Source organism: Liolophura sinensis, chromosome 8 (assembly GCF_032854445.1).
Source record: "Liolophura sinensis isolate JHLJ2023 chromosome 8, CUHK_Ljap_v2, whole genome shotgun sequence".
NCBI lineage: Eukaryota > Metazoa > Mollusca > Polyplacophora > Chitonida > Chitonidae > Liolophura > Liolophura sinensis.
In genome coordinates, this window is record NC_088302.1 from 20039184 (window position 1) to 20100385 (window position 61202).

General features: G+C 40.3%; 2 protein-coding genes across 4 annotated transcripts; both read left to right on the forward strand.

Annotated features, from left to right (window-relative positions):
• Nucleotides 1-170: 170 nt before the first annotated feature.
• LOC135473285 (platelet glycoprotein Ib alpha chain-like) lies at nt 171-698 on the forward strand. The gene has a single exon (XM_064753133.1). The coding sequence runs from the start codon at nt 171-173 to the stop codon at nt 696-698; it is 528 nt and encodes a 175-aa protein (XP_064609203.1).
• A 4308-nt stretch (nt 699-5006) lies between these two features.
• On the forward strand, nt 5007-47562 carry LOC135472440 (chitin synthase chs-2-like). 3 transcript variants are annotated; one of them, XM_064751947.1, is made up of 19 exons: nt 5007-5168; nt 12257-12325; nt 13535-13589; nt 18826-18881; nt 22155-22304; nt 24386-24497; nt 25860-26090; nt 26775-27004; nt 30530-30731; nt 32797-32934; nt 33297-34528; nt 35042-35287; nt 36102-36181; nt 37570-37672; nt 39252-39405; nt 40962-41138; nt 42768-42903; nt 43335-43535; nt 43977-47562. In XM_064751947.1, exons 1-19 carry the CDS (start codon nt 5101-5103, stop codon nt 46073-46075), a joined length of 5739 nt encoding a protein of 1912 aa, XP_064608017.1. In that variant the 5' UTR covers nt 5007-5100; the 3' UTR covers nt 46076-47562. The 3 variants fall into 3 exon arrangements, with proteins under 3 accessions (XP_064608017.1, XP_064608018.1, XP_064608019.1); XM_064751948.1 differs by lacking the exons at nt 5007-5168; nt 12257-12325; nt 13535-13589 and adding an exon at nt 15673-16116; XM_064751949.1 differs by lacking the exons at nt 5007-5168; nt 12257-12325; nt 13535-13589; ... (3 more) ...; nt 25860-26090; nt 26775-27004 and adding an exon at nt 27874-28150.
• The last annotated feature ends 13640 nt before the right edge of the window (nt 47563-61202 follow it).

Here is a 61202-nt window from a genome sequence, read left to right on the forward strand (position 1 = left end):
ACCGAGAGTTGCTTCGTGCACTGTACGTTTACAATGCAGTGCTGTGCTGGCTTATTTCATTTATGGTGCATTTTTGCAATCAGTAACTTTATGAAGTCGAACAGGTATATGTGGCCACTGTGTTTCCTTGTATACTTGAAATATTTGTAGAGCTTCCTGTTTGAGACGCCATGTCTATGACGTCAGACATGATGTCCCTCACAGTCACAGTAGACGTTCCAGCCAGACACATTAAGCATGACACGACACCTCACCCAGTCAGTCTAGACATGACACCACACCCAGTAGCAGTAGACATAATACCCTATTCAGTCAGAGTACACATGACGCCCCACCCAGTCACAATAGACATGACACCATATCTAGTCACAGTGGACATGGCACCCTGTCTAGTCCCAGTAGACATGACGCCCCACCCTGTCACAGTAGACATGACACGCTATCTAGTCACAGTAGACATGACGCCCCACCCAGCCACAGTAGACATGGCGCCCTACCCAGTAACAGTAGACATGACACACTATCTAGTCACAGTAGACATGACGCCCCAACCAGTCACAGTAGACATGACGTCCCACCCTGTCACAGTAAACATGACATACTATCTAGTAACAGTAGACATGACGCCCCACCCTGTCACAGTAGACATAACACACTGTCTAGTCACAGCAGACATGACGCCCACCCTGTCACAGTAGACATGACACCATATCTGGCCACAGTAGTCATAACGCCTCAACCAGTCACAGTAGACATGACACCCTATCTAGTCACAGAAGACTTGACACCGTATCTAGTGACAATAGTCATTAGCCCCCCCCCCCCCCCCAGTCAGAGTAAATATAACACACTATCTTGTCACAGTAGACATGACACTATATCTAGTGAAAGTAGACATGATACCTATCTCCTCAAAGTAGACATGACACCCTATCTAGTCACGAAGACTTGACACCATATCTAGTAACAGTAGTCATGACACCCTATCTAGTCACAGTAGAAACGACGCCCCACCAATTCAGAGTAAACATAACACTCCTATAATTACTAGGTGGCTTCCAAAAAAGTTAAAAAAAATTATCAAACATTATTTCCGGTGAAAACCTAAAACACATTACAAGAACCACGTTATGAATAGTCAAGTTCATCTCATCCGCTGGGTTAGCATATCATAAACTGATCGAAAAAACCAACTGGTTGATATGAAAATGTATCAGAAAGACACGTACATATAGAATTTGTTTTATACAGGAGACGAATGCGAATATACATTATGCATGGGCCACACCTGAATATTTTAGTTTCTTTTATTCGTGTTTATTTGGAGAAAGCCTTGAGAATTTATGTGAAACGAAATAGCTGTGAATGAAACTCCTGTCACGATTTGTGGCTTTAGTACAATGGCTAGTGGAAAGGCACCCCTGCCTTCACCCCTCCATGAGTCTGGACTGCATCACCTTAATATACTGGTACGTGTGGGTTGGTAGGGGGGGGGGGGGGCTGGGCGAGCTACGTGTTGGTAGGTTGCAGGGAGGGGGCGTTGTTAGACCAAACATCTTAAGCATAATAGCCACTCTTCCTGATTATGCACGGTACTGCGAGATTTGAGTGAGTAAGTGCTTGGAATTTAACGTCGTACTCAACAATTTTTCAGTCATATGACGGCGAAGGAATCCTTAGGGTCCTTGTAGCAGGACGGATTTCCACCGCTCTTTTATCTAGTGCTGCTTCACTGAGACCACTTACCGAAGGCAAGTAAGGCGCCCCGCCCAAGCCATTATACTGATACGGGTCAACCAGTCGTTGCACTATCCCTTTCATGCAGAACGCCAAGCGAGGAAGTTACAACTTCCTCTTTTAAAGTCTTAGGTGTGACTCGATCAAGGATTGATCCTGGATCTACCAGTACCGAAGCGGACGCTCTACCAACTGTGCTATCCGGGCCGGTGCGAGATTTGAAGTGGGCAACATGGCAAACTATAAACAAATGTAACATATGGCACAAGTGATTAACTTTCTTCGGCCAGTGGAAACCATATTTAACGATTTTCAGCGATAGGGATACAAAGAAAATTTGACAATGGCAGTTATGCTAGCAAATCTAAACGTGACAGTTAAGCTAAGCAAACGTGACACTGACAGTAATACAGAATACTTAACCGTGATTATGACAAGTATGCAAAGAATACTTAACAGTGACAGTATTCCAAAGTAGAAAGCTCAACGGTAATTAAAAGAAAACAAATAAGTAACTAACTAAATAACTAAATAAATGAATAAATAAATTAAAGGCATGGAAGTGACATCGTACACACTTTCAAGGTAATAACCACTCAGACGATGGACCACACCTTGCATCTATAGAACCTTAAGCGGACTACTGGTTTCATCCAGTTTATTACTCATGTAATGCTGCTGGCAAATAGCTTAGTCCTTAGAGAGCTACTTACATACAAGTTGCAATTTACCCTCACAACAGAGTCTTTATGTAATCACCGTGCATTTGACAAAACCGGCAGCACGTAGCTTGTGATGCTGTGCAGTCATGCCGGTAAAACGGCTCAGGGCGTGACGAAGTGTAACGTGGCGTTTTTTTTTCCCTCAGTACAGTACCACTGCATCCTGCACGGCCCTCCGTCTGCGTCATGCTCAGACTACAACATGCGGAATGTGTAGGCATTAATGCATTATCCTTTAAGCTCATTATGCCAGATATTATGTGGCAAAAGCCAGTTTGAGAATTTGGATGGAAGGAAAACATTTTGTTGGGTATGGAGTTAGAACTGTAGCAGAGATTGGTATAAGTTTATACCATGCGTAAATGAACAACAAGCACAAAATCAACCATAATTTCGTGGTATAGAGATTCGTACAAGTTTGTATCACGCGAGCACAAAGTAAGCCATAATTGCGTGGTATAGAGATTCGTATAAGTTTGTATCACGCGTTAATGAACAACGAGCACAAAATAAGCCGTAATTACGTGGTGCATTGAGCATTGATTGCGCTGTGTTTAACGTTAGATAGGTCACTGTTGATATATTGCTACAATACTTACCATAGTTGCGTGGATTTAGTATGAACAACGAACCCACTCTGGGCCTTAATTGCATGACATAGGGACTCGGTTAGAATTATATTTAAAACGTGGGCATTGATTGCATGCAGTGAAGATTTGTATAAAGTTGGGGTTAAGCATAAATGACAGTATCGAAACTGAACATGACTTGGTGGTTCAAACCCGGCCTTGGACGCGGAAGTTGTATATTTTCCCGCCCTCGATGCACGAACACTGGCAGCAATAGGCGATTGACAACTCTGTTGTGGCCGTTTTCGCGGTCTAACGTTCGCTCAAAACCAAGCTTTCAACCAATATGGTGCACATATCGGTACGTCACAAAGTTTGCAACTTGACATATGTCTATGATTTATCCCAAAAGCTTAGGTTTCCTCCACCCATCATTCTGATCGCGTTCATGTTGTTAAGTGAAAAAATTCTTGATTTTAAAATAAATAAATAAATAAAAAATCCCAAAATATTAACCTCTTACTGACATGAACGCGTGACGTGTCATCTCTGGTTAATTAACCTAAAGCGGATGCCTGACCATAAACCCTTGATTGACTTGTAAGGCGCCTGGTGAGGTACGGTGGTTTCCTCTGTGTTCTACGCGGTTTCCTTCACCCATAAATCCAACTACGGTCATGTAAGTGAAATATCCTTGAGTTCTACGTTTAATTTCAGTACCTACATGACCAAACAAACTTTACAGAAATACATTACAACATCTTCATATATTTGTCGTGGATATTTATAACATTTCACGAATCGGTAATGGCATATAGTTTCGCTTAGAAATGTTCATTTCGCGATATATATCACTTATATAGACGTCACTTACACGATGCACGATAACATGACTATATTTTTCCCACCCGTCAATGAAATTTGACTTCTTGTGTCTGTCCGATATTTATATAACGTTAAAGAAACATTTCGCGATATATATCTCTTATATAGACGTCACTTACACGATGCACGATAACACGACTATATTTTTCCCACCCGTCAATGAAATTTGACTTCTTGTGTCTGTTCGATATTTATATAATATTAAAGAAACATTTCGCGATATATATCTCTTGTATAGACGTCAATGAAATTTGACTCCTTGTATCTGTCCGATATTTATATAATGAAACATAACTTAAAAGTAAATATAGTGTCACCGTAAGTTAATTCTGAGCTTAGAAGGTATAGAATTGCATTGTGCTGAATTGTAAGGGGGTCATAATCATGACCCATGGACTCTATAAACTGTGGGGAAGGGGTTTTAGTGCTTATTTGTACTGTTTACGCCTTTCAAACGAAGACATCCATCAATTTATTGCTTGTTCCCCCTACCACATACCCAGTGCAGAATGTATACGTTGTTAGACGAGATGATGTAGAAAAAGGGGATAGAACAGCTTTACAATGTATGAAAGACCGTCATAGTCGGCCCTTTTTTGGAGTAAGGTCGCACTGAACTGGTATATATGCATACCAACCATGCAGACTAGCAGGTACTATGAAATATTTTCCATTTTCAGCTATTGAAAAGCACTAAGGCATTGAGCCTTCTGATTTGACGGACCGTGAAGTATTGTTAACGGTTGTTAATCCATGCTCGACTCCGGCTTTCATAGCGTCTGGTAGAACCTGCTCATGGTAGGCAGGGCCGTCTCTTTTCAGAAAATAAAGCGCCTTTTATAACTGTTTTGAATGGGCATACCATATTAGTGGTCGAATCCCGGTCTCACCCACCTTTGACAGACTCTGTCAGATTCTAGTGTTGAACTTTTCGCTGTAGGTGGACTACTGTGCTGAGGGATTCCTGGCCAAGAACCGGGATAAGCTGAGTGGAAGTTTGTTGGACTGTATGAAGATGAGCCAGAATCAAATGGTCAGCGACATGTTCACGGCTAAACTTTCCCGCACTGGCACTATCTCAGAGTAAGTTCAAGTTCTCACTAGTTTAGTTTCACCAGGAAAAAATGTCACAGCAGTCGACATAGTAAAAACAAACCGGCTGTGGTCAAACAAGACCGACCAAAGTCATGGCGGATTTACCGGTGGGGATGGAATCCCCTGTCGACAGAGAATCTGGCTCGGATGCCGAGGAAGGGTAAGTTGAATGATTTATTTAAAAAAAATTATTTATATATTAATATTATCAGTATAGATATTCTTGGTTACGCCCTCATCCTAATAGACCGCCAAGTGAAGATGGCGTCCTTGACGTCAGAACAATGCATTGTGGGTAGTAAACTAGATGCACCAATTTTACCAGAAAGTCTGCTTTCGCTTTATAAAAGTACATATGTTTCAATTTACAGTTATAGAGGGACTTTTGCATGATATAATTGGGGCCAGTCGTTCGCAAATATATAGTGTAGCAAATGTTTTAGACAACGCTTGCTGTGTTGTTTTTGGCTTATTCTCAGTACCGGTACAATATTGAATCAGGCAAATATGTTCATTAATCCGTTACCTAGTTTCTCATAAGCGAGTAGTTCAATCAACCAAATATTTCTCAGTAATCATGCGTAAATGAGTGGATGAAACCAATACCAGTGTATTTTACAATTCCATGTATCTATGCAAAAGACTTTAACGATTTCGATATTCGCGTCTTGGGCCTTATAATAGGCCATATTAATACATATATTCTGAAGTCGCATATGAAGTACTTTTTATTAAATTAAACTGGGTCATTTAAAGTTTGACTTTCGCACAAGTTATAAGTGAATACGTGATTGTAAATACGGTCGCTATCCCTGGAATAGCGACCATTGCAATATACCATTGCTGTGTATTGCGAATACATTGTGTTAACTTTACTAATAAGATGGCAATAACCTGGTTTCCATGACGACGAAAGCCATGCAGAGCCTGAAGAAAAAATGTGCTGTTAAAAGAAGCTTATCTTAGCGTACGATTGTGATTGCATAGATTTAAGCCGCAATCGTGTAAAAACGTGCAAAGTATTATCGAAAATTCGATGATTAACACACTGTTGTACTTAGCCCCGAAGTGAGGGTATGTTTGAACAAGTTGGAATGTAGGTAGGGTAAAGTACAACATGTGGGTATTTGTTGTCAACGTTTGATTTCTTTTTGCTGTTTTTATAGATTTAGCCTACCATTGTGATTATCATGTAATAGCTGTCATGTTACAGCATATGGTGTAATCTGACAGCATGTTGCACAAACATACTTTGCCTTATATGGCGCAATGGTGGATTAAATGTCAAGGTTTCAGCTAACACTCTCACTAAAGAGCTTAACACTTCCGCAAAGACTTAGTGGTTTATCGAATTTATATTGATATGGATTAAATTCTCATTCAGAACTGCTCAACAAATATTTAGGGAATTAAAAATACCAGTACAATGTGTATCTAATTAAATTAGTGCTTTTTTATATAGAACATTCCGTATTTTATGTATCAGTAGTGATAATTGTTAATTTTCCATTTTTACATATCCTACATATCAATACTATTCGGTTCACTGTGCGCTTTTGATCACTCTTTCCATTGTACACGTCATGTTCCTTTCGACCCCTATGACCCTGCCAGCAATCCATAACACCTTTATCCAAAGAAGGTTCACATGCAGTTGTCTTGTTCTGTTATTGTACTCGGTGTGCTCGTTCCACTTCGGACGATTGAACAAATCAGTAACTTCTTAGCCCGTAGGAAAAGGTATTCTTCTGAACGCTTCGAATGATGGTACCCGCTGAACCATTACATGCCGCGCGGCAAATCTGGCTTTGAGGCTTTGAATTCAAAACTCACGTAGGGCCACAAAATACATTTTGTGAAGCCTGCCATGAAGAAATAAAATATAGGCTCTTTAGGCATATATATGGCTGTGTGTTCCCATCGAAAGGACTTCACGGCCAGCGTCCATTACGCGCATGTTCTGACATGACATCTGACGGTGTACGCACGAGCAATGGATTAATAGCTTCACAAACTTTAAATATTTCAAGAGAGCGATCTACAAATGTGGTATTTCCTTAGATTTTGATATACGGTAAAAAAAAACCCACAAAAAACGACATACACAAATTCGAACTCTGAAATGGAAGGTGTATTTTGAACAATTCATTAATAATTTTAAGCCTCAAAAGGCCTTTTGTATTTTCACACCTTAGGCAGAGTATAATACTCGATTCAATGCCTAGATCTCATCAGCTTCCCAACAAAATCGTCGGGAGTTCGATTCCATCTTCAGCGGGGTTTTCGTGTTGAGCCATGCGAAACCGTCCGCCATGACCCAGGGCAGTCAGCTTTACTAAGTTATTATCTTTATTATTTATTTATTTATTTCGTATTCATGAATAAATCTAAAACCCTGTGTTCAGCTTTACTAAGTTATTATCTTTATTATTTATCTATTTATTTCGTATTCATGAATAAATCTAAAACCTTGTGTTCAGCTTTACTAAGTTATTATCTTTATTATTTATTCATTTCTTTCTTATTCATGAATAAATCTAAAACCTTATGTTCCACCATTTTCTTAGTACTTTACTTTACACACTACTGTACTACGTGCAGTATTATACAGGCAATGGCCACGTAATATATTTGTAAAACCATTACACCTCTGGTATTAAGTATAAAACGTCTAAGGTTCAAAAGTCGTCGTATGTTTATATAGGATGCGACGCCCAAGTATCAGCGAGACTTCACATACTAGCGAAATCCTCAATGGTATCTCACTTCATGAGAAATCATTTCTATAGAGAGCAGCCGCTCACACCGAGTCGATAGCTGGGTGACCTAGTTGAAGGGTAGTGTCCCGCCACTAGAGGTCATCCGTGAATGGTACATCTTATAGACTAGGCCGACAATGACATCGCCACTGCCCCCAGAGTCTCGCTTGACATAGCTAACATAAGGCTTCGCTTTGTACAGTGCTCTAACCTGGTTATTTATATGCTTCCATTTACTCATTTTCTAAACGGCAGAGAAAGACATTTTACACCCAGAAGAAACACTGAAAGGAACACGTTTTCTCTACTGGTAAAATGTATCTATTGGATAAGGGTGTGATTACGTATGTAGGCCTACTCTCTGTGCATTACAGGCCGCGGGATGGAATAAGAGTTTATAATAGCAACAGATTGCTTTATACCGTCAGTAAAATGCCATATTAGCGGCGTCCAACATGCTATGTTAGTTTCCAGGATATCATGCTACTGGTGTCCTAGAGGTTTCCACTACACTACTTTTCTGTGTTGAAAAAAAAATTATGGGCGTCACAGAAATTATCTGGGATTTAATTAAGGAAGACTTAAACTACATCGGTCAGCCCCCAATCCTTAACAAAAACAAAAAAGACTCTGATCCCAGGGAAATGACAGGCCGCCCAACTTAATATTGCAGCTGAACCGCTGATAGTAAGATTCGAACTCGCATCTCATTAGTGAGCTGACGATAGAGGGCAGTGAGCGAGGCTTTAGTTGAATTAGTTTCAGAGGGTCCTTTTCCATGTGTATATGATCTTGACATGTCGAAATCCCTTTTTCACACTATCGTCCTCTGATTCTTTCAACAGCACTAGGTTTCTATGACAACCAAGGTTTTCCTTGATTTCATGCTCTTTAGAAAGTGAATGAACCTTCAAATGACATTAAATGGAAATCCGATTAGCTTTCATTTATAAACAAACTGACATATTTAGCTCTCTCATGTACATTTTTATCCAAGGAATTGATCTTTAATTATATTCTCTATCCGAAACCACACGGAATTTAAGAAACAGTGGAATTCAATGGTGTGAAAGTCCACTGAGCAAACTGAGTGTAGTTAGCATGTCTTTTTCTTATTGTGAAAATATCTAATCATTTAGATATGTTATCTAGCAGTAGAGATACAATTCAGTTTGTCGATCACAATGATGATTTTAATCGTCACAACTTTAATCCCCGGGGTAACATTCCCGAAATCAGTCATGTGACCAGTCACTTGACTCGAGGATCGACGCAACATAACGGGCAAAGTAAATGACGCTTCCTCTCTCTGAGATTTGATAAAATGCATTTCGGTACCAAAGACCTCATACAAGGCTCTGTGACCCTCATTTTTGGCAACATACAAATTGGTTCGTGCTTTACTGGACGGATTTTCCAATCTTTAAGTATCCCGCTCAATGTGGTGTTCCACGCACCCACACTTTAGTCAGAATTGTAGTCTTTAAGGTTTAAATGTCAGGAAGTCAGTTCTCAGTATTAAAATAAAAATTCCTAAGTAACCCCCCATTTTAAAGGAGCAAACTGTTCCAAGATAAGATCAATCTATGCTTCGAAACGGACATTCGTATACCAGCCGTTAACCAGTAAGGACGTTCCAGGTCAATAATCGCAAGGCCAATTCCCAAAACGACGTATAACACAAACCATGAACGAACTAAGGAAGTATATAAAGTATCAAAACAGGGCGGAATCATGCAAAGAGAAGCAGTCAGCAGTTTTCAATGATGTTGGTAAGACGCAAGGTATGGTCTAGGCGACTGAGTGAAATTAGTATTCAAATCGTGTACCATGCTAGAATATCAGTTGTCCATAACAAAATATGTATCTCAGTTGCGCTTCGATTGTCACTGTTCATATATCCAAATAAGCGATCTAGTTCAACACGATGATTATACGGTCCCTAGCCCCGGGTTAAGGGGAATTAGACACAATCGCGCGAGAGATTCTGGACGATTCAAGTCCCCAGATGATTCCATAGGCGTTTTTTTTTTTTTTACTCAAATCCAAATTTTAAATATGACTTTACCGTTTTTTTTAACTTTAGAAGTTGAAATTACGTGGACCTAGCAAGTGTTATGTTAGGACAAAACGTAATTTAAACTTTTTGGGTCATATGCTACGGATTAAATAGAACTTAATCATTTAGTTTGTCACAAACGTTTCGTGATGTGTTCCTTTATTTATCATCTAACCGTTCGATCTGAATCACGCCAGCACAGGCCACTGGTCCCACCGACACCATTGTTGATGACCTCAAGGTAGCCACTTTTGGTCAATTCAGTGGCATGGCGATCTTTCAGTGACAAAATGAGACGCACCCACGAAACAGAGCGCCCAGCATATCAAAGCTCCGGTCACAATGTCCAGGGTATAGTTCGCCACAAAGAACTAATACCTGTATATCAAAACAACTTCCAAATTTAGCTTAGGCCATATGAAGTAGATCTGATATGCCTCGGTCTCTAGTATGTCCAGAAACTGGATCGTAATGACCGATGCAACAGGTTGCATCCTCGAGCTGAGAGTCTTAAGCGCAAAGAAATCACTAATATGGATCATAAGTGGAATGACAGACCATTAAAAACTGTGAACAGGACAGTAGAGCGATTTATTTTTTAGAATGTTTTAAACCGAGTGAAGTGCGTTGGACCAAGTTGTAACCAATGACGTCATATTAGGTATTGTCATTAAAGTGGCTCAGTCTTACGAGCTATAGATAATTAAGAATGGAAAGTGACAGAAACGTGGACTGGTGGGGGGAAGGAGGTGTTTTTTAGAATTATATATTTTTAAGTAATCTTTGGAGAATACGCATTTATCAAACATTATTTTGCCCATAATAAAATGACATAATACTTACGGATCAGACCATTGGACTACATGGACTTATGTGTTTATCTAATGTAGTATAAAATTGGAAACTTGGTCCCATTGAACAAAAAAGAAAATGATACATTTAACTGAAGTCAGTATTTGGGTATTTTACATCCCGGATATCAATCCTAAAATTTGACACACCTAGGACCTATATACTAACATGGAATTCACCATTCGTAGTGAATAGAGGGCCTCCGTCATTGAAATTCTAATTCGAAGTCAAGGGAGAGTGCAGAGAACCACGACGCCCCTAGATAGTGGTAGGATGTGTCTATGCCTGGCCTGCACGCTTCAGCTGGCTCTGGGACGGCTTTGTAGCAACTGAAAATGGGAAAAGATCAAAGGGCGGGGGTGGAAGGCTTTGTGTGGTCGTGGGCTATTACACCGGCTAAGATATATTGGTAGATTTGTTTTTTCCTCACATATCCCACATATGAAAGTCTTTGTGTGCTTGAAAAATTGGATGTCGAACCATCAGTCGCATTTGTTGTATTCTTTCCATATGGATCTCACTAAACAGTGAGAAATTAAGACTGGCTTATGCGTTACTTGGGGAGATCGTAGCGAAAAATCCGAAAACATTTTGAAAGAGGCTATAAATTCCAAACCCCAAAAGTTGCAAATTTGTATATGCAGCACGACGTTTTATGAGACTCACAACTGCTGCATTAAAAAGGCTATGCCGGAATCATGGCTATGGAATTGTAGGTTTGACACTTAAAGTAAGGGGTAATGAAATACCGAGTCAATTGCATTAACAAGATTAATTTAAGGGAATTGCCTCTTTTTTGACCACCTATACTTGCTGTGCAAAGCAGTAAAATGGGTGCAAGAAAATACGTTTAGTATTGCGTTTTAGACAGGATTTATTTATGGTCCAAGGATTGTGTGCAAAAATGTCAAGCATGAAATTAAAAAGTGAACATAAAAAATTCAATTTGAGCTATAAGGTTGTTGGATCGAATCCTGTACCCGCTTACTCGACCGTGGCTTGAAGTCAGGTGATTTGTCACAGTGCAGTGGTTTCCGTTGTCTCCTCCACTCGCACTACTCACCGCATTAAATACAAGTGAAACATTTTCAGTGTGTGCCTAAAACAACTATCAAGACTGTCTAGATCATGAGTTATATAATGAGTTAAATGTATAAAGATTACATGTTTCTTGTTAACCGATGTCTAAATTACTTTGCTGTATTAAAAAAAAGCCCAAGCTTGTGCTTATTTCTGCACAGAACTGACCTTTGACATAGCTTGGTATGTCGTGAAAATGACCCATATGACATTTCTTGCAAACAAAAAAGCGGCCATTTCCACGTCTGACTCCCCTTAACCATTCTTTATGTTTGCCTGGGAGGATCTCAGTTCTATTGTTCAGTTTGGACTCGATACCGGTTTTACAGGATGGTGTACTTTGGACAACTCTCGCAGTCTTTGTACAAGGACCCACGGCTAAACTAGAAATGCATTCATCCGACCATGTGTGATAAATTTAGTTCAAATACAGGCGTGTCACGGCGCATTCGTAACTCCCTTACTTACACCCGCCTTTCTCTTCTCTCTCTCTTTCAGATCCTACATGACGAAGCCTAAAAACAAGAACCTTAACTCTAACCCGGGCGATATGTATTCGCTACGCAGGTAAATAAAATTTATTATTGCCCCTATGCACACATGCACCCAGTTAAGTACAGCGACAAGTGTTCAACACTGAATAAAAACCACGGTACGGTTTTTGAAACTCAGGACTTATGTAAATAATATTTAAAATATTAATAAGGTGGACTGTTTACATGCTGGCCAACACATTTGCATATACAAACATTTAAAGTTTTGCATTGCTGTGGACATTAATGAGCCACAATATTTAAATATAATAATTGTGATTTGCGGATGGTTGTGGGTTTCCCCAAGTTATGTCAGGATTCCCCCAACTGTAGTATTCTTGAGTACGGCATAAAACACAAATAAAATAAATCAAATAAATTTATGACTCAGTATACCGTTAACTCTTTCTAAAACAAACCTCATTCTATATCAGATTTTCTGTACTTTTTTTTTACTTCCATCTTCTCAAAGATTTTTTATTAATTTATTCCTGTGTTTTTTGATATTTTGATATTAAAGGAAATTGATTAATGACTAAAAAATAAGGTATATTTGACTCTGGCTCGTTATTTCGATGACGTCACTGAGTGGGACCAGCTCGCTGATGTTAAGTACACTGGGGCCCGAGAGCGTTCGATTCACCAACTCACGGCCATCAGTGTACTAACATAGGCATCAAAACTGGAGACGCCCTCAATGTAAGCGGACTGTCCGCCACGGCCTGACATGCTTACCCATGTACGAGATACGATTTCTAATTACCTGCGAAATTAACAGCCGCTTAGCATCCTCGTGAATTGAGGGCGGATTGAGAGAATTCCACACCAAAACAAACGGTGAACTCTCACGCCATCGACGCTGGCATATCGCACGTCAAGAACTGGTCCACGCTGTCTTAATCCTCGTCTTAAGATCGTACCACGAAGATAAACTTTACCTGAAAAGATCTTTGTGAATCTTAATTTGTACCCGGCTTTTTCAATTTGGATGTTGGTGTAAAAACACGAAGCCAACTGTTGGTAGAAGCTACTTTCTCAAAATGTGATTGGATTCGACCTTTCCGAATAATGTCGCGTTCAGGGCTTCTATCTTTGCTTGCTACTAAAAACATGGCAAGAAAAAAACCCAGGCCTCTTATGGATGTCGGTATTGAACTGTACACCAATTAACCCACATCAACAACAACAAAACAACATTGTTGTTTAATTTTCGCTGGGATTATACATTTTTTCTCTACCCTAGGGGAGACAAATCTCTGACGGACAAAACAGAATCTACGGTTGGTCAGTATTTTCGGGTAAGTGAAGATGTTTTTTATTCACTATTTTTGCTCTTATTAAATACATATAAAAAGAGCATATTGTATCCAGCGATAAGTTGGGCTTAATTGGACTATAGGAGTAATGTAACTCAAAAGAACGGCCAAAGATTCTCCTGATACTGGCAAAAAGTTCCGAAATATTGAGTCAGAGTGCATCTTTCGTTTTTTGAAATTTGGAATTCAGATGTATGGTTTTAGTTTGATGAATTAACACTGTAGTAATTACACAATATTTCTGAAAGAAATTCTGAGAGTACAGTCAGCAGAAACTTTTTCTTTGAAATCCTATTTCTCAAGGGTATAGTACTTAATCATTCTGTTACGAGGTTCCCAGACATCAGAAGTTTTGGATATTTATAGTGCCAGAATGGCTCACCCACTATGCCAAATCATTATGGAAGTCATCTTCTTCTTAAATGCTTTTCATGATGTTACGAAATGTCAAAGACTTTGTGGTGTTTTCTATGGCTTAAAATAGCAGTTTTTCCCCTTCTTTCCGTGACGGGATTACGTTCAAGTAGGTTGTTGTAAAGATGTCGTAATGCCCACCTAATTCAAACAAACTACAGATGTTTAGTAGGCACATTTACTTCCGACAGGAAGGTCTGTCGGCAACCTGCGGACGGTCGTGGGTTTCTTCCTTGCTCTGTCTGGTTTCCTCCCACCCTAACGATAGCCGCCGTCGTGTAAGTGAACTGTTCTTGAGTACGGCGTAAAATCAAATAAATAAATAAAAAAAAAATGGCAAAATAACTTCGACGAACTGTTAATTGTATAATGGAATGTAATGACTGTGCGGTTATGATTGTCCTGTGGGTGTTTTAATTTGATCATTGTCAGTTCGTGGGGTAATGCAATATGTGGACGATCTTCATTGTAAGATATAAACAGATATAGATGAACAATCTAAAGAGAAGTTGGGAAGGGCAAGTGTCAGAATCAGGAAGAGTCAGAGTATGTAGGAACAGAGATAAGAGATAAGACTGTGCCCTAATGAAGGTAATCTGTGTCACGTATGTTACCCACCAAAGTTTGCATATTCTTGTGTAATACATTAAATCTAGCGCGTGATTAAACAACTTCACATTGAAACGTATCCGTATTTACTTTCAGTCTGATTAGGTAAGTTACACAGTTTGTTTACTGAACAGTACACAAACATGGACTACCTTTGGTAAAATACGTTCAGTTTGACTCAGCTTTGAACACACATTGCATTTACAATGATAGGTTTCCCTAAATACTTAAAATAACTCTTGCCTGAAGAGAAATCCTAGACGTATGTAAATAAAGGTTTGGGATCGCTTTGTATTCAGTAGTGGGTAGTCTGTTGTTTGTGTGACGTCATGAATAAAATGTGAGAGCTGTGCGGTTGAGTTATTGCATATAGAAGTTAGTCATCTTCACAAAACAGTCAAAACTTTAAATAATGCGATATTTGGTGAAATGAAATTTCCTAAGCGTGATCATTTTGCCCTTTCTGCGAGTAAAAGGAATAAGGGTGCAGGTACTTTACAATGCATTTAAGTCTTGAGAAGCTTTATATTGGCCCATATCATGTCAAATATAAATACAGCTATGAGATTGACATGGTTAAAAATGTACGCTGAGGCCCATTTTCATTCTTGGAAAGAAAGATTTAAAATATGTTCGTAATTCAAGCGTAAATCAAGAGGCTAGAGCCATAAAGCCTTTACATGTCACATGGAATGAGGCGCAGACGTCTAAATGACAAAAAGCTCTGTTGACATTCACCTTTGCACATACATAAAGCTTTAATTAGACCTCTGTGCTATTCCCGTCTCTATGACAACTCACGTGCCACGCGATTGTTGGGAGATTTTACCGCGCGAACACGTCAAAGCGGAAATCCAGTCTGTCCGACCTCACCTGGTTGCTATGGGGATCGGAGGTATGCGTCATCTTCCGTAGTCCTACCTTTTTGGCGAAACTCATCAAAAGTTTTCAGGCAGATTCAGTCAGGCACGTTCTAATGGTAAATTGCACGTCTTAACGGGAACACACTTCGAGAAGAGCGAGAGACTGAAAAAGAAAAAAAGAAAAAAAAAAGAAAAGTAAAAGCTAAGAAAAGTAAATTGCCGGCCAGTTGAGCGGACTTAGCTCCGACCTCATCCGTTCCTTGGATTACAGACATATCAAGTAAAAGCGGCGAAATCGGGGCCTTGCGTTTAGGGTAACGCAAGTTGGATCTACCCAGGCGGGAAGAACGGCTATAGTATCTCTAGGCCGTCTGCTACACGGCTTCCCGGGACTAAGTTAGCAAGAAACTGGGATTTTCACGTAATTCCGGTAGTGCGGAGGGATAAGCAACATTGGCCACAGCGTGTGGCTGTCTCCACATCTGGATATATTCCACACGAGGGCAGACTTTTAGGAGAATAGAATTCTGTCTTATGAAAATAATTGAATTTTACCCCGAAAGACATGGGAACGTTATCTATGGCAAAGAATGTCAAAGTAGTCCTGAGTCGACCAAACAGGGGTAAGTGTTAATGAATTCTTTTTACCATGGACGATAAAAACAAAAGTCTAAGCCAGACGTTTTCCCTCCTGTTTTTTTTTTTCTTAAATCTTATAATTTTGAGTTATAAGGAAAGTCACAATTCTTGCCTTATAGATTGGATTCAGTCAGTTCGTACCATCGGATTTGTGCATTTAAAATCGGGGTCAACTTTAGTACGGACGAAGAGTGTTTTTCTGTGTTAACCAGCGCTACGTGAGGTATCATAATGGTGGGTGGATAAAACCGGACCTCCCCGACAGCTGACGTTGTGAGGCTGGGCAAAAATAAAAACAGTATACTAGGAAAACTGTCCTTGCTAGAGGACAGGATGTGGAGGTTACTATGTGATCAAAGTAACGAAAATCGCCCCAGAAAAGTTGTGATGTATGGAAACCGTGTACGCCTTCTCGTGGGTGGTGATATGATGTCATACCGGAAAGCGAGGGGCCATTGTTAGACTCCTCCAGTGCGATGTTTAAGAGAAGTAAAAGTGACAACATAAAGGGGATTCGTCTGACGTAGCTGACCTTGTAACAAAAGCAGTACGATGAATTCTTAGTCATTGGTTTCCAATTCGCAGAAACGGCTTCCGACTTTTCTACTCTATCAAATAAATAAATAGATATTAAAGGAGAAAGGGTTAATAACTACACGATAAGTGGCAATCATTTCTCAAGCCTATCGCACAGCCTGTCGCTACGACTGATATTAGACCCAAATAGCGAACTAAGACGTGCTTGCAGTGTATCACTGTATACAAACTGCCGTATTCTTGAACTGACTTTTCAGTATCTGGCGTGAAGTACAACAACGCAATTGACCAAACATCTATGTTTGTACATGTATGTACTATATATTTAGAAATCTGGTTCTAAATATATAGTATGTATATAGCCATCGCAAGGAGATGATTCTTTTTCAAAGCATAAAGATAAGAGTGCAAGAGGGACTATCAAGGTTGTTTAGTTCTGGTAAGATTTAAATCCAGCTATGACGAATATAATTTCTTTAATCATTAAGGCTGATTATGTTGCTTATGGATGGCACATTTGAAAGCACCCAATCATCTATATAGACACGATCAATGTTCATGACCTGCAATTGGGCAAAGCAGGAATGGTGATCTCTATATTTAGTTGATCTGAGAGGTGACCAATAACAATCACCACGAGACATCACCATTGCCTGATCAGAGAACCGTTTCAAACATTTAAAAGTTAATTGTAATGATGTTTCGGAAACACCTTTGTTTATATGGGAAAAGGATTAGAGAGGGGGCTTAATTTGTGTTCAGTGAAATATCAATAAAACATGTATGTACGATATAGCCAAGTTTCAAATGGACACTCTCATCAGCGTAGACAGAGTTAATAATACCCCTATCTAACAAGTGGTAAACTATTGAGCAAAGCAAGAATGGTGGTTTCTGTATTTAGTTCTGACAAGTGGCCCGTATTTAACACTTATATGGAGAGCCATCCATGAACCCACTCACAGTTTCTCTCACGTTAAGTCACATAAGCACTATAGGAAACAATGTCAGTGCTGAATACAACTAATTGACATCCAAGCAGAGAAGGGTAGTGCAACTCAAAGTTATACAAATCTAGGACAAATTATGAAAATTTTACCTAATACGATGACGACATGTGAGCATAGTAATCTGGGGCCAAATGGCTTTGGTTTTTTTTTTTTTGGTTGATTCGGGTAACAAATGAAGTTTATGAACGGTACATGCATTGATTTAAGGTTCTTTGAACGAGAAGCAAGAAGTGAATTTTCGGTCTCATTGTTCATGACCCCAGGAAGAAAATTTAGAGCCACTGGCTTGCGACGTTGATCAGCATTGGTTATTGACGATCTCGTGAGGCCGGTTTATCCTGGCAAGCCGGGGCACCAGTTGGTGGCCCTGTTATTGGGATACCTTGAACCCGTAACATTTGGAAGCCCATATTAATTGCTGTGTGATATCTGGGAACATGGTTCAATGCCGGAAGTCATAGACATTCGGACAATATAATTTAAGAGCCTTGGTAGACTAGCTGTTGGAATATGTGAACGCTTGGTTAACGGCGTCTGATGAATTCGAAACTTTGCTCTTGGGTTTTTGATACTCTTGAAGATTTCGGGATATGGTGTGTCAGTTCTCTGATTAATACAGCTTTAAAGGGAAGAACTTTGACGATTAGGCGAGAGAGCTTGTCTAACTGGGAGGGGGTGGGGGGTGGGGGTGGAGGAGGAAGTGTATATGTGACGTGAGTATGCGTTGATACGGCTGCGTTAGCGCTGCCTATCCCCCATGCACCATGATCTGAGGAAGGGGCTCTGTTGCAGATTGTATGTTAGTTCTATATACATACAGATAGGGTCTAAAGGCCATGGCTAAAGTGTCAACATTCACAGTTACTTCACGCACAAGAACCTCTCCTTCAAACCGTAGCCGAGAGAAAGCAAGCGAAAACGTCTAATTGAATCAAGACGGTTGTATGCTTAGGGCCTACTCATTACACAGCTTCAGGCTTGACGAACTTCCTTGGTGGAGGAAAAAAATACAGTGGTTGTACACAGACAAGGTACATGCGAGCCCCACTTTTTGGCTTGTGCTGAACCAGGTTGGACAGAGCGCAATGGCGTGGATGTGCTACCACCAGGCGACAACCATCATGGCTTTTCTTCTGTCTTTTACAGAACTCTCTGGTGGATCTCATGACAAGGATGAACTCCTCTGATCCACATTTTGTCAGGTAAGATCCATTTTTCTTTTCTATACCCAGGAAATTACGTCTTTACAGTTTCTTTAAACAACTGAAAATGAACGTCGCAATGCTAACAGGTGTCGCCAACCCCCACCAAGGCCGCCTGGATTCAAATCTGCACCGGGAACAAAGGCTCCTTGATGACGAACGTCAATCATTGGCAGAACAACTTCTGCACCTGAAAGCCTTAAACCTCATCACATTGGTTTTATTGCCAGGTCTTCAAGAGTCAAATGTCAATGTCTCTCTATAGAAATATGAGTATGTAAGGGAACATGAATCTGAAATGTCTGCTTTAAGTAATAATAAAAGACCAAGGAGAGTCGAATTTTCTTATCAAATTCAGTGTTAACAAAAAGCGTTCGTTACAGATGACTAAATATCGTTTCTTTACTGATGGACATTGTTGTCTGAATGTCTGGCAAATTATAAATGTATAAAGATTTGATTGATTTAATTTGATTCAGACCGAGGGGCTATTTATGGCTGTTTTTGGTAGAAGTAGAAAAGCAACTGATAGCCTACTGTCACACCGAGCTTGCATACTTGCATTTACATAGCTTCACATAATATTCTATGTTGGCCGATCAGCGTGGCGATAAATTCCTAACAATCGTCTTTGGGTCGAATCTAGTCAAAAGACAAAAGTCGAAATTGCCAATGTTCTTACTTCCTTGCTTGGAATTCAGCCAAGAGGCCTTACGTCAGGCGGTTTGTCGTGCATCGAGTGTTTCGAGATTCATGTTTTCACGAAGGCCAGCGGTACCTCTACCCACTTATGTGACCAGTGCTATACATGTCAAATAATTTTGTGCACATTAGTCAATCAGATAAATAAACAAATAAATCAGTAAATAAATAACTAAATTGACTGATTCCTGATTGAACCTGAGTCCTTAGAATGGCATTCCAGTGAGGTAGCACCACGAACATTTCTGTGTTTAGACGGCCCTGTTAATATGGGGATACCGCCGGTCATGTGAAAATCGTTTTAAAATTAATGGGTGAAATCCTACGGAGTCCAAAATCACATGATTTGTTTTTATGATAATATGATTTTCATATCATTGATTTAATGATTTGTAAATTATTATTAATACAATTTTAAGAGCTAAAATTAAGAACTGTGCAGTTAATATTTGATTAATGTGACGTATGGGCTACTACAAACAGTTTCAGGATGCAAGCATTTGTTCTTTCTATTTGTTTTACGCTGCAGCTATTATATCGGCTGCCATAATCTATTGTAACCCGACTTGCAACTGTGCATCCGGAAACACAAGCCAAAGAAAGAAAAACAAATATAGGTTATATCATTAATTGGATAATGGATTCAGCCAGCTGAACATGAATTCAGCACCGTTCTGACCCGCTACACTCTAGACAAAACAAAATCAGGCTGTGTCTGCTTATCAAAAGAGCCCCGGCCGTCGGGCACTTCCAGCGGAAGACCAATTGTGCGCATGTTCACGAAGGTTTTTGTCACGGGAGGGATCAGTCACGACTGACTCATGCAAGGTGCACGATCAGCGTTTGTTAAAGCCTATTGCCGTCACTTCAGCCCCGTACCGTGGTCCAATCGCGATAACTCCGTGTGTACTGACAGTTACAAGCTACCCTTTTAAAGAGCGTTTGTTCAAGGCGTTGAAAGGAAGATGTGATGTGGGGAGTTTGGTAGTCAGTCTCTGATACACACGCACAGGGTATCTTACCACCCACATGGTACAGTATTACATGTATTTGTGATTTTCTACCCGCAAATTTCGTAGCCTTTGAGACTTCTGCGATGCGTATTCCACGTCCAGTATAATCTTCTTACTACAGCAGTTGTTATAGACGCGTTGACTTACGTTTCAACGCGTTTCCCGGCAATAATCTGCTCATCACAGGCTTTGTTGTAAGTAAGCCTTCAGGATATACCTAGACCACGTGTCGCGATTATGCATTATAATCTGCTATACGTGCACCAGGTTTAGACCGAAAGTCAGACCGAAGGCGAGAAGGTTAAGCGTTAGGTTAGATGGATTGAGAAACCAGAGACCCGATCAGCCCAAACACAGTTGCGCAAGATTGAGCCGGAGAAAGTGGCGAAGCCGGGAGGAATTTGAGTTGTATTGATTGGTCGGGCAGGTGTCAATCAGGGGTTTATTGACTCACCTGTTCGGATTAGAACAACAGAGGTCGAACAGAGCAGCGACACGTTCAACCTCGTGTTTAGACGCGGATTGCCGAAAGTATCTTTGTCGATCCCACACACGGCTCCTCTGCTCTCGTTTCCAAGTCTCGCGCGAGGTCGCGAGGTCCTTTGTAGATCATTGAGGACAGGGCGATATGCCATTCTTCAATTACTCTCGAAGATCCCGGGGATAACAGAAATGTTGAGCTTAATATCAGCGGAATGTCTCGGACAATACAGCTTATCGCCAAAATGATTCGAAAGCAAGCAATGACAGGCGGGAACTGAGACGTTTTCGAGTATAGTTGGCCTAAATGCTTTTAGTTTTAGGGTGGATTTCACAAAACGAGTCCTAACTTAAGCCAAAAAGTAGTATCTTGTTACAAAAATTATTATTTTTTATTAAAAGTGGAAGTTTGTCTTTAGAGAATATTTATGGTCAGTATTCCTTTTTCTAAAGCCCAAAAATAAGCTTTAAAAAGCGTGTTTAAAATTTTGTTGAAGTCTGAAGTGTCTGCCTGTGATTGGCCCTAAACTGCGCTAAACCCTTGTCGGAGGAAGAGTAGAAGGATGGAGAGACGATCCTGCAGTCAAACCCCGCAATCAAGGGCCTGTTTCTAAAACCTTTTAAATTTCTACCCATGATGTATTAAATGAATAAAGGCGAAATATTTCTCATGAACAAGAGGAAACTGGAAACATTCGTTACACTAAATCATCCGCATACTTTAGACAAAGTTGACCTTTGACATCATCTTCGTGGCCAGGAGACACTTTCTGTATGAATACATCATTCCTAAAGAATCGCCTTAACGGATATATCGTCTAATTACAACCTCCACATGCAATACAAACACTCTAGACAAACAAACGTTCTCATATTTACAAAACGACACAATAGTAGATACATTCAGGGAAGCACTTCTTTGTGGAAAGCCTTTCAAGTGTGTGCAGTTTGGGAAGAGAATTTTAAAGGCTCTCTCCAATAAACCGTTAAGCAAATCTTCCCCCAGTGTAGACATAGTAGGGCAAGGCAGTTCACCGTGACTTCCCAGACTTCATTCCATCTTTTCATTTTCTTGCAGGTGTCTAAAACCCAACGTAGAAAAGTTGCCAGACAAGTTTGAAATCGACTACGTATTAGACCAGCTTCATGCAAACGGACTTCTGGAAATAGCCAAAATAAGACAGCAAGGTTTTCCCGTTCGTTATGAATTCGGAAATTTTATAGACAAGTAAGTATATCGAAAAACTAAACAAAAAAGTTTCTCATCACCAAGTTTCATTGTCATCATATTGATTGAAAGTTTCAAAAACTTGAGGTCCTTTTTTTTCAGAAAAAAGGGGTGTATCTGTGAGAAAAGAAATTATTACTAGAGAGTGGTTCTTCAAGAACTTCGCTCATAAATGAAAACTATAATCTTTGGTTATATCATCTTCAGAAACCAATATTTTGATGTGTTGTGCTTTCTTATCTAGTAAATTTTATCGTATTTATTTTCACTCATACAGTAATGCGAAATCCATATGGTTTGTTTACAAAGTAATTAGTCAATACGCCAAAACAACGTGTGTTTTTTAATCATATTTCCACGTTAAAATATTATAACCGAAGAAAAAAATCGGTCACAATGTTCCTGAATTTGTTCAGTTTGAAACCAAAATTGTTGAGAATTATGTACGAGTTTGTTTTGGTTTTGGTTTTTCCAACTTAGTCGTGAACTGTATGTTTCTCTCTAAAGCCACGACATTCTCTCACAAGTATTGTTTATAAGAGAATACTAGTGTTACCTTGATGACAAGTTTAAAGCTACCCAATTTACTAGTGCTTAATCTCTTTCGCCAGGAGATACTTGGCCCAAACTATTACGTGAAGGTGTCCTGGAAGTTAACGGCCAATGACACCCTTTATAACGCTTCATAAATCTTAGTGCGTAATTCATATTTTTGTGTAAAGGCACAAGTTTACATGAGGATGTTAAAGGTTAACCACTGAAGCTTTAAGTTTGTCGTTTTCTAGTTTCAGTTTTTAATTTTATTTAAAACGCTTTCTTCCTTATACAAGTCCTTTCATGATTATTTCATACCTTTCACATAATAGTGATACAATGTTTTAAAATATTCTTTACACATTTCATTATGTTAAATATTACAACACGTACAATGCTATTATAACGACAAACCTGGGTTATTTCGACATTCAGAAAATAGCTGTTGAGTATGTGAGATTCTTGTCAATATGACCCAATATGTGTATTTTTCAAAGGCATTTCAACAAACCTCGCTTCATGGTTAATGTTTTTATAAAAGTTAAGAACCCAGATTATCTTCTTCTGGTTCTTTTTCGTAATTGAAATTGGGATACCATGCGATGTGTTGATATAGACAAAACAGGATATGGCATTAAACTTTCGCTGAGAAAGGTTTTCTCCCCTGTCAGTTCTTTCTAACCCAATGTTGGGACTGGGATTGCCTATATCACGGGCTGGGTGACCGGTCTTTTTAACGTTGCACGGAAGACTGAATCTTCTCACATGGAGGAAAGATTAAGTCTGGGAACGGAAGCAATGGAATATCCCGCGACGCATGTTTTGTCCATATGTCACTACTCTCTACCTCGCCCTAACCCGGGCTCATATACGTCCTCAGAGCCCGGATCGTTTGGACAAGTGTTTAAAGCGATTCTCAGTGAATTTGTCCGGCGTAGTACTGAGCCCCATTGTTTGAGCAGTAATGCATTATTGCATGTGCGAAGTCTCACTTTGGCGAGGCGCTAAACCGTCCGGGTATCTGGGTAATCTCATCTGTGACGTCATGAGGTCACGAGGACGTTAGTTTGGGCGCCGTGAGAAGACACCTTGCATTGTTTGGTGAAGGTGTCAGAGTGACATCTCTCTCAGTTCACACATTTAGGCCCAACCGACAGGTGGATATAACTGCTGAAATAAAACATTGCAAGAAACACAGAAAAAACCTCCTAAATGTTATGGTTTAAATCATTCAGATATACCGTATGCGCCACTTTTGGATTTGATTTTAGGATTTTCAGCCCTTTATCACTAATTTCATTTATACACGGTGAGATCTAATCACATGATACCTACACCTAGTACCGCCTCGCACGTGAATGAAATTACTAAGTGGATATTCGATCCTTCTAAGGTCCTCGTATTCCGATGTCTGACAATCCATGTGGCGTTTGAAATCTACAGATTTCATACATAAAACTTTACACTGATATCCTCAAGGCTGTCTCTCCAATGTCAATTGCATGAAATCAGTTGTTTGATTGATGTTATTTATCTTTGTTTTACAGGTATAAAGTTCTAGCCTTCAAACCTTTAGAAAACGTAGACCCGACTGGGGCCAACTGTTTGCTGATCGCCCAAAAAGCCCAACTCGAGGAATATGCCATCGGAGAATCAAAGGTAAAGAAGGGTATCGGTATTTGTGACGGTACAGACAATGACATACCATCGCTAGTTTTTTTTTCTTTCTGCTGGTATCGATTTCCAGTTTTATTTCATCGCATAATGTAAAATTTATTGTAATTCAGACAAAACAAATAGCTATACAGTTCTTTCTAAAATATTTATGTATTGTATCATTGTGCTAATTATTTGATGGTGACATGGTGTTTTATTATGTTGTCTGATTAGTTTAAATTTGAAGGTTATACCCTCAGCTTGCTATGTTATTAATATGTTTGGTGTAACTGCTTCAATCTACACTTAGTAAAGACAAAATCTTGGCTGTACTATGAACATGGCAGGTTGCAGTTTGCTTCAGAAACTAATATTCCTAGACACATGTTGCCTTTTAATAAATATGCACACGACAGGCCATAAGGCTTCTTTTGCACAGTTTGTCGGCCAAATTCTACCTTTTATCGAGACTGTGTTAACCTCTCACTAAATTTATTTCAAGCCATGGTGCAGAATTTAAGAATTTCCATGGAGGTGTAGACTAAGACATTCAATTACAGAAAAGGTAATTTTGGATAATTCCGGCGCTCGTATACATGATCAGTTATCAAAGTCGTAGAATCTTAGGCTGAGTTGAGTTTACCGTGTATTCTGTTCCTTGATAATAATAATCGTTTTAAGGATACTGTGTGAATTCTAAAAAAGGCATAGCGTAGTTGATTGAATCTAGCAGAACTGACGTGTTAAGTCTAACGCTAACTGTGTGACCGAATATCCCGTTTCTATGGCGAATGTCCATAGTTACACAACACATCACGTGCATATCCCATAATCCCAGTTTGCGTAGTTAATCCGCTTGCAGCACTGAAGAAGGGATGCTATTTTCCTGGCCTCTCACGTCAGCATGCTATGAGCTGGGTCTAAACACTGGCATTATTTACCAGCAATAAAATGAGATTCATTGCATCTTCTGCACTTAACTCGTCTTTCAGCTGTGAAAGACAGAGAACAAGACCGCATCTGTTTTGAGATCACCTCCAATTTAACGCCTGGTGTTTTCAAGGTCAGGTGCTGCGAGTTAAATCATAACTGTATAGACGCTTGTTTCGTCAGGAGTTAAAAGTCTACTTTTACAGGCTGTGCTTTTTTGACCTACGACATTGACGCTATCACCTGACAATACTTCTCTGGTAGTGTATCTAGATAAGAGGTGTTTAAACCACTTAAAGGGAAAACGAACCAAAGTCTGGCCAGGCTAGTCCAGCTTTTAGCTTAGCAGCTTCAAACATAATGTAGGCTTTCATGGCGGTAGCAAGTCTTCGGAACCCAAAGTTTAAGGTTTTAAACCCTTGACTTCCTTCGTAGATATTCCTCAAAATCGGCCACGTAGACAGATTAAACGCCTGCCTACAAGACGTCGAGAGGAAACTGAGTCGGGTTCAAGCGCTCGTCAGGGGGGTCCTGGCCAGGAGAAAGATCAACGAAGAAGTGGCGAGGAAAAAAATGGAACAAATCGCCTTGGACGCCTTTAATAAAATGCACGAAGACGACGTGACCAAAATTGGGAAGCCCATTAGCAAACCTTTGGACATCACGGTAAGGGGTTCTTCCATTGTTAATATGTCTTATCAAAGCTGGTTTTGTTTTAACAGTATTAGATATTTTGTGTCGTTGTCTTTGAGATGCTTGAGCTGTTTTGAATTTTAAACGGTGGTCAATGACCAAGGTATTGAACAGTTATTGAATGGGAAGGATGGGTCTGCGAGCTGTTCGTGAAGCGATTCTCTTACGTTCTACTGTTGGTGTTTGCTCATGTTGTACGAAATGCTCCCTGCCTCTCAAGGCGAAGGATTATGTGAAAAGACGAGGGGATTTACATGAAACAACAGAGCATACACTCGACTGGGAAGCGAGAGAAGAACCCAACTGCCACTAGAGCAGACAAGCGGAATGTCTGCACTTTTACTTTGGCGTTACTCATGCCCTATCCAAACAAGGAGATAAAGAGACAAAGTTTCGGGCCTTTCCAACAGCAAGCCTTTGGACTCGGCCTGAAGACGTGTCCCGAGCCGAAAATGAAACGGTTTTGATGGATCCCCGAGAGAGCTTAGTTTCTTCAGAATATTTGTGATATTTTGGGCGTTGAAGAAAGCAGCCGTACTGCTGTTGCAAGGTACCTTGTCTTCTGCTGTGATTGGTCAAGGGGTTTATTTTGGTATTTCATTGTGCAATTTGACTGAAAAGATCTCTTGATGACATATCATTGTTGTCTGTCCACAGAACATCCTGGGACCACTGTCAAACGAGGACTTCGCGGCCATGAATGGAGACGGGAAATTTAGCCAGGCTGAATCGATAGAGGCAGCCAAAAAGGCTTATGCGAACCGTCTGGAAGAGGACAGAGCAAGGAGGAGGAAAAAGCGGAGGCGTCGGAATTCCCTTAGATCCAACTGTACATCAGAAACCACTTCGACTAGCCAAATGACGTTGTCAACTGAAGATAACAATGCGTAAGTTGTTTGTAGAAACAATATTCCTTTCTGTTTTCTATGTTTTGTCTTGTAGTGTGAAAGTAGTGGGATGGATTCACAGGTGAGACTTTTATTGGTATTCCTGTGTGCTACTTTTCACCGGTGTCTGTTTCAGGGTAAGTGTTATTGCACAGTTCTGTTGTCATGTGGAGAGAACAGAGTGCCTCCCAGTGGGTGTGTACAGAGGCGTGATCATTGATTACCCTTCTCTTTTTTTGTTCATCAACACGAAATTGCTGAAGAGTCAACAATGTCAATGCATGACAAAGATGCTCTTTAAAAACGATTTTCTCAGGGTTGCCTGTTTTTTCTCCTTTCCTTCGTAACAGTCTGTTCTAGCCTGCTTAGAAACAATAGAACGCATGTAATAATTACACCCATCGGAATTCGTAACATTGTCATATACGGACAAAAGAAACTTATATCTAGTTAAGGAATCGTTCTAAGGTTATGTAAATAGGAGACGGTGCGGGAAATATGACGGTCGTGTTAAGCCCGGTGCTCCATGATCGACCTGACGGCCCCCAGCCGGCTTTCTTCATATGTCGTACTGGAGCGCTAAGCCCCCTAAAGATCCATCGCCTTGTCTCCTGGCAAAATTCATTTGTGTAAGCACATTTCGGACAACGTTCGAAAGAAATTCCGAAGATCGCGGCGAATACAGAAGAGAGAGGGAGAAGAGGAAAAAAAAAGACCTGGAGTAGACCTTAGCTCCTTATCCTCAGCAGCGGCGGTCCAATTGGCAACAGTGTCGAATTCTCAGCAAGAAATCAATATTTAAACAAACCGGAGAGGGAGCCGTAGTGAGTCAGGTCAAACAGGAAGGCTGATCGATCCGAGAAGCCCGAGTTACTCATCTCCAGCCCAAACCCTCCGCCAAACTCGACACACCGCTCAGGGCTCTTTGTCTCTCCATTTTACCCCCCTAAGCACCTATACAGGACACTTGCTCCTCTTGCAGCGCCCATTTCGCGCTGCCCACAAAACATCTGGTGGTAGATGTGAGACTGGGCTGTTTTTATATTTCGATCATGGATCTACTCATGGAAATGCCTTGACGGTCACTTTAAAGCACGGAGTGTAAGCAACAGGGAACCGCTTCAACATGGCACACCACTACGAGAGGTTTGTCAAGAAACTTTTCTCTCTATTCAGTTTAATCGTATTGTTTTTGTTAAAGAAGACAGCTCACTGTTGCCGGGAACCAAAATTTAACGCACTGATTTCAGCTGTTTAAAAGGTATATGAGCCACAAAATTGTATGTAGATCGGAATATTTGGGACATTAAATCTGTAAAAGCGATCGAAGGAAGTCAGGAACAGTTTGATGCAGCAAAATTATATGCAAAATGTTGAATTCGAAAATCACGGACTGTCCAAAACATTTATCTTCAAGAAACTCAAAAAGATTTTTGGTCCAAAAACTCCATTGCAGCAAAACTGAGGTGTCACACATCAGAAACATTGAGGAATTTTTATCTAACTTTCAACATGGCGTCCCGCAAGGCGAAAGTCTGGACCTCCTGTGTTTGAACGACACACATGTACGGTTTTCCGATGGCAAACATCCCTCGGTCTGAAACTTGTAGCTAACCTGGAATACATCGATACTCTCGGCTTAATACATGGGGTTATCTAGCATTTGTGTTTCGCGAATATTTTTGGTTCTGTCATCGATGTTTTTTTATGTATAAAATCGTTATGTGTCTTCGCCGGCATTCAGTAGAAAGGTGTCCCTTTTGCTGTAGCGGCCACCGGCCATATTTAGTTTAAGGTCCAGCACATAATGACACACGCTTCGTTTTCGATCTATTCTCTCAAGCAAAGAGGCAACAAAATGGCGGCTATGTACATATGTAGCGAGTTAGGAATTTGTGAACTTAGTATACGTGTTTGTACTTTTTGTCTCGCAGGAGAAGGGATACAAAATGACGGCTATGTATATATGTGAAGTTTGTACATGGTTTTATACTTTTTTGTGAGATATCTCACCCTCATGCCTTAAAACTTAGACGCTATACCTTTGTACAAGATGCCTATAGATGGAAGATACCCTCCGCCTATTTGTCAGTAGATTGGTTTTGTCTCCCTATGCTTACAGTTACTTATGATTAAGTCATGTGTTTGTTCTTCTCTTTGCGTGCAAGCCCAAACATCAGTTGTTGTTGTTGATTTTTTTTGTCTTTATTTTCCAGAAAAATGATTGAGTCTGTATGAAACGGTATTCTGTCTTAAGTGAACACCCAGCCAAATATCGTTCTCCATGTATTTCCTGAGGCTGATTTGCTATCGCAAGGCAAACAAGGGCCGTGTCATGTTACCTCATAGTTTCTTTCAAAGAGAGAACAAATTGTTATGAAAGATCAGCCAAACTATGCTAAAGACGAACAACGCCCCTTTAGAGAGAAGCGCCTGTAGATATTGCTAATTGGAGAACGTCACTGAGACGAGCAGTCTATGGTGAACTTCACGTCTGAAATTGCACACACCCTAGCGTAAACATGGCGCGATAAATCAACCCCATCCAGACGACAATTCAATGGCACAAGTCCTCGGTGACTGAGTCTGTTCACAACGTGCCCTCTGGATGACGATATTTTAAAGGGATATTTACTCGTCCATTGGTTATATAAATATCCCGATTTCTTTGTAATGTGTCACTTAAGTTGTGCTTTCAGTTGCGGTGGTGGTTTTATTCATACGTAAATAAAAATGTAATTGCTTTTAAAACTGTCATAATGTCCCTCGGCGTCCCACGCCTTTATAAGTGAAACTGGTTTAGCTCCATGTTTGAACTTTAAATAGCTGTTCAGTCATCACTCTACAAAGCTGTAAAAGGAAGGATTGTCTAAGCTGTAATAAGGAAGGATGGATAGATTTATTTTATTGGAAGTGTCGACAAAAACACTGATCAGCAGCAATAAGAGATACATTTCATTGAATTCGTTGAATCTGACTGACTGAGTTGAGCCAGAGTGTTAGACTTCAGACCATTTACCCTTGACAATTAATAGCACGTGTTCGAAGCCAGCTCTCATCTGATCAGCTTTCTTCTTAAACTTCCCTACCCCTTTGCCACTGGGGTCGTGTGTTCGAATCCAGATCTCGCTGATTCGATAGCTGCCTTTTGTTATAAGGTCAGACATAAAGCAAATAGCGCCTGATTTTTGTGGTTTCTTAAACCCATAAACCTGACCACAGTCGTGTATAATCGAAAAATTCTTTTCTATCGCTTTCAACAACAGTCAGGTAAATAAATGATAAAAAAATAAAGCGTTTCCTCAGTGAATAATACAGTTTCTATAAATATTTATTTATTTGTGCATTTGGATGTTGTTTAACACAATATTCAAGACTTTTCACTCCAAGTAAATAAATATATACTAAACTACCCATTGCATGAGTTATGAATATTCAGTACATAAGCAGCAACGTTCGTGCCATTGATTTTTCATTTGTTCCTTATATTGCAGTGGACTGATGAATCCTTGTTTGTATTTTTAGACAACCTGTTTGGGATATATTCAAGACTGTCTCGAGAAAGAGTGAGACTTTATATGAGACTTCCACAAACTGGTTTGAAGTGGCTGCAAAGAGCTTCAAAGTGTTTGCCTACCTTTTCATTTTTGTATGTGTTCTGGCTAGTGCAATAGCAAGCAAAGCTAGCCTGTTGCTTATGACACATTCAGTGGGCGATATACAGCAGGTAAGCTTTTTTTTTTTAAATTTTAATTTAAATTTAGTTGCATTTGTTTTATTTTTACCCACAACCCAATGCTGCTAGCGGGCTCTCTTCAACATGATTAATGCACACAATTCACACTAGAATGGCAATTATTCATTGACTGATTGATTGATTTTTGTTAACGTCATACTCAAGAATTTTTCATTTTTACAAGGATGACATTGATAATAAAGCCTTTGCAGTACACACAACCGTGGAAACCGACCAAAATAATATCCATGGAACAGTGTTCTCTTTAAGACAACGCTTTAATTATAGGTTGATAAATCTATTGAAATGTTTTACTTAACAACTATTAGTCGTTTGAAGAATTTTAATAAGACTGGAAGTGAAAATTGGCACATTCAGTTCGGTTGAATCGTCTCCATGTTTTAGGTGTCTTTTTAGAGGTCTATATGGGCACTTTTCAAATAAACATCAGAAAATTTAACAAATCACCCATTTTCTTAAGAAAATACAGTTGGTAAATTGTGGCCCTATTTCGACCTCTGAATTGTTAGTTATGCTTATTATGTGTGATTTCCGCGAAATTAGAAACCAGCCTGACCAGTCTCACTATTAAAACGCTTCGTTATTAGATCGAACCGATTTCACTCTCTCTGTATATGCCTCTAGACTTGTTCATTGCAATGTAGATCATACATGTAATAGTATTGCGTGAGTACCCTTGTGGAGAGAAGTCCTTGAAAAACGGAGAACAGAGCAGAGCGTACAGCACTAGTTATATTGACCATAGCAGACCTTCTCTTTGTGGACGTGAGGAAAAACCCATTCTTATTCATGTACCTGTTGCTCGACCTATTACCCTGACATGTCCATTTACCGTACAGACATACCCATTTGAAGTTTAAGCAGAAAAAGGTGTTTATTTAATTATGTGTACATTAAAACGTGAGGTAGGTACAGCAAATAGTGTCATTCAGTTTGAATACAAAGGCGTTTCCTCTTATTTCTTTTTTAAATGTACAATTTGCAAAGCCTTAATCCTAATTTAGATTTTCTTTACCTCGTACTCTCTGCCTACCAAATGGCCATTCTCACGCTTCATCTACACCATCAGAACTGAAAGTGACCTTAAACCCAATACATACAAAACAAACAAGCACCATCAACACCCATCACTCATGGTTCCTCTCATCAAGATCATCATCTGCATCAATCCCTTCTGATCCACCTCTTCTTTACCAGTATCACTTTCATCCACATTATGCTTTCCCACTTTTCTTGTATATTACCATTCTCACTTAAATGCATGCCATTCGTCAACATCACCATTATCATTTTTACTCATTCCCACTCCTCATGCGTATCACCCTTATCATTTTCGTCCACATTATTGTTTTTTCAACCACCTCATCATCATCATCATCACAATCCCCACCTTCTCATCCACATCACCATTTTCACTTTCAGGCACATAATACTCCCCACTTAATACACCTACATCATCATCATTTCTACTTCTTTGCTCGCTATCAGCTCTATTTGGCTCTTGTGTGTCCCTACAACGCCCAGTCAGTAACAACCTCTGATATAAATTATAGAGACATATAATATTTTGTAGCGTAATCCAAGTTTAATATTGCTTATATCAAAGCGGTGGAGTTTATCCGTGTGGGACGAGCAACACTAATTAGTTTAAGCTTCAGTAAAATAGGAATTATTGTGAAGCTTACATTACCACTGGAGTTCACCAATAATTTGCTTTAAATGTTGGAAATCAAGCTTTCATGAATCATACCGCGCCAAATGTTACCTTCATATCCCGTTCTTTAACAGAGGGTAGCAGAAAACTGTAACATATAGATTAAGACTGGAGCAGCGACAACTGTGTGATAGCTGACAAATGGTCACACATAACGGGACTTTTTGTCGAGTTTTAATTTCATTGCCGCTGGTATTAGCCACTGGCAGTTAAAGGAATTAGTATTACATCCACATTATTTTTTTACCTGTATTTTGTTTTATTTTGTATGAATATTATGACCTTAATGAGTATAATTAACAATTAATTATAATTTTTCAGGGAAAGGAATACCGAGACAGATGGGTGCATCTTTTGATATGCACGATATGCAGTCCTTACCTATTTACTTTTTTTGAAAGCCTTTTTAAAGCGCTTTTTGGCAACAAGCCAACACCGTCCGTAGGCAATGTCGTTTGGGTAAGTTACGTTTCATTCTACATTTGAATTAAACATTGTCTTTTTTATTTAAAAGCTCATAATTGGCCATTACGATTCTGTGTCCTTTTCCTGCACGTGCTTTTTGATAAAAGGTTGTATTGATGTTTTACAGTCTTTAAACAGTCGTCTGCTCAGAAATTACGTGTCCCAGTATAACCCAAAGCTGTCACTTTCTGACAATATAATGGCAAACTCTGAATTTGTGAAAATATTTTGATGTAAACGTTTTATTTTTCACGGCTCTACACAAGAATTCCATTTGCATGATCTTCAGTCCTTGTTAGTTTCAACAAATATAATTTTTTTGTTTAGGTATTTATGAAATCTATTTCATTTTACAGATTTTATTCGTGGAAACGATCCATTCGTTTGGACTGTGTTTATTTGTATTTCGAGTTTTGCCCTGTCTGGATACAGTCAGGTCACTATTGCTCATGAATGCATTTTGCTCAGTTCCCGCCATTTTGAGACTGGTAGCTACAAAGCGCTCTGAGGACCCTAGAAGACGTATGACTACAATAATACTGGACTTCTTCGCTGCTCTCATGCAGATATCAGCCTTTGTGATAGTACTGTTATCATTAAGGACGAACTGTTTGAAAAGTTTCAGTCAGACTTCGGGAAACCAATCTGACATTAAGGTGTTAATTAGTGGATCCGAAGTGGAAACAGCCGAAGCGCGGAGAATGGAGGAGAAGGAACCCTGGGAGCAGACGTACCGATTGTCCGACATGTCATGGGAACTACCGGTTTCTATGCTTATGATTGCCACCAACTGGTGGGAGAATTTCATTGACAAGGATTTCCGTCTCGGCTTTATTGAGATACCTATCAAGCAGTATAAGGACAGTCTACATCGCGTCAGGGTCAAGTCCTACATTCTAGCCAGTCTTTGGAAAATGGGCTTGACGTACGGGTTCGCTTTTCTCTTGGTTCCCAATTTGACCATGGTTCACGAGGCGTTCCGCGGAATCTTCATCCAGACCAAAGTGTTGTATCCGATGAACATGACAGACATCGCGATCCTACGACCGGGTGTCTCCCTAGGACCTAGACTCTTCCCCACCACAGACCCGACACTGGGGATGTACCAACAACACTTTCCCGGGCAGCAGTACATGATTCTGGAGAACCGGACATGTGGCGTCAAGGCCGAAAACATCACCGGACAGCACTTCGGGAACGAAACGTTGTGTAAGGAAATTTACAGCGATCCTTGGGTGCACTGGACAACCTACATGGCGTTGGTCGTTCAGGTAGCCTGCAGTGGACTTTGCTACTATTTCGGCAGATTGGCATGCAAACTCTGTATGCAGCGGTTTTCCTTCGCGGCACCTCTTTGCCTGGCCACACCTGTCTCTGTGGGCATTATCATCGGAGTGTGTCACTTTCATCCAGAGAAAATCCAGCTAATGGGGGGCTTCTTGAGGTGGGTTTGTACGGAGGACGCACTCAAAGAACGCTGGTTTATATGGCATCTAGGAATTGGATTCGGGTTATGGTGGGTGTCCCAGCTCTGGGTCACTCGGTACATATGGACTCCAAAAGCTCCTAGACTTGCCTTCACGGAAAGGTAAGTGAATTAAAACCTTCTCTGTTCCATTTTGTAGGATGTATTCTTGTTTTATTCTTATTGGTAGAGGAAATCGGACAGAACACAACCGAAACCTTGGCACTTCATCAGATATTTGACAAAGATGGTTGACTTAAAGCATCAGTGAACCAGTTGAAGCTGGATGGCTGATCCACTCTGGAATATACTTGATATTTGCGGTATTATAGGAGTAAATTTGAAGTGAAAATAACCTTTGAGAGTAGGACTCGAATATGTTATGAGCACTAAACATTGTTAAATATATGCCAGGTGTTTCAGATATAGACGTATTATAAGAAAAAATCTATGGGTGTGTTTAATATATATTGTGTACTATCTTCTGTTATGTCGAATTTTAATAACTTTAAAACTGAGAGAATGTTAATTTATTCATTGATTTGCTTGAGGACTTGAATGGTTTGTTAAGGTAAGGAACAATACCGCACACCTTCTCTCGCCGATTATTAGAGTTTTATCTTGACTGTTTCACAGATTGTTTCTCCTGCCATTGTACTGCTCGGGTCTGATAGAACAATCCTTGCTGTTGAACCGACGTCGGAACGACAAGGAAAGGGTTCTCAAGGAAATGGCATTCAGTGACGATGTGTCGTTGGACAGTGGATCTACGGACACGATGAAAAAACAGGCTCAGCAGATCGTTCCCAAGATCTACATCTGCGCCACAATGTGGCACGAAACTGAAAACGAGATGACACAGCTGCTGAAATCCATCTTCCGGTAAGAATAGTCACTAAACCTTTCCCTCACCCCCTTCTCGCCCCCTCCGTTCCCGTTTTGTTCATCTGATGTTTGTAGACTAAATAAGGTGACATTATGGTGAATATTCCCCATCATCCCTCTTTGATTAGCACGCAAACTGGTGATGTAGTACTCATGGATTACAAGAGTATAATCCGGATTAGATCCCAGTTGTCATTTAACGGGAAACGTACCCCTTTGATCCTAAAATTTGAGGAACTCAATCATTGTTGTCTTAGAGGATTGCCTAACAAAGTGAACAAGTATAGGCTACCACTGATTTGACCTCTGTCACTACACTGGTTAATCTGGTGTCCTCTGCATACCGATCCATATGAGGCAGCACCATATATATATACCTGTGTTGTGGCAAGAATATATTGCAGTGAGACAACAGAAGCATTGTTGGGTTAGGCAATAAATAGTCAGGAAAAACATTCTCAAGTAGAAAGTTAAGTTGCATTAAGCTTTTGCTTCCAATTTCCATGTTTCCAAAGGTTGAAATTGACCTGTTAATTTCTCTTGATTGTGGAGGTTGATATGCAACTTGTTTGTAAACTGTAGCCTATCTTAAACTAGAAGTGCAAGGCTTCTCTCACAGGTGTTCTGCAAAGGCGAGAAGTCCAACGATTTTTGACAGCTCGGCATCATTTGAAGGCTACGACGACACAGGTTCTGCTGAAATCAATACTTGCCACAAGTAACGAATGTTTACACAAACACATGACAGACATAGTGGAAACAACTATTGAACTTGGCAGCGTATGAAATGCTTTGTCTTATATTTCTTCAGCATGGATATTGATCAGAGCGCTCGACGAAACGCCCAGGACTACTTTAACGTGCAAGACCCCGACTATTACGAGTTCGAAGGTTAGTGTATGATTTTATCTCATCCCACTCTTCACCCCCATCCCCAACACAAAAATCAAATATCAGTCTACATTTGCCATTTGTCAGAGTTGTCAGAGAGCATGCACAATGTAGTTAAATATATCCACCCTCACACCACTACCATTTCTATCTAATGAATCATCGACGTATCCAAGAAAGATTGTGCGTGCGCATGTAAACAAAAGCACTGTGCCCACGAAAACGGAATGGCTATATACAGAATACTTTGAGCCACTTTCCAATATCTACGCTGAAATGAAATAAATATTATTCAAGGATGACGTAGAAAAGTGTAAGAATGTTTTCTTCATATTTAATGTCTTGAGGAGTGAAAGAACTCCAGTTGGTCATTTAACGATATGTTTTACCTTTATTACACGCTGCAGACGGATGAAGTGGTAAATTAAGATTGTCTGTGTTTTAATTATTCATGGTTTTTTCATTTGTTTTTCATACAAAGAAGTCCACATCAGTCATTTTGTTTGTGCTTTCACTATTTTTGTTTGCCTCGTATCTTTCTGTGACCTTTTCTGTTTGATTTTCACTGCGAGCATTATGTACTAAGACGAGACCCTAAGTGCAACGACATTTACCCCAAATTATTTCAGAAATGAAAGATTTTCGTTTCCGTTTTCAGAGAGCGTGTTTTATTTCGCCCCGTGTTATTTGTCCTGTGTTTACCCCTCACACTACTCTGCCTTAGGGCCATATTTTTTTTTACCCCAGGGGATTAGGCATCAGAGGCCGGGATGAGACTTCTTATGTCAAGTATTCCGTCCGACTGCCCCGCTCTGCCCTGGCCTCATTCAAACCTTTAATATGAATGCAAATACAGGGATTCGGGCACAAATTCTGCCGTACTTCCTCTCTGGAAAATTTAGAATATTTCTCTCCTGAAATGAATGCAATTCTTTTCATGAAGAATCTTAAAAGGGTTGGCGTGAAATAAGCCACCTTGCGCAAAATTTATCCTGGCATTCTGAGCGAATTTCTCCAGATGACCACATTTACAATAAAGCTGTACTCTCCTGTTTCAAATTCAAACTTGAACACAATTTGATTCACGTTACAAAAGCCTACGTGGAAGTTGTAAGATTTAGGGTGCTGCCATTGTTTGCCTTTGGTACACGTTTTCGGATGTTCACTGTGAAAAGCATATGCTTCAGTGAACTGACGTCATATCCGCTAGCACGTGACCACAACAGCACCATAAACTTCACAATTTCCAGTCTAACCCTCTAATTGACGAATGTAAAATATAAAGTTTTATATAAATATTGGAGTACAGTTTCCACATACATGCCTGATGGTACCATGACTTTTGTAAAATATTCCTTTACAGTCTTTCTCTACTAAATTCTTTGCAGCTCACATTTTCATAGATGATGCAATGGGATTTAACGAATCCGACGAATGGATGCCGAACATGTTCGTCAAGCAGTTGGTGGATGTGATAGAGCGGGCTGCGTGGTGAGTATACCGGCAATTTTTGAGTGATTTGGGAAGACTGTCTTGTCGGAAATCTCTCTCAGACGGGCCTTCTTAGCTGGAACACGTTTTCTTACTCCTATGAACGTATGAGAGCTGGGCAGTCCAATCTATTAATCTCCTCAGCGGTGTGACGCTACGAGACTGTCGAAGTTTCCTGGACTCCTACGCTTCGTACAGATCTGTGGGAACGAAGCTTTCTGAGTGCTTAACGCTTTTGGACAGCTTCCAGTTCAAGCTGCCAGCAACTCTTCGTCTCTATGCTCGACGTCAAATGATACGTCCTGATAAGTTGCGTTTTTTATTTTTATTTTCCTATTGTGTGTGTGGATCTTACACCTATAAAGCCTCTACTAGAAGGGAGATGCTCCCATTTCGGAAAGATCAGAGTAATACTGGTTTGTGCGATTGTCAACAGAGAACGCCCAACTCGAACGGTTTGGCCACACGCCGGGTGATGCGCGGTTGGGTTATGCCACTGAAGCAAGCGAGCGGACAAGCCTCTGTACCGGAGTCTTAGAGCGTTCACCGGGAGCTAATCTGTGAGATTAGGCTTAATATCCGAGACATGCTGCCCATTTCAATAACCACCGGTTACATAACTTGTCGTACAGACAATGGAGATTGCGCAATTTTAGCATCAAGGTGATTAGTGATCACCTGCGTAAGATTACCTGAGCATTTTCTGACCGAATGCCATCATGAACATTACACAGCGTTTTAGTTTGTCTGCTTCAGCACAAATCCTTTGTCTTGCGATACAAAAATGAACAGTTAAGACGCAGGAAAGAATAACAAGCATTATCTATCACACCAAATAGTTAATGTATTATCGTTTGTTTTGTTGAAGTCCTAGGTATTTAAAGAATTAGGTTGAGTTCTATATTTAAGTTACAAGTACATGGTTTTGGAATATAATTTTTATGGCCAACAATATTTCTAATATATTACCTAATATTTCACGAATTTCATATATAATATTTCTACAAAATAGACTGGACAACAAAACTTGTAAAATGCAGAAATAAATTAAAATGGAATGTGGTACATTTCAGTAATCTTTACTCTAGTCGTGATGTCTGTTGTTTTGTGGGCGAACCCATGCATTGTAAGAAAGCAGTGGTTAATCCAGCTTGGACCAGAGTAGCCAGTGTGCTGGAACAGGTGCCCCGTTTTCTAAGAGCAGATGATTTTGTTTTCTATGCATATAAGTGTAGATGTACCTTGTGCAGGAAGATTGATTGATTGATTATTTATTTCACTTAAAGAAACACTCAGGGCGGCACGAGAGATACAATTAATTTTAACAGAACATCATGGCGGTTAAATTATTGCATGAACAGGATATAAGGTAATAGATTTACACATTATGCACTTATACATAAAGAAAAAATATTGCAACACATATTATTACCATGAATTGAATTGTAAATATATTTCTGTCAGGAACACAAAACCACCGAGGTAATCCGCAAAAGTTAATCACAATCATAATTCATTTGTATTCCACCTGCAAAATGTATTGAGTGACGCGGATGCTAATCCTTGGTTCTCTGAACAGTGATATCCACGAGAGTGAGGTGAATCTGACACCGCCTTGCCGAATCCCGACTCCCTACGGTGGACGGTTGATGTGGACTCTGCCTGGAGGAAACCATTTGTTCGCGCATATCAAAGACAGAAACAAGATCCGCCACAAGAAACGCTGGTCACAGGTACTGGTATCAACTATATCTATCAACACCCTAGAAAATTGTTAGTAACCCTGCGTTTGTCCTTCAATGAATTCAGTGAGCCAGAAGTTAAATAGAATTCTCCGCCATTTGTAAATTTTCTAACGATTATCTTTGTTAGAACAAATTTTTGTGTATGGATCTCGTGTTCGATCTAAGAAGAAGTCTTAGTTTCAATTTCTCACATATTTTAAAGCAAATCTTTGGCTGTAAGGAAAGTTTATGTGTTTTATTCTTGTAATTCCTAAAGACTGACAATGATCATTTTGAAATCTGGTACTGTTTGAAAAGCTAGTTTAAGTTCTAATTTTTTAATTCTTTGCTTTGTAATATTACTAGTTAGAGAGTGTAATTATAGATACAATGTAATTCCATCGTGAAGATGGGGCGATGAATTCGAGGCACCTAAGGAGGTATTCCACTGGGCTTGATGTGATTCGGCTTTCCTTCTTCACAGGGATTTACACGTACACGTCACACCAGGGGGCACTAAAGCCGTTGTGTGTTGATCGCGTCTTCAGAAAACACGTCAGCTAACATGGCGGGCCTCTGTGTCAATATGGTGGACATGGCACTGAAGTAATAAGACAGCTGACAAAATATCTTGCAGTGCCAGAGGATTTGGTTTAACTTTATTTAGAGATAAACCAATGGTTTTTGATTGCTTTAGGCAAAACAGGATACTTGAGTTGATCCACTGTGATATGAATTGACACAGCCCTGACCCTAGTTAAGTGTTAGTCCCGGTGTACAGGGGACGGTCTACACAAAATGGGACATTTTTAGTTGCCCCTGTCCTAGAGCATCCGATATAACAAATACTCGTCAAGACAGGTCGACTTAACCATGTTAATTTAATCCTTTGTTGTTCTCTCGTTATATTTCGTTTTCGCGAAATGGACTAAGCGCAGGAACCCTACTCGCTCAGATGCACTAGGCTTCCTGGCAGAAATGGCACCACCAGTGTGCTCGCGTGTTCGAATCCAGCTTTCACCAAGCTCGACATTTGATCACATAACTGGCGAGGTGCTTCGTTTCCTACAACCCCTGCCTAGACTTTTCATCCATAAACCTGATCACTGTCGTATAAATCAAATTGTTCTTTGTAAAAAAAAAGAAAACAAAAAATAAAATGAAATAAAATAAGGAAATAAATAGAATATATTATAATTATTTTAAACGAAGTCATAACGTAATAAGGAATAGCTACGGTCCAGTTATTTTGCATACAGGGTCAAGCACGCTTTTGTGTAAGAATTCAAAGGTCGCGAGGATTGTTTGATGTAAATGGTGACATAATATCCAGACTCGTGTAAAGAAGAGACTTAAATAACTGCCTCCAAAGTTCATTAATCAGATCATGGCTCTCAAAGGTGCACTATTGGTTTTTCTCGTCTAGACAGGCCATGTGACGTGGAAATTCTCCTTAAAGGTGTATGATGAAACATTACTTATCTCGCGGGGTGATGCGTGAAAAGCCAATACTGCACCTAATTCCTCAAGATGGCCGTTAATCTTGAAAATTGGTTTTATTACAGGTGATGTATATGTACTACTTACTGGGGTACCGTCTGGTGGCACAGCAGGAGGAATCCATGCAGAATGGAAACGGATCATCGCTGTCCATGGAGAAGTCTGACAAATGGAAGCTTTCCAACCATCACTTCACCCGTGGGACCCTCTTCAAACACGTGCCAGAGAAAGTTCTCATTTTGGTAAACAGGCTCTCCGATTACCCTCTCTCGCGTGTGTCGTCACATGGGTGTAATTAATGAATTGTAGATATTTTAGGGCGGAAATTTCCGATAAGTTAAGTATTCATTTATCTTATTTGTTGAAAATTATAATTACTAATTATGTTTGGAGAGGTGTGACACGATAAGAATTTGATATAATGTGATATGGAAAAGAAAATATTTAAGCGAAGTAAATATATATAAAAACAATATAATCTGACAAAAAGTTTTACCTAAATAAAACATACTAAAATGGAAAAGAAATATACAATCAGAAAAATACATGGATGGGGTTAAAAAAGAGTTGACCTATGTTTGACCAGTATGATCAGTTTTTAATCTATAGTGTATTTATCTTAGGTTTATGTTAGCATCAGGTATATATAATGTATGTACTGGTTGAGAATCTGATCTTTACTGTTGATCAAAGCACGTTACAAACTGAGACCATATTCTGATTTAGCAAGCAAAAATTTCAAAATATTCAAGTCGCAAGATGTCGATTCACTCAGTGACCATTTCAATACACAGCTGCGCGTGACCTGCATGTAGATATTTTGTATGACATAAGAATAATTCTTGTGTGTGGGGAGAGGGCGGGGGAGGGGGGAACATGGCGGAGAAGCGAGCATTGATAAAACTCACAATTTTATGCAAAGCGGAAGGGGGAAAGCAGCCCGAAGCAAATATATGACTGCTGGGAAAACGTATCTCGATCTCGGCTTTTCTCTGCTGGTCAAACACATCCGAGTGTAAACCAAACACTGCCCAGGTAGTTACAACAAAACACGACCCGACAAAACAACAAGACCTAGATCGGAGAGAAAGCTATCCAGATTAAGCTATAGGCTGCTGGGTACGAAATGCTCAGTGGTTAATTCCTATGGGCGAATTGCGTTTTGTATGTGTTGTTTGCAAGAGAGAAATCTGGCATGTTTGCCCCTGTGGGACTTTTGTTCCTTTTTACAATGGGGGGCAAGTTAGAAGAGCAAACAGAGCCCTAATGACTTTAACAAAAGCCTGAAATAGAAAAGTTCAGTGTTCGTCGACATTACCATGCATGGGTGTAATCTACAAAAAACAGAAAATAAACTTGTCGCCATTTTGGAAACGGATATCGTTACCTCATGAGCAGTCACATATTAGCAATGGGAATTGTAATAAACGTTGTGGTTTTTAAAGCTTTTGGTATAAATGAATGCTTACCAGCGGAAAGTTTCGCACGATTTGTATGCTTATTTCAGAATTTTTCCTTTGATATAAATATTCCAATTTAATGAGACAAATATGCCCTTGACTTTAGGCCCTTGTAGTAGTGTAGAGACATTGAGTTGCTTAAGTGGAGTTTAGATTGTCAAGTCCGTGAAATTGTCCATTAAATATGAAAGGAACGAATCACTGCTAATTTCATGCTGAATGACACATTATACCATCTGTGCTCAAGTACTTTTATTCATTTACCTGTAACAAGAAGGTACACACACTCATTAACTCCTAGTCGTCATATGACTGAAAATGGTCAAGTATCAGGTTAAACCTCAAGCATACAGACATGTATATCTGTATCAGTTACACTTTAGTGTTCCATACATGTGGTTGTTTTGTCAGGCTGAAAACACATACATCTTGGCCCTGGACGGAGACGTGGACTTCAAACCCGGCGCTGTACAACTGCTGGCGGACAGGATGAAGAAGAGCAAGAAGGTCGGCGCTGCCTGTGGACGCATTCATCCTATAGGATCAGGTATAAATGCAATATGCATGGCCAAGTCGTTTATTATCATAAACTCATTTGTCGGGAAGTTCGGTGTCAAAGTGAAAAACAAAGAAGTATATTCAGAAAAGTTTTATCTCACTAAATATATAAGCAAAACCAATACATGAATCAATCTAGTTAGAACGTTTTGGTTGCACAAATCAGCTGATTTGTAAGCTATTTTGCAAAAACACATTTTATACCTTCATAGAAGAAGAAGTGTATCCAGAAGCTGTTGTTCAAGATTAAGCATGTTAAAGGTTAAAACAGAATGAAATATTAACACCAAATCTTGTAATACGAAATGAATGGCACTTTTTGCGCACACAAAACCAAACTACCAGTACATCTTTTAGCAACAGGGTTCGGACTATCAAATGCACTGGTTATAACATGCGTCATTGCTGATTTTTTTCCAGGCCCGATGATCTGGTATCAGTGTTTTGAGTACGCCGTCGGTCATTGGCTTCAGAAGGCCGCCGAACACATGCTTGGTTGCGTTCTCTGCAGTCCTGGATGTTTCTCCCTGTTCAGGGGATCTGCACTGATGGACGACAACGTGATGAGAACATACGCCACACGATCTAGCGAGGCCAGGCATTACCTGCAGTACGATCAAGGTGGGTATAGCTAGAATACTTGTCGTCGTCGCGGCTTGAGGCCTGGAGTGATGTTTGAAATTCATACACCAGAATATCACTTCTTCTGAAGGGTTCTTCTGTCTCTGTGGTTCGTCATTAAGATTATATTATAATAGAACTAGGGAAGCTAATCAAATGTTAGGTTACTGTCAAACCGTGCTGTAGGAATACATTTGCACCTGCCTTGGATAGAATTAACACAGTGTTGGAGTAAATGGATTAAATCCTTAACTGTGCTGTTTTGGCCTAAGGATCGGTTGAATCACAAGAATGGTGTTGTATATTTTTCACATTTGGACCTTCCAGTCAAAATCAGTCAAAGCAAGGCAATAGAAGAGTTAAACCGATTTGTACATATTTCAGCATTGGTCCAAATCCAAATATAGAAGCTTATGTCGTTTATTCGTGTTCTCTTTTCAGGAGAGGATCGTTGGCTGAGTACATTGCTTCTACAGCAGGGTTACCGTGTGGAGTACTGCGCAGCTTCTGACGCTATGACGCATGCCCCGGAAAGGTTCGTCGAGTTCTTCAACCAAAGACGACGATGGATTCCCTCCACACTGGCCAACATCATGGACCTGCTACAGAGTTACCGATCAACCGTGAAAATCAACGACAACATATCTTATCTCTACATGGCTTACCAAGGGGCCCTCATGCTTTCCACAGTGCTCGGCCCCGCCACTGTGTTGCTCATGATGGCTGGAGCTTACAACGCTGTCATGAAGATTAGTCTTTGGCAATCTTACCTGCTCTCTGTTATCCCGTCGATTTTTTTCCTGGTTCTGTGCTTCGTGATCAAAGGTGAAGTACAATTGACTATGGCGGCCATACTCAGCGCGTTGTATTCACTTCTCATGATGGCAGTCATTGTAGGAACTATGGTCCAGATAGCTGAGGATACGATCGTCAGTCCCAACGCCATTTTCTTAATGATGTTGCTGTTCATATTCATTGTGTCGGCCTGTTTTCATCCGCAGGAATTCATCTGTTTAATTCCAGGCGCTTTGTACTTCCTGTGCATTCCTTCAGGCTACGTGCTCTTGATTGTGTACGCTATGTGCAACCTGCATGTTGTCTCTTGGGGAACTAGGGAAATGGCGGCGGTAAAAGTGGATCCGGAACGGGAGAAAAAGCGGCAGCAGCAAACGGGTTTGATGGCCTGGCTGGGTAGAAATGAAGACCAAGAGGCCTGCTGCGGGATTGTCGGCTTCTTCAGGCGGCTATGTGGGCAAAGGTCTAACGTCAACAATGAATTCCTTCGTCAGGTGATGGAGAAATTGGACCGCGTGGAACAGGGCGTAAGATCGGTGAGTTCTGGAGCGTCCACTGTCCACGGCAGGCGGCGTTCTTCTTCCCGGCGCTCATCCTCCCGGCGGTCTAGGCGGTCCAACATCGAGGACATCGAGGAGGAGGACGACGGAAATCATCGGGATGACGACTCGCAGACGACAAGCTCCAGTGACGAGGAAAGATCCCATCCTGAAGAGGAGAGAGACGACTTGGTGAACCCTAAATGGCTGGAGGAACCAGGCCTGGGGCACGGAGAAGTCCAGTACCTACCTGAGAAAGAAATCGACTTCTGGCAGAAATTCATCGTGAAATACCTCTATCCTATCCCTCCTGACCGACAACATCAGGCCAAGATCGCCGCTGATCTGAAGTCCATGAGGAACAACGTTGCGTTTGCTTTCTTCATGATGAACGCCTTTTGGATGATCATAATCTTCATGTTGCAGAGCGTCAAAGACCGCGTGAGCATTCCGATACCCCGCTACAACGGTAAGGCTCCGCTCCCAATCGAGCCCCTGGGTCTCATCTTCCTCGTGTTCTTCGCTTTCATACTCATTCTGCAGTTCTGCGCTATGTTGCGGCATCGTTATGGAACCCTCCTGCACATTTTGGCCTCTACAGAGTTACGGTGTTGCAGGAAGAGGTACGACCCAAGGAAGCATATCCGAGAAGCCGTGGAGTACGCTAGGGTACTACAGCGGCTACCAGGTTTTGACGAAGAGCCCGAATCCACCGACCAAGAAACTCTCAACCTGGGCAAAAGCAACGTGCCTCCAAATAACCTACGGATGCCAGATAACTACATGCAGTCGAATGGCAACGTTCCTCCAATGTTCGAAAATGGTCACCTTCCGGACGGCAGCTCGTCGCCTATACCGGCCATGTTTGATAATCCGGCCTTTAACCATTCGACGCCGTCCATGCCCGAGGCTGTGCGGAGGGAGAAGAGCGACCCGGCACCGGCCGTGTCAAGGCGAAATCGACACAGGCACGGTGGGGGCATGATGGAGAAGAACAACACCTTACGTCGCGCCTTCGTTCGGAGGTACACCAAACTTATGAGAGAACACTCGGCGGATGTACCTCCAGAAGGAGCCGCCAATTCTAACTACATGGGCGCCGACAACGGCAGCAGTTCGCCCCCGAGGAGGACGCGTTCGTTGTCACGGAGAAGAGGTGAGAACGCCCAGGATTTAATGTCTCGATTTAACAAGCTAAATAGGTGATGGTAATTTGCGAGTGGTATTAATTGTTCTGTGGGATGATGGGCGTGCACCAGAACTCCACCCCCCCTCCCCCCCGTGTGTCCTAGGTCCTGGTGAGGGGTTCCACCGAAAAAAAAGAAAACAAGTATGACAATGACTCGTCACGGAGGACTGGGCCTACACCGAGCACTCCGTCCCAAGCCTGGCGTGGGACCAGGAAAAACTGTGCCCACGGGGAAAGAACTCCGGGGTGGAGATGTTGCTGCGGCAACTGGGATATATGTTTAGTTTTTGTTTGTGCTTTAACCTCTGTCTAAAGATTGTTCTCCATTGTGATAAAATACAGGATGTGACACACTTTTGTGCGTCAAGCTGTGTGCTTATAAAACATCCGATTCAATTCATGATCTAATTATTTTAAACACCCAACTATATTGTCTCCTACCGAACGTCTTTCGTTCTTTTCAACACTGTTTCCGATCCTACGCCACTAGAATCGGGACGTATACATTAGCTGAGCTGAAACCCCGCATGTCAATAAAACAAATTGCTTATCACAGTTATTAGAAATTGCACACAATGCGGCAGATATTAAGATAAAAAAGAATAAAAGCAAAAACAAGACGGTTAAGTGCTATTGAACATTATTGTCTCAATTGTATTGTGGAAAGTTGGTTTGTACCAAATAATTGCTCAAAGTTAATTGGTTGATATCTGAATCTGGTAGATAATACAGCTTTCTGTTTTTTTTTGTATATAAATTAAATTGTTCTGCATGTAAAAATAAAAGTCCAGTTTGGATTCTTTATGACTCACGTGCTGACCTAGGAGGGGGCAAAACACTCGTCTCTGTAATATTTGGCGCATAATTTTGTGACTAGCAGTGCTGCATGAGAGGTTTAGCCGTACATCTATACCAGCTAGGAGCAGGTAGCTAGCCCAAAGAGCCCTGCTCTGAACTGAAAGAAGCTAGCCACCTACCAAGGGGGGTAAATCTGTCTTACTTTATTCTGCTTTATTGCAGTTTTCTTATATCTTTTGTGTAGGTACATATTCATGCAATGTATATCAAAGTAACCATTTTACACCATTTGAATAGCAATGTGTCAACGCTTTCGTTCGCTATATTGATTAGCACATCATTTAGCAGGAAAACATATCAAGCCTTAGCTTTCTTCTATGTCTTGTTTAACCCGTATTAAACTGTCCAACAATCTCATGACTGTCTCTGTGTAAGACTGAGCGCTTTTTGTATTAAGAATTGTCTTACAGAAATTTATTGAAAACGCCTTTTTCGGCTTACACTGAACAATGAAGAAAATACTAAAGCATCCTTCTCCACTTGTTGGAGTGCTGTGTTAAAGCGACTGTGCTCGCCCATATAAAAAGACCCAGCTTGTAAAGCTTTTACGTTTTTTGTAACATAACATTGTAATAATTTTATAACCATTAATATTATTTTGTATACAAATGTGATAATGATAAATAAATCTAGATTAATTTTGCATGGGGAAACTGTGTTTGGGTTTTTTGTATGTCCTTAACATGTGTTTGCTGTGTTGGTTATAATCATTTAAATGGTGAAGAAACATGTCCTCCATGCACTATAGTGAGTGAGTGAGTGCTTGGGGTTTAACGTCGTTCTCAACAATTTTTCAGTCATATGACGACGAAGGAATCATTAGGGTGCATGTACGTGTAATGTGCCTCCTTGTTGCAGGACGGATTTCCACCGCTCTTTTATTTAGTGCTGCCTCACTGAGACGACTTACCGAAGGCAAGCAAGCCGCCCCGCCCGAGCCATTATACTGATACGAGTCAACCAGTCGTTGCACTATCCCCTTCATGCTGAACGCCAAGCGAGGAAGTTACAACTTCCTCTTTTTAAAGTCTTAGGTGTGACTCGATCAAGGATTGATTCTGGATCTACCAGTCCCGAAGCGGACGCTCTACCAACTGTGCTATCCGGGCCGGTCCCCCATGCACTAGAAATTACAAAGTAAGGGTTCAATCCCGATCTTAGGCAGGGAATTCATGAGTTCCCCTGGCTTCTGTGTTCGGAAGGTCACGTTAGTGATAAGTGGTTCGCATGGCCTTTCGTTTATCGAAAGCCAAAATCCAGGCCTTGGTCTGCTACGGTGACAGCCGTGCTTTTAAACGACTTAGCCAGAGAGGACCCCAGCTTTACGTAAAGTACATTAATTAACATTACAAAGGCCTTAATTTGTTAAGCAGACCGTTCTTCATCCCGTAATCAACAATGTTTAAATCACTAATACGTGATCAGTGTCTTAGCGTATGTGACTGACTGGCGCGTCTTGTTTAGTGTGCGCTTGTACTCGTCTTTATGAGGCAGCATTTTAGGCAGGTCAACATTTGGTCCGGCCTGCAACAAGATGACTCAATAGTGGTCTGATTAAATTAAGCGACGTTTCACCAGCCAAACATAACATGTGGGCATTGCCTTGGTTTTTTCACTGTGTGTAGCCTTAATGGGGATTCCTTTGTTTGGGTCGAAATTCTGACTCATGGTATATATGTTACCACAGTTCATCGGAGAAACTCGTAGAACCTCGTTTCCCACATGAGTTTCCTGATGTCCAGTGGACAGTCTTATAGAGGAAAGTTAAACACAACAATAAAACCCAGCTGATTAAAAAATAACCTGCGTTAAATCTGACTGGTTAATTGGTTTCCACACGTGAGCGTGTTTACATAGTGGACAACAGGCACTCGTCTGAGCGCATTGACGTTATGTGTCATATGCGCACTCCACAAGTTGCCTGTCAAAAGTCTGAGCCGCGTTTTATAGAAGCGATCAAATCTTAAATGTGACGTAAAGTATCAATCAGAAATACAAAATTAAGGTCGTAATTTTGAGTCGATCCATAGACTTTGGGTCATATACGCAGTGTAATTGTGGTTACGGTATTGATGACAACACTACAGTTATGTCTCCAGCTGTGAAGTGTTTTACGATTAATATAGTCGTGTCTTTACAGAGAATGGTGGTACAAACCAAAGTGGTAATGATGTCAAAAAAAGTAAACAAACAAACCGGAAAAAGACACTAGTCACCAATTTATTGTGTCCTATTGTTTACTATTACGATGACATCTTGTAGAGTACGCAATATTACATGGGACCAACTGTAGCATTGCGATTATTACATACAGCACCCAACACATCTCTCAAAAATGGGTAAGCATTATCAACTGCTCTTGGATAGAAAGCATATATCTGATCCGGCTCAATCAGAAAACTGTATTGTCGTTATTATATCAAGTGGAATGTGCTTTCCTTCTACATAGGCACCTTATGCGTCACAGTACTATGACCAGTGGTGATAGATATCCCAGATAAGTGATGATCTTGTCATATATTTAGTCAATATACTGAGATACCTGCATGCCTTCAGAAAGTGTTTAGAAATACACAGGAGATCAAGAGTATGTTTTAGAGCAGTGTTGTTGGGGATGTCTATTCATTAATTAAATAATTAAACTCATTAAAGAAAAGTGCCTGGAAATGGGAATATTTCTATGGGTATATTTCTAAAACGGCGGTCTAATGCATCCAATCTAGGACTCGAAGAAATAACCGTTAGCAAACTCACGCAAGTTAAACGAGTCAGGGGACACAACTCTTGCAGCTTTCGACGAGTGAGGAAATGGAATAAAGGAACCACTTGCTATGTGCGTGACCGGCATAAAATAAAATTTCACAAAAATTGTGTTTACTTCAGTATGAACACAGTATTAACAACAAAGAGTACTGGTCAATTCCTGGTAAGTTGCTGTATATATATATATATATATATATATATATATATATATATATATATATATATATATATAGCAAAACATGCAAAAGAAGGCCTATATAAAACAGCTATCCCAGTATATGGCCTCGGCCCCCCATTAATTTTCCATAAGCGACAATGTTAACGTCTAGCGCTGTAGCTCAGTCCCAAACATTCCGTGGCCATTAAGCTTTGGTGCATACCTGTCCCAGCCTGTGAGAAAGAAGCCATAAAAATCTTGACATAGGTTGACCGTCAAAATCTGGACCTTTCCATGCCGGCAGCTGGGAGGCGTGCCTAGCAACGCCAAGGGGACGTCACTCGCAGCCTCATCACTACCTCACACCTTGTGTCCTCTCGCCCAGAATTTCAAACTTTCATCAATAAAGCTCATACCTCCTCAAAGTTTAGACAGTTTCCAGCATTTTAATACCAAGCATGCACCTGTGCACCAAAAATGGACGCCTGGGAGCAAAAAAAGACTTTATACCCTAAAATTCACAGAACTACAATCGTGCCTACCGAAAAACGGAAGTTGTAATGGGGGTCTGTGTCCATATAGTTTTGTGATACATAAGCTCATTTGATCTCCTTCTCTCTACGTTTACTGCACACACCCCCGCACTAAAATACATATCGAGATATCGATAGTGATGTTTGGCAAGGCTACTTATACACACCCGGATAAAAATACGATGACCATAACCGTTTGGGCTCACACGCAAGGAGTCATGCCGTTTCTCTGAATTCTTCACGATTCCAGCAGGCGTGAACTAGATGAACCTCTTTTTGTTTTTAGTAAAGTCTGCTTTTCATTCATTTGTCAATTAGAAATTTGACTCAACCAAAACAGCAGGAATGATTTGAGACTAGTTTCCAGAAATTATTGATCGAAGAAATTAAAGCTAATCTCAAAAAAATGTCGACTGATATAGGCTGCGAACAGACGGGAGTGATATTTTTACAACACATATACGTCATAGACCGCAAAAAGTGATGACGTATCAATATCCGTAGATGTTTAAAAAACATTCTAACATTATTATGTTAATTATGTTACGGGATTAGTCTTTTTTGTACCACGTTGCCAAAGGGCAGTTGAACGCCTAGCTAGATATATACGGCAGCAATCTCGCATGTTTGGGACAAACATGTGATATTGTCAGAAGGATTGCTCTGACCTCAGCTGAAAAGACAGATGAAGATGAAAATGAAGATGAGAGACTAGATGAGAGATAAGAGACTCGCTGCACTAAGACAGTCGTAAGCTCTACTACATATAAAATAATACATAATTAATCCGGATGAAAGCTTGGTAGTCGACCTTGACTTAAAGGTCTACTGAAACACCACACTTTCATCTCACGTTGTAGATCTTTCCAAGGTGTAAAAATATTGGCACCACATGTTCATTGTTAATAAGCTATCTCCAGCCACCCCTATAGTGAGCCTGAGTAATTACTCTGGGTAGCGCGCTGGGTTTCCGTTGCAAATTAGTATTGAAATGCTTTTATGGTATCACGCCAATAAATACACCACAATGTACTATAGAACATGTAAAAACTCAAACTGTTTGCCTTAATGCGTTTTCCGCAAACAGGGCAAAATAAATAAAATTTGTTTGCAAGGCATGTTCAAGCTGTGCAGGTGAATCAAAAAGTACAACAATGAAACCAAGCATTAAAATATTCCAACGGTAACGAATAAACCGCAGTCTCTAAACTGGGAAAGGTATGCTGGGAAATATTCTGGACTGTACACCTGAGGAATCAATATTTCTCTTGATTACCCATGATATACACCTGCGCAGAGTTTATCAAGGATGACTGACGTTGTGTCCAGCTGGTGCCGTCTTTGACTTGATTATTATAATTACACATTAACGTTAATACTGTGTACCCATGAATGCCAACACTGACAGGTGCACGTGTCTGCATAACACATTGCGCATGCGTCGTGTGCGTTAGATCGTGGCTCTGCGAGACAGCCAGTTGCACATTTACGAAGGAATACGGCGGAAAACAGGTATGTCGGCTGAGTCATGCGGGGAAATATGTTACATGTATGTCTAAATGTTTATTCTCTGCTTCATTTCCATTGATGTTCATTTGTGCATATTTGTGCATGAGTAGAACTACCGTTGATAATTGAGAACGTATACGTTTACTGGCTTCTCGGAGGAATTCAATATATTTTTAGCCAACATATAGGTAAACGGATATTTAAGAACACCTGTCATTATGTAGTATTTTACGGTTGTTGAACATTTTGGTGCACAGACCCTATATTTAAGGCAAGCACAATGGACATTCAGATCTGAAATTCGCATCAATTTCGTATGTTTTTTCATCGGTCTGAGAGCATGTAACAGATATTTTTTTCTCATCTGCAATTGTAATGAATAAAAACATCTTTAAGTTGCCTTAACTTTTGTTTAAAAGATCCATCTCAAATCTTGAGTTTGTCGTGCCTATATATAGACTATAATGTCTGAACTACATGTTCACGGTCTGATTCCTATTTGAACATGTCATTATTTGTTTGCTCCTCGTTCTGCACATTTAAATGTGAGTTAGATTATATTTGCGTAATTACTTCCACCTAGAGCTCATCAGACTTTGATATTCTTCAATATTGGGTTAAACAACGACTAAATGAATTAATAAATAATTATTAATACAATCTTCTTGGTTAGTGCTTTGACACAGAATTGAATGTTTTGCCCCCAGCATGACACAAGACGAAAATTTTTTAATTAGTTCTGTACGCCGTTTTCAAGAATATTTCACTTCCACGACGTCTTTGAGGATTCTGCTTTGTGGAGGCTCCACAGCAGAACCCGGTAGAAACCATACAACTCCCTCCGTCAGTTGTTTGACAAACATTCTGACCAAAAGCCGCAGCCAAGTCAGTGAGCAGAGCCTGTGTTTAGATGTAGTGAAGTGGAGCATCTGTTTTTATATCAGACTCTTTTTCTTGCGGTTCATACTTTGTCGTGGATATGGATTTTATTTTATTTTCTATTTACCCCACTCTTCAGCGAAAGAGATCAAGGGTCAATCCTGGGACGGGTCACACCTATGACCCTAAAAGAGAAAGTGGTCACTTCCTCGCTTGGCGTTCAGTATTAAGGCGAATGTACAACGACTGGTCCACTTGTATCAGTATAATATCTTTTAAGATAAAAGAGCCGTGGAAATCCGTCCTGCAACAACGAGGCACATATGACTCAAAAATTGTCAAGCACAACGTTAAACCCCATGCACTTATTCACTTAAAACAGGAGGCAACGAAGGGTTATCTATATGGTATTGAGAACATAAAAAAATAAATCGAAAACAGACAGACATGTTTAAAACTAGTTAAATACAAGAAAACTCTTAATTAAAATTAATTAAATTTTTCAAATTAAAATTTGAAAATCAAAATATTTTTATAAGATGTAATGTGGGAAATTGTATGTAAATTAGACCATCGAATCCGATCTCACTGCTAAGGTTCCGCCTCTAGGTCAAGAGTTTTGTCAAGTGCTATGTGAAGATCGTTGTTTTCTTACTCCTCGCATTCCAATTTCCCCCACCCATAAACCTGATAGCGATAGTTTAAAACATTCTTCAGTACGGCACACGTGAGAAGGTCTGTCAGGGAACTGCTTATGGTTGTGGGTTTCCCCTGGGCTCTCCCCGGTTTCCTACCAACATAATGCTGGCTGCAGTCGTATAAGTAAATATTCTTGAGTACGGCGTAAAAATACCAATCAAATAAATAAAAGCAATCTTCAATACGGCTATAAACACTAATCAAAGCAATACTTGTGCAATGGTTAAAATAACAGCACTGTTATGTTTTATTGTTTCACAGTTCTGGAGTTACATGAAACACAGAGGCAGGTTTCGACGAAGGACGTCCAACCAAAGCTTCGTCAATTCTTTTAGTGCTCGTCACAATCTCACTCTTACCCATAAAACTTTCACCAAAGTGTCTTCACCAAAATGGCCAGACGACTACGTCATATCGCCAAGGTCGGAAAGAACAGTTGTGCAGCTGGTTGGATTGTTAACCTTTTACTAGCCATTTTTGCGTGCTGGAGGGTTGATTGGAGAGTGCTGAGCTTTTTCCAGCCATCTTACTCCAGCTTCCAGCGTCTCAACTGGTATGTTCTGGACACTTTGTCACGTGACTCACAGATTCTGTACGATGGTTGGTCTTCTGGTTCAGCGAAAGAGAGGTTACTTCCGGGTATTGGTCCAGCAACCGTCCATTACTTCCGGTGTAACCAGAAGTCGTTTAATTACAACAACTACCTCAGTGTTCTTAGTGTTTTTAAGGTGATTAAACCTGATCGAATCATCCTTCATATGACCGAGGGCACTGCAAAACCACAGGAAACAGCATTACTGGACGAGTTACTGTACACCATACCAATTCTTTCCCTCCAAACATTACCACGGAATCATCTGTGTACCGATTCCGCATATGCTTTCATGACTCTGATACTCTCGACAGTCCTCAGACATGGGGGGGTATACTGTGACTGGAACACAATCGTCACAGAGTTCTCTCCCCTTTTACTGAACAGGACGCTAATCAATAACTTATTGTTCAAGACCGGTCCCGATAAGCGTTTGCAGAAGATAGGTGGCACGCTTTTCAGCAGGGGAAGCTCCGGCATACATGTAGATAAGTTCAATTACAGATCTGTTTTGAATAGAGAGCCAGGCTACCAATGCGGATCTCTTGATCAGTACAATTTGTCGCCAAAAAAGTATCCGTGCGTTTTGCTAGATGAACCGATAAAATTCGAGAATGTACGTTTTGGCGAAGGACGCTTCTCGAAGCTACTTCGCTGGCTGATAACGGGGAAAAATGAAGTACTGCTACCGCTTAGATCTGACAAAGACAAAATACCTTTACTTGCTCATATCGTGAGGCGAAGACATGGTAAACTGAAATTGATCGAGTACCACAGCCTATTAAGCGCCTTGAAAGTGGGATTTCTTGTAAAACTTTACAGCTTTTCAAAACCTTGCGGTCCTTATTGGGAAAGCATAAGGGAGTCCGGTAAAGTTCAGTTCGTTTCCATCAACAAATACGATTTCGGAAGCAATACGAATGATTTAGATCCAGTAGGTGACATTCTGTGTGTGGACCTCGTATTGAGAGAGGGTGGGGTTTGCCATAACACTCACACCTTGTGGCGTTTCGCTCTTCCCACTTCACTTCGGGACTATGATTTTGTTATGGGCCAACAAAATGGCAGACCGGATATCAGTGTCCTTATGGGAAAAAGACATGCCCGTTTCTTGAAAGTGCTCTTACCAAAGCTGAGATTACATGACGGTAATAATTGGCGCCAGAAAACAATTAATACAGTCTACAGGACATTTCAAGTATTTCCTGAGTTGGTTAACACCAAAAGTCAACTAAGTGCGACTTGTGGAGATAGACAATGTGTGTACAAACTGTACCATAACAAGCCAAAGAGGGAAGAACTGTTTCTGAATATTTTACCAACAGCAGAAAAGTGGCTGAACGCTTCTGGCCTCGAGATTGCGAAGATGTATTAGACCTTACAAGTTTTTGGGGACCATATCGTGACTCAATTTAGGAAAGTAATTTTAATACAAAGAGTTGTCTTTGTACTTTCATTATAATACTGAAAATTAGATTCGAAAGTTGAATTGGGCATATCAAATAAATTCAAAGCTCTGGAATAAAATATCACAAGTTAGCACTAAGTCTGAGCTTCATGATCTTTGGGTAAGAAACACTTTCATTTTTTACAGATATGCGTCATTAGGGTAGACTACTAAGCATATTACAATGTACATATAACTGCCATACCAATAACTTACCAAATGGTACTTGTTGCTAACTCGCACTTGGAGGTCAGAGCGAGGAAACAGGACAGGTTGGCCCACTGTCAGTATAATGTTTGTTTATTTTATTTATTTATTTATTTGATTGGTGTTTTGCGCCGTACTCAAGAATATTTCACTTATTCGACGGCGGCCAACATTATGGTAGGAGGAAACCGGGCTGAGCCCGGGGAAAACCCACGACCACCCGCAGGTTGCTTCCCACTTACGGCCGGAGAGGAAGCCTTCATGGAGTATAATGTGACTACGTTGGGTATCATGTCTGGTGTCTTCCGTATGATACTTTAGTAGCGGCAGCCCTTCGGCACTCACCCATACACACGTCTCCTTATAAATATACAATGTGATTGAAATCCAAAGGGATATTCTGATGATTCACCGCATCCTATACATGTTATGGATCACTGATGGAGGTGCACGACGTTGTAGTATGAAATAAAATATGCCTTGGCAAAAAGGAAGTTTGACCATGAAATTATACTTCTGTTTGAGTTCAAAACAGGAAAAAAAACTGGTATGGCAAGGCGGGGAATCGGCCCCAGCGAAAGAAACTGTGCCACGGAGCGAAACTGACAGCTGCTTACACACTCGTAAGGCTATTTCTTTTTTCAGTTCTGTTTACTTTAACTTTCCTGTTATATGGCAAGCATGCATTGAAGCAATGTACATTTCATACATAAAGTCCAAAAAGTCTGCTCCAATCACACTGAAATACGGTATCTTTTGTTTTGCATTAGACTCTGTAGGGGTGGGGGGGGGGGGGGGGTGGGGGGCACTGAACCACAAATGCAACTTGCAGAAAAAATTCTTGAACACGCAATTAAGCACTAATCAATTAAATACATATAACAAATCTCCACCGTTATACTTCCGCTACGCATAACTTGTTAATGATAGCTAGAGGACCACACGTTCTCTCAACCAGGATTCACGGATGATTTCGCTATATACTAGTAGTAGTCACACGTTTCGTAATAACATGGCCTTTAGAGTAAACAATTATTTATCTACTCGAATTCATGATAGCACTTATTTAATGCAAGACAGCCTATATCTTCACTCACACAAAAGGTATGTTGCCAAAGAAAAAAAAATCCAAAAAGATTCGAACTCTCCCTGGAAGAGCAACCTATTCTCTATGGTGACTACGTTAGTTCACTCTACTATGAGGGATGCCTGACATAATGAGTCAGAAAGGCTGATTATTTTTTACATATGAAGACATACGTTAAACATAACGGAACTTTGACAGCACGTAGAAATATAGACATGAAAGTTTCAGTAAAGATATTTTTCTGGTTATCGTTGATCTTCATACTGTAAATTAAAAACGCAGTGCCTTGTTTCAACAAACAATGGGCATTTTTGATCGAGAGTGTAGTTTTGGTGAGTTATTACTAAGCAACCACTTCTTTTATGGCCATATAACTTTTATGGGTGATTCGACCAAATTTTATACTTCTGATTGTGAAATTTGCAAAATGGTGCTGAAATTTTAAAATTTGCGCTTTCTTATCGTACCTCTCTGGGGTCGATTCTCCGCCTTACCGTGCCAGGTCCTTTATTTAACACGCTCTCTTTTTCAGCCAGGTTACGCAACGACACAACGAGAATAGCAGTATATTCATAAAAAGCATATATGTACGCTTGGGGTTTAACGTCGTACTTAAAGGGTTAGTGTCCAGATTTATTATTTATTCTTAATTACGTGCTCCTGTATATGTTGTTGTATTGAGAGTACAAAAAATATTTAATAAAGGCACATTAACCCGAGTAATATGGCTCTTAAAATCACCAGATAATGAGGCTGTCTTTATGCAATTTTGTCGCCAACACTTTGTCGTCTCCGCCAGGTTACGTCATACAAGTCCAATCTTTACGAAACATCAGAGCTTCGAAATATATCTCAGTGTTAATCTGTGACAACGAGCACATCTCCAGCAAATGGCTTGTGAAAACAGGTTGTTGATGTACCCTGAAGTTAGATTTCTCAATTTTCAACGCATGGATTTTCCGCACAAAACAGCCGTATCTGATCTCATTACTTTACAGCTGAAAGCTACGAGAGGAATACTGCTGAATTTTCACAACGCTACCTGCAGACTGTAGTTATAAAATACTAAATTTCTGTACACTAATAACAACGTCCTCGTCGTACGTGTATTTATATTGTCCGCGATTATATGCTCCTATATCTGACCAGAGATGTCTGTGTCTTAAATCGGAACTTTAACGTCGCCCACTATGGGTTCAAATTGATACGACAGTATATTTACTTCTGTGTAGCTGGAATCACTCTACAAAATGACATCGTTTTGATACGCATTCCCAGATTATGTAGCCCCGCTAGACTTGGGTTGGCGAACTGTGACGTCACCAGCTGAGCCGCACCGCCATACCAGACGGCCGGTGGATTTAAAACCATTATCACGTTTCTCAGAAGCTTTGGCGGTAGTATATTGTTTAATATATATATATATATATATATATATATATATATATATATATATATATATATATATATATATATATATATTAATCTTTATCATTAGGACCAATACTAATCTGTACTGGGCACTAATCTTTTCAGTTTTCAGTCATATGACGACGAGGAGCCATTAGCTATGTGTACACATACTGTGTCTTCTTCTGTCAGGGCGAGGCCAACCAGTCCTGTTTCTCTGCTCTAACCTCCCAGTGCTGAGCGTCAAGCGAGACAGCAACAAATTCCATTTGGTATGTCTTTGGTATGACCTGACGTGGGTTGGATGCCGGGTTCTAACCATACGGCCACCGAAATGGCTAACATTCATAAGTCAGGCCATAGATGCTCAGGTAGCGATGAGACCAGGCTACAAGTGAACCTTCACCTCAGCAATGGCTGCCATCACCATGTACCGCGTAATTTTTATATTTTATAAAATTATATTATATTATATAAACACTGCATTTGTTTTACCTAATTTTGCTGACGCCATGGTGTTAGGGGTCTTGTAAGCTACTACTGTGAAAGCATTTAAGGGAAGAGTTAGAATATAACCCTTACTGAGCTCCATTGGCAAGAGGTCGGATTTCAGTGGATTGGACTGACCATTTGCCAACTTTCACACTGCCGTCGTCGATCTGGTTCGTTTTTGGGAGATGTTCATAATAAACAATAAGGGGCATGAAAATCTTTGCTGTTACACTAAATATCATTTTGCCGTGTGTCATTTCAATACCAAACTTTGCTTCGAGCTTCAATGATAGGAAAATTAACAGTACTTCATCCCAGGTCCCATATTTATCAAACGCCTCAAGACAACAGTCAAAAATTTTTGCATTAAGACACTTAAAGTGTGTACACTCATTCTTCAATGTAAAACAATGTATCAGTAAACTATTTGAGTTCTTTCCTGTTTCTTACTTTGGCACGTGCACTCCGACATAAGTCTTAAGTCGCTCGATAAATACGACCACCCAGCAATATGAATGTGATGGTAACAGTTAACCCTGCTGTACATGTACTTGATGAAGCTTTGTTCTTATTACTTGGCTCTTTTGCATGTCCAGACCTAAAGTTTAGATGTATACTCACTTATATGATTGCCGCAGAGAGAAAGGGTGGACGTGGTTAGTCAGATACACTTGACGTCACGATACGGTCGCAATATTAACAAAGAGTCGTTACGCCACAATTATTCTTTCATTCAGTCGTATTTATAAACAATCGAACAAAAGGTCGTCTAACACGACCGAAGATTTGTGGATAAATGTTGGTTTCCGATGTAATAATCGACAGCCACAGATGACGTGATTTGATTTTCAGCTGAACCGAAACTACTCATTTAGATCAAGCAATATTGCCACCACTCAAGGGGCGTAACTTGTGTTGGACTATGCATTTTGCCTTCAGTGTAGGCAGGGAAACTTAAAAGAGAACTTCAGCATAGAATTCCGCTATCTCTTGCAGAAAGTTACTACAGGAATGATTAACTGTAACTGTATGTGTATATATCATACGTCTTCATTTTAAAGCTATTTTCAAGAGATGCTATACGTTACGTCCAAGCTTAAAATACAGAAGGGTCTCGCAGCAACCTTCGGATGGTCGTGGGTTGCCCAGGGCTCTGCCCGGTTTCCTCCCACAATAATGCTGGCCGCCGTAGTATAAGTGAAATATTTTTGAGTACGGCGTAAAACACCAATGAAATTAATAAATAAAATACAAAAGTAAGCATATTCTGAAGGCATTATTTTGTAGACTGCAACAATTATACAAACAATTCAAAATCAACTTAAAAATGTGCATAATTTGCACCGGAAGTTGTTCTTTCATATGCGAAAAGTTGAGAAAAGTAGGGTAAAACGATTAAGTTTAAGTAGACGAGACCGGATATATTAATTGAGTGTAAAATTTTACGATATTCATAACTCCTGATACTAACCAGGGTGAATAATTACTATCCAGACTGTCTTTAAATTAAAAACACGTTTTATTTTTAATACTCGATATGCACAAATGTGTAATCGAGCTTCCAGTCTTTATAAATAATTATCATAGCCTGTGTATTCATCCAATATCGCGTGCCAATCCCAACAACTAAGTTTTTTTGAATTCCAATCATGTTTCCTGAAACTGACTAAAACCACAGGCTTGACCGAGTGAGCGGTACTTAATACCTATTTAAGTTAGTGTAAATCAATATTTGAATCTCATAATGAAACGAAATGATGGTCGCATTATAACTATTTTACAAACTTTTATAAACTCTTTAATACCGTAAATCGGTCAGCGAAATATAGAGAAAGCTTGGTTTCTGTTTTTGTCGACTGTATAATCTCGTTAAGGCGTAAAAGAGAGACTATCGTGCTTGACTCCTACGCGTTCGCGCATTTAAGCATAATATGTCAGTGTACTAGAGTCTAAAACGTGACGCCATCTTTGTAAGTAGTCAGTAGCTGTGCAGTGTTGCGTTGCAATGATACTATAGAACTCGTTAATACTGACGGGTATAATGTGAAAAAATATAGTGGCGCCACTGTAAGTGAACCAATCAAATTTTCTGATTATCTCTCCTTATCAAAACAACACCTTTAAGATGGACTGGAAAGGTTGGCCTTTTTTGGAAGTTAAATTTCATATGCGATGACCGTATTGTTTATTGGTGTGGAGGAAGTCTGGTAAAGTAGAAAATCACCTACCCGGAAACTGGTCTGAATGTATGGTTCTGGCTTAATCCCAGATAGGCAATACTTTAGTCACACTGAGACAAGAAAGCCGGTCCGAGGCAAGGGGAAATACTCGTCTTCAGACATGAAAACTCAGCCACAGCTTAAGTACAATCTTACCACAGATATGCACACAATATTAAAGGGCGGAAACGACCAATGAGCGATGGGAGCCCTAAGAATCTGCAAATTCCCTGTCCCTCGTTTTGAACCCTCGGCTCGTGTCTGCTAGCGAATAAAAAGCAGGTACCTTTAC

Bases quoted from the DNA above. Each gene is read 5' to 3' on its own strand.
- LOC135472440 (XM_064751947.1), top strand. From the start codon at position 5,101: ATGGCGGATTTACCGGTGGGGATGGAATCCCCTGTCGACAGAGAATCT. The intron at 22,305-24,385 runs GTAAGTATATCG...TTTGTTTTACAG, and splicing joins TTCGGAAATTTTATAGACAA to GTATAAAGTTCTAGCCTTCA. The intron at 37,673-39,251 runs GTGAGTATACCG...TTCTCTGAACAG, and splicing joins GTGATAGAGCGGGCTGCGTG to TGATATCCACGAGAGTGAGG.
- LOC135473285 (XM_064753133.1), top strand. From the start codon at position 171: ATGTCTATGACGTCAGACATGATGTCCCTCACAGTCACAGTAGACGTT.